The 54,882-nt window shown below is 43.7% G+C and overlaps 2 protein-coding genes across 3 annotated transcripts; both read left to right on the forward strand.

The window, feature by feature from the left end:
- Positions 1 to 18,615: 18,615 nt before the first annotated feature.
- On the forward strand, positions 18,616 to 19,020 carry CEND1 (cell cycle exit and neuronal differentiation 1). The gene has a single exon (XM_062577665.1). The coding sequence runs from the start codon at positions 18,616 to 18,618 to the stop codon at positions 19,018 to 19,020; it is 405 nt and encodes a 134-aa protein (XP_062433649.1).
- A 16,101-nt stretch (positions 19,021 to 35,121) lies between these two features.
- GATD1 (glutamine amidotransferase class 1 domain containing 1) lies at positions 35,122 to 43,722 on the forward strand. 2 transcript variants are annotated; one of them, XM_062576482.1, is made up of 8 exons: positions 35,122 to 35,246; positions 36,430 to 36,506; positions 36,879 to 36,984; positions 37,473 to 37,580; positions 38,231 to 38,325; positions 40,602 to 40,695; positions 42,464 to 42,575; positions 43,033 to 43,722. In XM_062576482.1, exons 1-8 carry the CDS (start codon positions 35,144 to 35,146, stop codon positions 43,034 to 43,036), a joined length of 699 nt encoding a protein of 232 aa, XP_062432466.1. In that variant the 5' UTR covers positions 35,122 to 35,143; the 3' UTR covers positions 43,037 to 43,722. The 2 variants fall into 2 exon arrangements, with proteins under 2 accessions (XP_062432466.1, XP_062432467.1); XM_062576483.1 differs by lacking the exon at positions 43,033 to 43,722 and having other exon boundaries at positions 42,464 to 42,579.
- Positions 43,723 to 54,882: the final 11,160 nt, after the last annotated feature.

Here is a 54,882-nt window from a genome sequence, read left to right on the forward strand (position 1 = left end):
GACCTTGAAGAAGCTGTTTTCACCTTGCTGTGTCAGGAGTTGAATCGATGCCTCCCGTGAGCGTCAGGCAGTGCCTACGGTGCTTGCTCTGGGTGCTGGCATGCGGTTCTCGTCTGCAACAGGATAGCGATGACGTGACCCGCTTAGTGCAGGAGCTGGAGCGAGCTGGAAGACCTTTCCAAGCTTCGTGCCGGAGCCAGGGGATTTTTCTGCATTCTGGCTTGCTCCAGCGTTGCTCTCCTGGCTTCTCTTATGTTTGACATTGGGGGTCAGGACCATTGGTTTTATGGTTCCTTTCTTTTGATTCTTTAAAAACAAAAAAATAACACTAATAAAAATAATTTTTGATTCCAAATCTAGGAGAACTGAGTCATATGAGTGCACCATGTGATGCTGTTTATATCCTAAAATGGAGGCAGATAGCATGAAGATGGGGAGATTGCAGCCAGAAACCCCTGGCCTCAGCTCCCCCAGACTCGTGGGACTGCTGTCTGCAATTTCTGCCCGTAGGCAGCTCCCTCCCTCTGCTCCTGCAGTGCAGTGGGGAGGGTGCAGAAGCCAATAACACTCGTACCTGATGTAAAGGTGGCACAAGGGTTTTGTACAATCCCATGCCCCACTCCCAGGGACAGCGCTTTGGGTGTCTCGCCTACGTTAAATCACAGGTTTTCACAAGCTTTGCAGGAACCTATTCCATCTCTTCTGCTATGAGTCTGATCAGCAGGTTCAGAAGGCATTAGAAGGGGGATGCAGCAATGTTAGAAAAGGGATGAACCTTGTACAATTTTGGCTGTGCCTGCCGCAAGTCCCTGAAATGGGGCAGGGCAGGGAGGGCTTGTGCTGCTCAGTTCAGGCTAGGTGCCAAACCAGGTTAGCAGAGACGATGTTAGCATTAGCCACAGCTAATTATGTCTACGCCACCTTTTCCGGGGAGCCAGGCAGCCTCCTGAAGCCGAGCAGAATGTCAAGATGCTCTTACTCATCCCTGCTCCAGGGGAGTATTGGTACCTGCATGCAGTGCCAGCTCCTCCGAGTACGGCCTTTTCTAGGAGATTAGAATGCTTCAGCCTTTCCTGCGGCATTTGCTTCAAACGCAGCCAGAATATTTTCTGTACAACCTCTGTGTTTTTTAAAGCCTGTTGGCATAGCTGGATACATACTAGCTTAGCTCTCCTGCCAGGGCAATTCAGTAGAACCAGAAAGAGGCATCTTTACTGATTTTACCTCTGGTGGTTCTGGCCTATGGGGCTCAGTATGTTTGCAGCTGAGATGTTGCCTGGCTACACTTTACGGGCAAACAGAAATTTAGGATAAAAGCAAGATTTGACCCAAGCATTGTGCATTTGTGGGAATGTTACTCCTCGGCAGGAGGTGGGGGCTGTGGTAGTGAAGGGAAGCGTGTCTGCATTTAACTCATGTGCTGCAAGCTGCTGGTGCAGCTAAGGGAAAGGCTGCATGTTTGCACGCAGCCCTGCTAGCAGTCTGACCCAGGGATGCACAGCAGGCCCCAGGCTGCTTGCCTGGCTGTGAGTCAGCCTCGGGCTCCCTGCAGTTCCTTTCTGGCCTCATGGGATTTTGGGGAAGTGGAGCTGGAGCCTGTTTTGCTGGGCCAAGGGAGGATTTGGGAAGAAGCGAAGTAAAGCTGGCACCAAACCACCTCATTACGCAGCATTTTAGCTTCCTCCCTCCACCAAGCAGAGCCTCTTGTTGACAAGACAGATTACCACCCCACTCCTTTAGGGTCTTCATATTCAAAAATCCTTTAGCCCGGAGTGAAGGAGCTATACTCCTTTTCCCCTCCCTTGTCTACACACAGAAGCATTGCAGTTCATCAGGCTGGCCCTCTCCCACCCCCTACCCCAGCACATTTCTCGCCTCATTCTGCAGCTACGTGTGCTGCAAGCTGGATTTGGAAAAACGAGCAGGAGAGGAAGGCAGGCAGGATGCTCAGTGCCATGTTGCACAGACAGTCCCTACTCGCCGAGGCAGCAGAGCATGGCTCGGATCCTCTGCCACGGAGCGCTGGGGCCAGCCTGCCTTTGCCGCCCTGGTGTCCCCCCTCTTGGCAGCCTGCCCTGCTCCAGAGCGCCAGCCCTTCTCTCCGGATTGGACCACCGCTTACCTCTTCCCCCTCCCCGGTTCGCCAGCTTCATGCAGTCCTTGCTGGTGCATTGTGGGAAACTCCCAAGTTTTTTTTGCCTCCTCCCCCCCCCCCCAATCTTCCCTCCCTCCCTCCTCTCTGCGGAAGAGCCTGCTCCCAAGGTGGGACTTGTGTGGAGGGCTGGAGGAGCGAAGGTAAGGGCTGCTGCTTCCTCAGCTGTACCTTCGTGCATGCCAAAGGCCGGGGTGAGCATGGGGGGCTGAGCGGCACGGGGCTGCCTAGCAGGTGGTGGAGGGACGCGCACTGTTTACCTTCAGGGCAGCCTAGGAAAACAGCCTGCTGCCAATCGGCTTGTGCGAGGTGAGTGTCTGCCTCTGTGCAGCTGCGTGTGATGATGGAGGACAGGGGACTGCCGGGCCAGCTGTCTCGGGAACAAGAATGCCTTGCTGCGTTGTTGTCTCCGCTCCTTGGTACTGGTGCTGTTTGCCCCAAGCACCAAGGACCGGGATGGGGGGCTTGCTCAGGGCAGTCACCTTCTCGCCCCAGCTCTTCGCTCCCTGAAGGTCAGGCAGCCAGAGGAGGCACCACCACAAGTGCAATTCCGGTTGGAGAGCCAGCCCGCCTACCTGCTGCCACAGACCCGCTTTTTGCCCCTGCTGCCTTTGCGAGACACGCTGCTCTTGCTTAATCAGAGCTGGGGTTGCTGCTAGAGGGGAAGCATTAGCCCTAGGATGGAGGTTGGGAATACCGTGTTGCAGAGGCAGAGAGCTGGCTTTGGCTACGTAAAACCGGCACTGACCATATACCGGAAATGACACTGTCAGGAGGAAGGAGGGGTAAACTGCATCAGCAGCTAAAATATTTTGATCTTATTAGGAAAATGGTAATCCCCTCCCCCTCCACCCCCGCAAAGGTTTTGCTTTGGGTTCCAGCTGTGAAGTTTCCTCTCCTATCTGCACAGTCTTATTTGTTTGCCCTTCATTCTGCCTTGACACGGTTTATGTCTGTTTATTTGCGATCAGTCCTGAGGCAAAGGGCTAAGCAACCAAGCGCAGCTAGGGCTAGCCAGCAGCCCTGTTCATTACTCTTGGCCTTTTTCAAGTTGGAGTTTGTGCTGGTAGGAAAGGGGGCTCTGATATCCAAGGAATATCCTCTGATACTGTCCTCTTCCCCCCACCCCACCTCCATCCAACATTGTGCTGGAAAGGCATTCATGAAGGCAACCCGTCAAAAAAAAAAAAAAAAAAAAAAGAAAAAAAGAAAAAAAAAAGGAAAAAAAAAGAAAGAAAGAGGGTGAAGGGAGAAATGAGAGATGGCAGAGGCAATGGTGTCTCCTTTGAGCTATCAGACGTTGCACCAGCTGGGTGAGAGGATGGGGGGGGAGCACAAGACCAGGGCTCCTGTCTCAAGGTCGGCGGTTCCAGGAATGAAATGCATGGGGAGCATGTCCTAAGTCTTTTTCAGTCTGATGACATTCCTGTACATGATGTTTGGTGTACATCTCTGCATCTGTGCCCTACGTGTTTGCACAGACCTGTTGATGTAGTCTCCACTCCTGCCTCAGCGCTCTGCGACTGTCTGGTGGGTTCTGATGGGGGAGGGCAGAAGGAAGAGGATTTTTATTCTTGGAGGTCAGCCTGGGAAAACTTCAGCAGTGGGGCGATAGGACTGCCCTGCCCGCTGCAGTCCCATTTTCCTGGGTGGGGCTTGGCCAGGATGCTGTCAGGAGAGGGAGGATGGACTACACTGAACTGAGCTCTCCGCTGGATCTCAGGACTGACCTCTAAAAGTCTGACCTTCACAGGTTTGACCTTCAGCATTTTCCTTTTTTCCTTTCATTTCTCAGCTGCAGCACCCAGCACCAGCCTCTAACCCCATGATATTGTGATGAGACAAGGGGGAAAATGCAGAATTCTCCCCCAACGCACAGATTTAGTCCACTGTCATCAGCCCCTCCTCTGGCTGGCTACCAGGGCTGAGGGTTGGTGAGCTCTGGGATGCACTGGACCTGCCTTTGGTCGGGCCTCAGGGTAGGCAGGGATTTCAGAGGGGATGGATAGGGGCAGGGCAGTTCTCCCTGCAAATGTTCCGGTGCTGGAAGCATTTGGGCATCCTTCTCCAGATCTTCCCCAGCCTCCTGCAGTCGGCAGGGAGGGTGAGCACTCAGGTTTTACTGCACAAAGTAAGCAGGGGTCTTTCTCCTGGAGCGTGCAGGAGACTGCTGTGCTCTTCTCCCTGAAGGATCATCGCCTTGCACTGAATTGGCCCCTTGTCTGGCTGCAGTGGCTTCTTCCATTTCAACTGCAAAGCAACAGTGTTGGGGCTGCTGGCTGCAAATCTACAAGCTGTAAGATTCGGCACATTGCTTTGCGCATGCAGAATTGCCCTTGTAATCTTTCTGCCTGCCCCAGCTAAAATGTGTTGCGGTTTGCAGGTGACGTGGTGAGGCCCTGGCGCAGTCCTGGATCAGACAGAGCGGGTAGGTCCTTCAGGATGCTGATATGCTGAAGAGAGCTATCAAATTCACTGCTGTTTAGCGCAGTGGTTGGGGCTACTATTTTACTGTGTCAGAGATTACTCTCCCTTCTTTCCTTTTTTGCTAATGGCTATTGGTTTTGAGCGAGGGAAGAGACCTACTAGCTGGCCTGGAAGTGGCCTTAAAAACATCATTTAGAAAAGAAATTTACCTCCCCACCCTGCTGGCAAAATTGCATACCACAGAAAACAGAAAGCAGACTGAGCTGCAAGGCCGTGGTGATCCTAACGCACTTGAGTAAGCTGTTAGAAAGGAGATGAGCCTACTGTAATTGAATACTAGCTGCTGGCTTGTGGGGGAGCTGCACAACAATTTGGAAATCTCTGCCCTCTTGGCTTATGGCCCTGTATATATCTATTCCCTGCAGAGATCTGAGCTTTTAGTGCTGGGGTCTCTGCAGCTAACCTCCCTTCCTGGAGCAAGCTGTGCTCTGGGGGGACGGCTGGCTGAGCAGAGCCGAAGGCAGTGTGGACCAGGCGTGCAAACGGGGAGAGGGTGGCACTGACGCTGAATGATGAAGTTGAAGTGCTCACAGCAGATCTTGCAGGAGTTGATCCCTGCTCCCCAGGAAGGCAGGTGCCCCCCTTTCTGCAGCACAGCAAATCATCCCCACCAGTGCAAAACAGAGCTGCCATCGAGTTGCTGGCTCCAGGAGAGCTGCAAAGGCATTATACAAAACAAAACAAAACAAAACAAAAACCAAACAAAAAACCCAGACCAAAACAAAATGAGCATGCTTGCAAATGGCTGAGTAAAATAGAGCATGGCAAAAAGCCAAGGCACTAAGAGCAGCCCAGGGTAGTGGTGGTGGTGGGGTGACAGGGAGGTCTGGGCTGTGGGCTTCAATTTCACAGCCCCAAGGTGCAAGTCTCTGTGAAACCCAGCCAGACCCCGTCCGCGGCATGCAGCTGAGTGCCTGCCTGCGAGACACCAAGCCAGAGGGATGGCTGCGCAGCTCACATGCTGGTTGTGCCTCTATGACTGCATCTCCTGAGCCAGCAGAACCACCCCCATCACCAAACTACTCCCAATGCTTCAGTGTGATACCCTGCCAAAGAGCTGCAATCTGACAAAAGTCATCCTGGCTGAGTATTTTCTTTTTGGCTTCCCCAAATTCCTGCCTTAGAGTGAGTAACTTCCAGTCTTGGGTCAAGGAAAGGCTTAAGCTCTAACACCTTGTGATTTGGAAGGGCAAAAGTCATAGTCATGTACCAGTAGGAAAAAGGAGTTACCAAGTGAGAAGAATATTTCATTCTATTTCTGAGGGTGTCTCCAAAACTCAGAATTAAAGCTAAGACAGAGCACAACAAAATGAGATACTCTGAAATGATTTTAGTTTTAACCATCTCTCTTTGGAAGCTCATGCAGTGTTAAGATCCTGAAAAGCCAGGCTTTTTAGCAGAAGGGGTATTTAAAACCTAATACCAGCAAGGTATTTTTGGATTCTCTGTAACGCTAAAAACGGTTTTGCTGTGAAGCGTGGCTGAGAGAGCAGCAGGCTCAGCTGTCTCGAAAGGGCTAATGGTACTTGAGTGGCTGACCATGAAATTTATGTGGCTCCACCATGTGTGACCAGCCGACACAAGACTGGATCCACGCTTCCTGTATTTCTGTCACAGGCAACCATGTCCTTGGGTGACTGAGCCAAACCTTTGGAAAGTGGGGTTGGCACTGCTTTTGCATTTGTATCAGTGCTGGGCGCTAGGCAGCAAAAAACTTGGATCGTTAGTTGTCCCTTTGGGACCCTGCATGGTGAATGCTGTGATAAGAGGCGTCAAGCAATAGGTTTCCTGGGATCTTTTTGGCTTCAGGCTATATATTTTTAACATGCTGGTGGGAAGGAAGTGGAACGTATGTGCAAGTGCTTTTTGGCCTGTGTTGCTGCACAGAAACGGCTTTAAGGAGCTATAGCTTGAAGGAGAAGATAACAGCAAAAATGTGGTGTTACTCTACAGAGCCCCTCAATAGTAGAGGTTAGAGAGAGCTGTATTTTGAATTATTAAAAAAAAAAAAGGAAAAAAGCACCAAGAAAAGCCTCAGAAGGGAGTACGGTGTGCGTCTCTTTGCAATGTAGACTGGCATCTCTCAGAGAATAAAATGGCTGCTTCGACTACCCAAGAGAAAGCCCTGGGAACAGGACAAGCATGGATTGCTCTTAGCTTGGGTCTCATCTCATGCTGAAACAGGGTTGCAGGGCAGAAAAGGCCATCAGGCAGCACCTGGGTGGCTGCTGGTGCTCAGCACATCAGGGCTGGCTGCCAGGGTGCTAGTGCTGCACTGTGCCCCAAAACACTGCATCAGCCGCACAGGCAACGTGGCCAGGCAGTGACAGGGGACGACCGCTGGTGGCAAATGCGTCTCACAAGCTGGGGGCTCTCTGCCCCATCTCTCGCTGTTGCTGGCCCGCAGGGGTGCCCAGGCTCTGCATCCCTCCACTGCAGCTGCCCCTTGTTCCCTTTCCTGATGCGGCAAGGGAAGACAAAGCGAGTTTTGCAGGGCTGTGCAAGCCCACGCTGTTCCTGGCTCCAGCCTCAGTGCCATATATAATGTAACCACTGAACACTGTTGATGCCGCCTCCCAGGCTGGGAGAGAGGTAATGCGTCTTGGTGGCACGAGGAGAAAGGGGCAGAGTCCTGCAAGGGCGGCCGTGCTCTGGGAAAATAGGGAGCTGATCACTGTAGCTTTGGCTGCCCTGGAAAAGATGCCAGTAGGAAAGATGCCAGGCAAGCACTGGGTCTCAGGGTTTTTTCGGTGACATCAGTGCAGCAGCAGGACTGATGCAGTGCATGGCAGCAGCTTCTCCAGCAAGCCACGCCTGTAGCTATGATTTGAAGCAGCTGCTGCCTGTGAAAGCACTTTGAGCTGTCTGAGGCTCTCCACAGGAAGCTTCAAAGGGCTTATCTGAAAGGGAAATGCTTAATGCAGGGCCAGGGCAGAGGGATGTGGGGAGGAGGAAGCAACAGTTTGGGAAAGGGCTTCATAAATAGCTCATCACAGCAAAGTGGGTCAACAATATTTGCTGCAACTCGGTGCTGCTGTCTCCAAGCCTTCCCTTTGCAAGGACTGGCAAACACAGCTGCCTCCCTGTGCAGCCTGATCATGGTGCACAAGACTGTTAAAAGGGATCTATGAAAAGAGATTCTTGATCCAGTTGCATTGGCTTCATGGTTTATCACATTTACAGTGCATTATGTCAGGAAGGGAGTTGGGGTGATGGGAAAATAGACTGGAAGGTAGCTAAAAATATTCTGGGGGGGGGGTTGCCTACAGCAGCTGAACTCAGAACAAACACCTTATGTAAAACTGTTACAATATTTATGGTGATACTGCGAGGTGCTGCATTACCTCATCTGTCTCCGCAGCAGCTCTTGAAGACAGAGAGAAGGCTTAGTCACACTATGCCGTCACTTCTCTTAGATGCTTGTATGACATTTCACTGCCTTTAAAGTATTTACTCCCACAGCAACTCAGAAAAGGAGGGCAGTGTTATTTGCCCCTTTCAGAAACTGGGAAACTGAAGCACCGAGAAACAAAAAAAGCCACCCAGAGTCACAGAAGGAGGCTGGAATGGGGCAGGGAAGAGCACCCAGGTCTTCCCAGTCCTGATGAACCACTCCTCCTCTGTATGGTGGCAGAAGGAGAGGCACAGACCCCAGATAAAGCTCTCCAAGAGACATTTAGGCAGCAGCCTGATGCACAGTCCTGCAGGCTACATTACTTACAGATTAGACAAGAAGGTCAAGAGTCCAAGTGTGACCCCTCAGGGCCAACAGCAAGCCTCAACTTCAGCAGGAACAGAGCTAGGCCGTGCTTATCTTTGACAATTTTTTTCACTAACATCACATCCAAGACTTTTTGGAGACTTACTGATTGAGCACTGATATGGCCAGCCATAATGACCTGACTGCTCTATGCTGATTCCAGAGTCCCTGTTTTGATACTGACTTGCAGTGATGTGAGCAATGCATCTATGGTCCTCCCTACAGGGTTGGCATCATAGTGACTGGTCAACATCCATTACTCTTGGCTCTAAACTGCAGGAGGGGCAGAGCCTTAGGGAAGAATCTCCCTCCATCATGCCAGGGAAATGGATCAGCCACCTTTGATTGTGCTGCGGAGTGGGATTTCTTTAAGGAGAGCAAAGGTCTATCTGTTGTGAGCGCTGGTTAATGGGCAAGATGGAAAGCAAGGCCTTCTTGCTTCCCACTGAGTACAGCTGCTGCACAAGCTGAGCCTCCCACAAATCAATCACTCTGTTTATTCCTTCCTAATGCCACACCAGCCGTCAGGCTTGATTGCGGGCTAATGATGAGCTGCCTCTGTGGAAGAGGTAAATGGGAACCCAGGATATCTCAGGCAAGATATTTCTGGCAGAGGTAGGTGGATGTTCAATCTAGAATTCTGGCCTAGCCCATACTGTGGAGAGAATTTCAGCCTGGATCAGAGGAAGAGACAGGGCTGGAGAAGTAATTAGAAAAATGGAGGAGCAAATCTCAGGAGCACAGACTGGAAAACTGGGCTTTTGAGGCCAAACAAAATGAAGGAAGAGGCATGATAGGATGCTAATCTACTGAACAGCTTGGGTGGATAATAGTGCTAATAAAATGAAGCAGAGCTACTTAAATGAAAAGACACAATTGACTGATGACACCCCTTCAGTTTCCAGAAGCAATAGGATGCACAGGTAGATGGTACAAACTATTTAATGAACAGATGTTTTCAGAGGACAGTGGAGGGGTGAAGTCTGAAATTCTGGCTCAGTCTTCTGGCAGCAGCTGTAGAGGAACAAATCCTCATAATTTTTATGATGAGGTTTTAATGGTTTCTTATGATGTGACGTGCATTTGAACTAGCCAGGAATACATTCCCTCCTGTAGTGTGGTCCTTCCAGCCTATGCTTCTAATGCCTTCTTTTCTTAATTTGGATACAGGGACAAAGGACAGCTTTACAGGGGCTGACAGAGTGCCCAGTGGAGAGCACTTAGTTCTGCAGAGTGATAGTCATCCGTATTATCGTGATATGAAAATAGCAGTGGTGCTCATTTGCCATGAAGCTTAGTGGTGTCTATCTCAGGGAGGTCACCACCATGTCCCAGGTATCTGAGGGCCCAGAAGAAGCTGGAACTGGGAGGAGAACTGGTGTGAAAAGAAGGCAAGCAGAGAAATGCAAAACACACCCTTCCTTCTGGATAGTCACAAGTCCAAGGCTGGCCTTTTCCACCCAGAGCCAGAAGTTTGTATGCGACCCCCTCCTGCTGTTGGCCATGTAACAGTCTGTTACCCATGATTAAACCTTCAGGAGGGTATGCTTGCGCACAGGGAGATTTGCTGATGGACTGTCTTTGGGAGAAGAAAGGGAGGTGAGAATGGTCTCGAGCTTCAGGATCTTAGGAGTGACACACCAAACTACCCCCATGGCTCTCTGAAATAATCCCTTTTCCAGCTCACCTGTAGCAATGTGCTTGCCTGCAACCTATTTCTTCCATCTGCCATGAAACCACAAGTGGTAATGAACTGGAATTGCCGTGTGGCCCAGCTTCTTTGGAGAACCCTTCACCTGTCAGGACAGACTACTTTTTATTTGGCATCTTCCTCAGCACATGAGCAAGTGGCCTTAACCACATGCTCCAGCTGATTTCCAGTTTTCCTCTGACAAGACCTCTTTAGCAACAGTAATACTTAATATATCTATAGTTTCTTCCACCGGAAGGTCTCACATTGGTGAGTTTAGTCTCCTGTATCATATTGATTCCATTTTCATGAGGCATTGAAGAAGAAAGCTTAAGACAAGTGCAAAGGTCACATAGGAAGCCTGTGGCAGCACTGACTCTCCCCTTTGAGAGTTGTAGTTCCTAATAGCCTAGTGCCTCAGCACCTTCAGTTCATAACAGCCTTATCTCCTGTAGTCAAAAAAATACCTTTTTTGCTTTTTGTTTTTGTTTCCTTTTTATGAAATTATTACTTTTCAGGAGCCTCTTTGAAGTGGCCAAATTCTAATTTCCCTGTTAATGTGCACAGTCTGCCACAGGAACAAAATCTACGGACTTCAGTCTAAAATTACCTGCTCTTCACCTACCAGCTGGTGCTGGCACCTGAATCAGGGACAGTAATTCAATCCTGAGAGCCAGTTTTGGCAGGTGCAAATTGCACTCACTAAAGGGAAGCTGTGTTTTTGAAAAGAGGGCCTTTTTCCATGCCTTCAAAAGCTAGTTTGATCTTGAGAGAGCAGATGCAGGCATGCCAGCTGAGACATACAAAACCTGCATAAGGGATCTGGGAAGCTCTTGAAATTAATTGACATTCAGCATCCATTATTCCCTGAGGATGCTGAAAACCTCTTCCTCTATTGGTGTAAGAGCAATTGACTGAAGGATGTGATAAAGACTGCATTAGGTGTCATGTTCTTTGGTACAAAGCACTCCCTTAGCCTCAGAAAAGGAGGGCTGGGTCCTGCAAGGCACAAGCCATCTTCTCCAGCACCGCTGAGTGCTTTCAACCTTCACCAATTTCCAGTTATGTAATTTCGAGGGGAATTGACAGCAGGCTAGGTTATGTATGTTGTTCCCTCATGGAAGACCTCTTTCCCCAATATGTGGGAGTTTTGCAGACTGCTGCCCATCCCTCGTCCAATCAGTGTGGAGGTGCTGCATGGTCTTTCCCATGTTTTAGGTGTTTTAGGCCAAGGTGTTCAGGGGCTGACAGTGGAGATAGGGCAGGAAGAAGCATTAATGCTTGCCTAATAATAGAGACCCACTTAATTTCTTGCCCAAAAGCCAATACAAGCTGCGCTACTTGACTCAGGAGAATGGGCCTGGGTATTTGTAATATGCTCGTCTTAGGTCAAAAAAGACAAACCTTTTGGATATTTTTTTTTCGGACTGCTCAGAATGATTAAGAACTGTAGAGGAGATGAAACAGGGATGAAGGAAGATGACTTGAGGGTTTTTAAGGCCTTTTCTGCTATCTATGGCTCTTACTACAAGATATCATTGCTATTGGTCAAACCTGGCCAGTCGCTGTTTCTGAGGCTGGTATTTTCAAGTGGAGGACACCTGGAATTTGTGGCTAGATCTTCTTTGTTGCAAGTTTAAATTCAGATAAATAAGTAAATAGTACCGATATGAAAGATTTTTCACTCCCCCCTGGCCAGCACAAGGGAAGTTTGGGGCCAGATGGGACTTGGACCTTATGTGCCTGCTCAGGGAGAGGTTACAGATGCCTGGGCCCCAGAAGAGGACAGTGGGGGAAGGAGGTCTTATTCCCCCCAGGGTGTAGCTTGAACTTTGCTGTGGTGACTGTGCATCCTCCCATAGCCTGATATACAATCCCCCTGTGTTGGCTGACTTCTTGCCTGTTGACACAACACAACAGTCTATGCCAGCGTGGCATCTAAAGACCTGCTTTTCACAGTGGGGGACCCTATTCTTGTGTGTGTGTGACCCTGCATCTGTGGGGTGCAGCTTTCCACCTCAGCCCAGATCTCACATTCAGTGGCTCCTGCTCCATCTTGGAAAGCTGCTGCCTTTTCTTTCTAACTTGAAACAGAAACAGGAAGATCATGAGGATCAGGGATGGGGCTAGTCACTGCAGAGGGAAGAGGACAGGCCTTCTGTTCCAATAAAACTAGACATGACTCATCTGCTCCATTCGGCGCAGGATTGAGGCGGCTTTCATCTGCACCCACAAGAGACAGAGGAATAGATGCATTTGCTAATTTGCTGGGGGCAGGAGGTTCAAGGATGCAGAAGAAGCTGTATTCTTTATGTTGGCCCCGTTGCCTTGGCTGGGACTAGCCTGCAGAGCAGCTGCACTGGGTGGCTCCTACTGCATTGACCTTGAGAGCTGCAGCAGCTAGAAGCAGCCCAGGAGGGCCATGGTATCTGTGTGCTTCTTCTCTCAGTGGCAAGAATCTGGGAGCTTTCCTTTTTCTTTTTCTTCTTGGTCATTCATTATCTCTGCTCTCTCTTCGCAGCCTGAGAAGGAGCTGGTTAGCTGCTGCCAAGTGAAAACCTCCCTGTAAAGGCACAGATTGTTAAACAAAGAACATCGTGGGGGAAGGGACTAGAGCCACTTTTTCACTAAACCTTATTCTCAAGTATTGTCTGTGTGGGAGGCAGAGGGAGGGAGCTGGAAGGGGGGGGACTGAGTAGGCAGGCAGAGGCAGCAACTGAGGCAGAGAGGGAAGAGAGGAATAAATAGATGTAATGAGCTATAAAGAGGAAAGAGCAAAGGTGGAGAAACAGGCCGTTAGAGATAATCTTTCTTTGCGATGGAATGAATGAGGGAAGAGGAGGAGACAAAGGGCTGGGGAGAAAATGCCTCACAACGGTATACACAGGCTTAGTTTTTGAAAGCCAGAAAAGCACCTTCTTTTCAATCTCAAGTGGGCTGCAGAGATACTTAAAATTAAGCACATGCTCGTGCCCTCCAAAGCATGGGACTGAAATGGGGAAGAAGAGCAAAAAGGAAGGAGGAGGAGATGATTTTCCAGGAGATTATGTTCTGCTTGGCAAAACATAAAAGAGTTAAGTGCTTTGCTGCTCAAAGAGGATGCGCTGCTGAGAGCGAGTACGCCGAGTTCCGGGGGCCGGAGCAGTGCAGATACCAGCAAGGAAGCACACTAACCCCAGCAGGCAGCTCTGCTAGCTGTGCTGCAGCCGCTGTGGGCAGGAAGGGTGCCTGAGCTGCTCGGGTGCTGAGTTTGATAGCGTCAGTCCCGTTCAGGGTTTGGTAAGATGCTGGGCAGTTCTGTGACCCAGGTTTTAAGATTATGTGCAGACTTGGCTAGAAGTGCCATAGGGGAAGGAGAGAGAATAAGATATCTTTCTTATTCTCTGGGTTTTCAGAAAGGCGTGAGCGTTTTCTTTAAATCAGCATCCCAGGCATTGCAAGGGGCCATATGTGTTAGCTCAGTACTGTGGTACTTTCCTAGCTGGACAAGCAGACGAGACTGGGCAGCTCACTGGCAGGAGGAAAGCTGAGAGAAGAAATTGATGTCTCAGATAAATACTGACAGCTTTGGAATGAATTTTAAAGAATGTGCCAAACTCCTTTTGGAGCCTGGCTTGGCTAATACAGACAGAAATTCAAAATAAGTGTAGTGAAGTTCAGGATTAGACAAGAATCAGCATCAATGTGCAGGTATTGGAAGTACCTAAAGACCAGTGCAGCAGCAAAGTTGATTTGTAGATAGTTAAGCAAGGACTGTGAGGCAAGCATTCCTGATGGCTAGTTTTACTGATGGAAAACCATGGATGGAAAACCCTTTCATGTGGACACTTAAGAAATGCAAATATTTATTTTAGCTTAGTTTGGTTTCCAAACCTTTTCAAAATCTTTTCTAACCTGCATAAGGGGCTTGCATTGCTTTTAGTGGCACTCACTTAGAAACCAATAAATTCTTGTAAAGAACTGTTTGTATCAGCGCTATGTGGAGCCATGGGACAAGCCTGCATGGTGCAGTGTATGCCATGAGCAACAACACAGCTTTTCTGCTTCAAGGAGCCTGGTATCCAGATCTGTTCAATGAAGGGTGTAGATGAGAGATGATATAGGTAAACTGAGGTACCTTGGGCATCACAGTGTCCCTATATCTCAGCAAACAGGTGAGTGTGCCCACCCCACGATTTGACCCCACCACCTCTGTACATAACCTTAGGCTACACGTAGCCTTCCTGGGGCAACAGAAGTTTAGCACTCAGATCCTAATACTATAACTGGACAAAGACTAGAGAGTGGGTGAGTAGCCCATCGAACTGATATCAAAGTCACTAGACAAATAATTCAATATTTATAGTATGATGAATGTAACTCTCCCTGCTTTAACCTCTAAGCTTGCTTCTGTCTTGAGCCCCACTCATTTCTTTGTGTCCTGTGTCATTGTCACACCAAATGTAAAATGAGGATACATTTCTACCAAATCAGAGCAGCAGTGCCCTGCAAGTGGAGGCACGCAGTCTTAGCACATAAAAATATGGCCTTGAATGTACAGAAGCTTTCTATTAGGCAGAGCATTATGAATGCTCTTCAGAGGCAGTAGAAAAGAAAAGATAGGGCAGATGGTATTTATGGAAGCACTGCAAAATGAGCAGGGAGGGGAGAATATTCTTGTTGGGACTTGGCTAGGGCCATATGTTTATCTATGAAGTCCCAGAACAAAGAGAAAGTGTTAAGTTTGGTGAACCTTTGGGATTCCGTTTGTGAATGGTGCAAGATGCTTAGTTATACGATCCATCCTCAGTGAAGAATGAGAGTGTTGACATTTTGTGTTTCAAATGGGAGGTCTTCAGTTTTTGATTTTCAGTAGCAGGAGAGAACATCATTTCCTCATTTCATTTTTCAGAACACCATTTAATACCACATACTCAGCAATGCAAGTAAGTGTTGCTCAGCAGGAGGAACTTGAAAATAAACTGTATTAAAAATCTAAGAGAAGACTATTTTATTTAAAGCTGGCTATGAAACCCTGGGGGCAGAATATCAGCCTCTTATTTTTCAATGATTTATTTCAAAACTGGACAGCTTGGATCATCTACTGCATTTTGGAGACTTCAGGCTCTGTCTCACCAAATATTATCCAGCTAAAGGCTGGACAATCCATCTGCCCAAAGGCAGGTGTCTAATGTAGGACCAATGAAATGCCTTCTGGAAGTGCCTATTCTGTCTCTATGGTAAAGAAAGAGCTGAGATTACTCTCCTAGGCTAATTGCTTGCTTTTCAGATGGCTGAGTGAGAAGAGACTTGACATCTATAAGAAGGGACCATGGGGTTTCACTAAGATTCCTGTACAGCAGATGTCTTCAGCATGGCTTAAGCATGTCTGCATGTCTGACTGCAGCCAGGGATACCAAAGCTGGCTCATGTACTGGAAGCAGTCCAGCTACTGTTACCTGGAGCTTAGTACATGTTAATTAATTCCACTGAGATGCAAATGGAGATCTCTGGTCAAGGTGTGTTCTGCATGCCCCTCTGACAAAGTGCTTCAATGAGAACTTCATTCTTCAGATGGATTTTTATTTTAATTCAAGAGGAAGAGCTACCTCCTTGCAGATGAATGGTTAAATTCTTGGTGTTGGCTAAGACATCAGCTCTTATATATGGAAAGCAGGATGGGCAGGAGCTGACTTGGCTGGGGTCTGGACTGCTAAGGGCTTTACCTGAACAGTAAAATTTTCTTCTGTTCAGAAGAAGCATGTGATGTACTAGTATCATGGTCACTAAGCCTGATGCAGTGTGAACTATAAGACTTCCACGATTTTGGCACTGGGGTTCCCCTAGTCAGTGCCTGGCAGAGGTGAAGATGGTGGTCATCAGACAAGAAATGGCTTACAAGGGAAAGCAGAAGAAAGGGTAGTTTCTATCCCATATAAAACAGTAAGCTGTTGCCTCATTTTCTTCTGAACCCAAACCCTCTATTTCTGTGAGTAGCTTTCTTGTGCAGCTTTTCTGTCTAGGTGGAAATTACAACATAGAACATTTGTTAGCCTGTTTCCTGGAAGAGGCGGCAACACAGACCATTCTTGCAAGCCTGGGACTTCTCTCTGTCTGTCATTAAAGGAGTGATCTGGACTCTGTGAGCCATTTTGGAGCGAAAATGTATCTATAGACACTGGTTGGCTACCGAAGTTTCTGAGGAGCCTCTTCATTTCCAATTCTAGACATTTAATAAACTCATATTTCACTTGGCAGGCCCCTGGCAGTGCTGGAGGTCAGCAGGCAGGTAATGCAACAGGTCATTCAGATCTGACAGCTGCCTCCTGTTTACTCATTATTTCCAAGTACTAAACTGACATGGTGCTGCAGTGCTGGAGGCCCAACAGCAAGCTGCCCTGTGGCTGCTTCTCTTCCTCTGCGTAGCAGTGGCACTGCAGCCACTGGTGCTCCATCTCCTAGTTTACCCTGCCCAGACCGCTGTCTAGCTGGGTTTGCGCTGTCTAGCTGGGTTTGCTTTGGTGATGTTCTCTGCTGTGCTTTAATAATCCTTTGAAGCCCACTTTGTCCATTTGCTAATGTCTCTGGGTCCACCCATACTGTTCATTGCTTTCATCAGTTCCTTGGCAAAAATGGCTCCAGCTAATCACCTGTGGTACATCTGACAGTGCTCATCATTGCAGCTGAGCCCAGCTAACTACTGTAAGGAGGAGACAGGAGGGAGGCTGCCAGTCCTTGCACAATCACTGTGAGATCCCCTTTACAGTAAATCCACACAGTTGCGCTGGAGTTATTATATCAGTTCGTATCAGCTGAGAATCTGGCCTTTGCTTTATTTTCCAGCAGCTCCACCAAAAACATTGACAGCTATAATCCTTGTAGCTCTAATATCTATGGTAATCATTGAATTAATAGCTGCTTTTTGTATAGCACCCATCTGGATGCAGAATATCAGACAAGATCACACATTTACCACTCCCTAAACTTAACTTGGCATAATGCTGCAAAACAAACAGAGTAGATAGTGAGTTACAGGCAGGGAGAAACTTTCCTGTGGAACAAAACACTTCCTCCTTTACCTAGGAGGAAGGCAGCTGTAGTGAGCAAATGAAAATTAAGCTTTATTTGGTTGGAAAGGAGTATATTTTGTCACTGATGAATGGCGTTGCAGAGATGGCTAGGATGGGTAGGGTACCGCAGGTGCAAACTGACCAGAAAACATGTGGACATTTTGTATTTGCAGAGTCATTTTGGTAACGAAATAACAGGGAAATGAAGCCTCATCTAAATCTACCTGTACTCTGAGCTTACCAGCATCATGGCAGAGGGTGGATATAAAGGAAATGTTAAAGAGGTGACATTGTAGTTCAGTGTATTCCCTGACTTTCAGTCATACTGAGTTGTTTCTGGTGTGAAACCTATCATTGGGTGGAGGGGTTGTGTAGGTGGGAGAGAATTACAGTTAGAGGGATACAGAGACCAAGGCAAGCCAGAATGGGGGAGGTAAGAAGACAGGAAACTGGGAGAGACTGTCTACCTGATGAATGCTGGCACTGCTTTTGCCAAGTATCCTGGTCCAATGAGCAAGCTTGTAGTTTTCATGCATCATGCTTACTGTGAAAATAACACTCAAAAAAAAATTTTAGCCTTATTCTGCGGCTATAAGCGAGCCTTAGTTGGACCTATCAATGAATGTCCTATTATTATGACTAAAAAGAAGTATAAAATCTCTGTAAAACCCTTGTGAACACCTGCCCCAGTATTTGCTTACAATGGCGCAGCTGGTTGCGGACCCATCCTGCTTTCGCTGGTCAGGTGCTCACATGTACTGTTGCTCAAGTTGTGCTCTTTTTCTTTCTTTCCTTCTGCCTTTTTTCTATTATTTTATTACAGTTGTGCTGAAGAGTCCCATTGTAAGAATAGGAGCCACATTTCCCTTCCCAAGGAAGAAAATATGGGGCTGTATTCAAGGCACCTACTATAAGGTTGAAAGAGAAACTCTGAGACCTACTAAGCTAAGCTCAAGAGTGAATAACTGATTTAGACCATCTGCTCTCCAGGTCTGCCAATGCTGGTTCCTGATTCAGTCAGCAGTAAAGGGCCAACACCTTTCAGATGCTATGGCTTGTCTAAGTTATACACACAGTTGGGGTAGCCTGAGATGACAGTCGGTCTGAATTGCTTAGTGTTCTCTCAAGGGCAGGTACTGCAGTAGATGCTTTGAATATGGCTCAGAACTCCTAAAGAAAGAGCCAACAGTTTTCCAGTCTTGTCTTCCCTCCTCCTCTGTTGCCTTTAGGTGGCACAGTACTGGCTTCCCGTCTCCTCTTCACTCACATCTTGTTTCTCTGCTTCTTCTTCCAGGTGCTGTATCATGTCCAAGTAGGACACCAGCAGTGTCAGAATCATCCCAAGGCAACTGCTCCAAGAGGTTGAGTCATCCACCTGAGGTGACTCCTTGGGTTTCTCCAGCAGTGAGGCAAAGGAGAAGAGCTGGCATTGCCCTGAGCATCTGACATCCAGTCACTGCCTACAGCATTTGTAGGGATGGATTCCAAAGGCAACGTCCGAAGTGGAAACAAACCTGATGCCAAGGCTCCCAGCTCCGGAAAGGCAGAAAAGCCCAACCCTGGGCCTGCCACGAATGCAGACAAGAAGGAAACCCCTTCCAAAGAGCAGCCTGCCCCTGCCACTGCCACCTCTACCACCAAGAAGGCAGGTGGTGATGCTGCCGTTGTGAACAACCACAGCAACCTGAAACCCAGTCCTGCTGCCACGGAGACACAAGAAGCCACCAGCCAGTCCCCTGACTCTGACCACAAGGGAAACAGCACTGAGGAGTCACCAGGCAGCATCTTTGACAACATGAAGCCCTTGATCATCGTTGGAGGAGTGGCGGTGGCTGCACTCGCTGTGATTGTGGGAGTGGCATTCCTAGCCCGGAAAAAATGAAGATGGAGACAGGGTGGGGATGAGAAACCCAACCTGGCTGTACAGTTCCTTTTGAGACAAATGCATGCAGAAAATTCTATACATATCTATACATATAAAGCGAGCTAGATAGGTCAACAACCAACACCAACTACAACTCCAAGAGTCTTGTTCAGGACAACTGTACCAGTTTGACTCAGTGTGGGTAAATCCATGCACTCAGCTTGTTCTTTCATGTAATATATCTTGGCTTATACCACTGTGTATAGATTACAGCTTCTCCTGATCAGTGTAAATGGTGGTGTCCCCTCCCCTCCCCTCCCTTCCCCTGCTGTCCTCCTTGGGAGACACCCTCATCTTTCTTGCAGTCCCCTATTCTCAATTCCAAAGTGTTCTCTGTCCCATCCAGAGTCCCTGCTTTGTGTTTTGGTTTCTGTTTGGCTTGTTTTTAAGCTGGGCTGTGGTAAAGAAGATGGAAGGGGAGATGGAGCCTAGTGCTGAGACCCACTTCTCCTGTCACTGTGTGCTAGGCTGGTGCTCATCCAGCACCCACCCAGGGCAGGGGAAGCACTGGACAATCACAGGAGAAGGCAGCTGCTTGCCCAAGTAGCAAAGTGTGATCTCCAATAGATGTCTTGTGTACTTGCTGCTCATCATCCCAATTTAAAATAAAATAAAATAAAATGAATGCTCTAAAGCACCCAGAGAGAATATGAGTTGGCTGTAGCGGGAGGCTGAGACTGCAGCATGGTAGAGCAAAGTATGCACCTCAGGACATCACGTGAAGTCTTTTTTTTCTGTCTGAGCTGCCAGTTGGAGAATGAACAAAGGGGCCAAACTGTGCCCAACAGAGCAGTTACCAGTGCATGGAGATACCTGGCTAAGTCCCATGGCAACTTCAGGCAGACAGAGAGCATCTGCCATCTACTTTGTTTCTTTCGTGTTGGCAGGCCACCTTCAGTATCCCATGGCTTGCTGAGGTTGTGTGGACGCAGCGTTCAGAGATGGAGAAACTTTGTTTTGGATCTAGTATTTCCTAAATTTAGGTTGCGTTTTGCAGGATGCTGTGACCTCAGCCCAAACTCCAAGTCAGCTAGACTTTTTCTGCTCATTTTCAGGGGCTTTGGATCATGCCTTTTATCTGAATGTTTTCCCACTAAAGGCTGTGGCCTCTCTGTACATGAGAAGATAGAGAAAAGAGAGACAAGACTTGGTCTTAGGGGCAGACAGGATCTAGGACACCATGAGAATAGCTGGGACCACATGGGACCTGCTTTACATCACGGAAACACTACTCAAGAGCACTGGAAATCCATCTGTCCTAGAGGGATCTCTTTCCACCCTCCTATGACAGTAGCAGGGATTTGTGATTCTTGCATTCTTTGAAGTGGGAAACAATTTTCCAGCACTCAGGAATAGACAGGTCTCACTGATGAGTATCTCAGATGTAAAGCCAGACCTTGTGAGGAGGAAGAGAAGGCAGGCAGGTGGCAAGAGGGAGAGAGTTTTTAATGCATTGGCTGATGCCCTGCCCACAACACCAAGAACAGTGGGCAGATCTCATTATTCTATGGGTTTCTGTTAGGCTATTTTTAGCTGTTGTGTTACTGCAAAGAAGAGTTTTTAGCTTATGTTCTGTTTTTAAAATAAGATCAGAGCCGAGATGGGGTCAGAACTGCAGAGAATGAGTCCTTGGAGCTCAACAGCAGTCCTAGCTAACAGGCAAGGTGTGGGAGTGAGGCTTAGCAAAGGCTGTGAGGGGGAGTGACATCAGTGCAGATTAGTAAAAGGGTCTAAGTGATATGTGTTAAACTGAGCCTGGATGCATAAATTCAGTTTGTATCAGGAAAAAAAAAAGTGTTTATTCCTTAAGTATTGCCTCTGCAATATCTGGTTCTGTCAAGATTAGTGGATAGGATGGTGGATGTATATGATCTGGTAATATTTCTTTTGGCTCATGTCTTTCTTATTTACCTTCAAATTTGGTTTGCTGGACATATATGACCTCCCAAAACACAAAGACTGTGGTGAGACCTGTTCTCCACTTTTTTTTCCCCCAATACTCCTAAAATATTCCTAAAAGTATGCAGCGTCTGGGAGTATCTGATGCTGTCTTAAGATGAACAGCACACAACTAAAGTTTTAGGTCTATGTCTATCAGTACAGACAAAGGATATGGGTATGTTGGGTTCACACTGGTTTTGGACCAAGTGCTAGCAGCCACAGGTGAAATCCTGGTAGCTTTAAGTGCTTTTTTGCCTCTATTCTGAATGTATCTCCTAACAAACAACATTATAACATTTACAGCCTGGAAAATTTCTCGTTACTGAATTAGAGGACCATGGCTGGGTGTTTCTATAATGACATTTTTGTCTAAAGAACTGATTTTCCCACGTTGTTTTACAGATGCTCAGAGGTTAATTTGGAAGGGGCAGGGCAAACAATAGAAAGGGAGTATGAAAGGTGATGGGAAAGCAGAGTTGTGAAAGAGAGAAACTCAGAAACAGCTCAGAAGCAGTCTCAGCATAGTTCCCTGGCTACAGCTGCGGCAGGGTCTTGCAAGAGGACACAGTGAGGCCGCTACACTCCCTTGCATCTAAACTAAGAGATCTGGGGATGCTGCAGAGCCTCCAGATCCTGACAGTGCTCTGGCCACACTTGCACCTTGAATTGTGTGTGCTGGTTTCCCCACGAGGGAAACTTGGATATACAAGCTAGAAGCAAAATGCAATGCAGTCCAGCCAGGAACCTGGTCTATACAACTGGGAGACCTGTGCCCACTGGGTACAGCGTAAGGTGTACTTGTAGTCAGCTACAAGGGAGCCATTCCTGGGTTCTCCTTCCCTTAGACCTCTGATGTATGAGGCTCCTGGTTATAGGGGAATTTTGGTTATGTTTCTCACAAGGAAGGAAATTTGGCTACCCTTGTTCTGATTCATGTTCTGTCAATGTAGGGTTGGTGATTTTCGGAGAGCGACTTCTGTTTTCAAAAGGGAGTCTTGTCTTCACGAGATGCTTCTAGCTGCCCTGTCTGCTCTCTCCCTCTCAGCCTCTGGTGTATGAGTTTTCTAGCTGTGTGAGGTAACACTACAGATGTAGCATTTAGCTACTCTGCACTGACCAGTATAGACAGATACAGATGAAGGAAAGAGAAGCACTGCTTCACTTGAACTTTTTTTAAGTGTTTTTATATCTTTGCTTTAACCACTGGTAACAGAAGTGGGAAAAACAGTTCTCAGCCAACATGGGCCAAGACCTTAACTATTTCTGTTCACATCTGAACCCCCTCTTAGAGCAATTAGATGCGAGGCCAGTAATATCATCTGAAAATACACCATAGGAATGGTGATGGGCCTGCAGCTCATCATCTGGGAATGTAACCATATGCTAAATCTCCTTAGACAGTGAACATGGTATGTCCTGCCCATAAGGGATCTTTCAGTTACAGTGATTACTTAATATTTTTGTCTGCTGTCCAGAGTCATCACCTGGAACCGAGCTTTTTGGTGGTTTGGAAAACACCTATGTTTATGTGTGTGCGCGTGTATGTGTATATACACAACCCTGCCTTCAAGACTATTCTGTATATGTATGTATGTATGCATACATATAATATATATATTTATACAACTGCAGTCTGGGTAAAGCCACATTCTTTGTAGGAAAAAGCAAAACAGACCTGGAGATGACCCTTCATTTGTCCCCCTGCATTCAAACAAAGTGTCCGTGATGTCTTTTTTGTGCCATTCACCTCGTGCCATGCAGCAACTGAATTCTTTTTTTTTTTTTTTCGATCCTGGTTTCTTATCACTGCAAAGAATGTACGGCTAGTGAACTGCTGAATGTACAATGTCCTCATTGTGCTAGAAGCTCAAAATTACTGTTACCTTTCCCTTGATGTTCACGTGGGCTACTTGCTTTAAAATAAGGCACTTCTTTTAGACTATACTGGACTGTGTTGTAGCGCTTTTCCAAGTGTGGGTCTAGTGTTGATTTGAGTCAGGTAGATCAAGCACAGATGCCACACAAGCTCCTAAGCACGCAGCTGGGACAATGCACTTCAGTCCTAACCTGCAAATGACAGCCGTTTTTAGCAGATACCTCCTGTTCTGCCTTGATGTGCCAGGCTGTGTGGTGGTTTCATTTTGAGAACAAATATTCAGCGAGAAACAGGCTGAGAAGAGCAAATTTCTCTCTCTCTGAATCAAAGTGAGATTGAAGGCTTGAATGATTGAACTCGCTGTGCTAAATAAATAGTTGTCTTTTCTTGTACTGAGCACATGCCGTTATTTGCTTGATGTTATTCTTTGTGTGGTGTTTGTGACATGAAGACCTTTTAGTGATATCTCCATCAGGAGAATGAACTGATGCTTAAAACTGCTAAGGTTCTGCATTTGGGATTTGAAGGGATCTAGATTGCTAGTTTACTCTTTTGATACAGTCTATAAATTAGAAATTTGAAAAATTGATTTAACAGATATTGCAGCTTGTCACTAAAACTATAGGTTCAATTACTATGCCTGATCTCAATCTGTTTTTAAGGAGCTGTAACTTTTAGTCTAATACAAAGATGTTGTTACGGTCTCTTGGGCAACTTATTAGAAGGTTTTTCCAAGCTTCTAACTTTAAGAAAGTTGAAATGGATTATATTTATGCTTCCTCTTTCTCCTGATTTATAGATAAGTCCTCTTACTCTTAACAGTTCTGCAGAAGGATACAAACAAATCTGGAAGTCAAGGGATAATATAACAGCATTTTTAAGATGGTAAGAATGCATCAGGTGCTGATCACCTCTCGGGCTCAAACTTAACAAAGCACTGAACAATTGCTTGCTGTTGAGCACTTTTTAGCTTCATTAGATTCAGTGATAAATGGCAAATGTGTTTGTCTGCTTTAGGGATTGATCCATAAGCTACGGAAAACAAGAGGAATATTTCCTTTGGTTTCCATATACCATGATCAGGCCTTAACATCTTATTGGCACTAGGGATATGATTGCAGGTCACTGTAAAATATAAAGTCATTTCAGTGGCATGCTTTTTTAAACTGGCAAAAATATTTCTTGGTCTTTCTGCTGAGTATATTAATGAAGTCTTCTCTGGATATTAACCGAGGCAGCCATGCTCATAGCCATGCTTATACTTATATTAATATTTGTGTATAAATAACAGTGTAAGTAAAAAAAAAAAAAAAAAAAGATTTGGTGAGAGAAAAAGATTCCTGCCTTTAAAAAATTTCCTTTTCTGGAAATAGCACTGAGGTTTAGAACACTGAACATTTCTGACTGTTCTAACTGGTCAAAAGTAATTCTGAAGACTTAAGAGAAAATTTATCCTTCAAAAAACAAACAAAAAAGGAAGACAAGGAAAAATATATCTAAAAAATGAAATTCCAAGAATTTGAATCAGCTCTACAGCTGATTCAGTGTTTCAGTTCAGTGCTTCTGAGGGTATATGAAAAACAGTGCAAAAAATGCAGAAAAAACCCATGACATCATTGTCTTAACAATTTTGTTAAGGACATTAATTTTTATTATCCACTATCCACTTCTATCCTATCCTATCCACTTCTATTTTTTTCTAAAGCAAAAGCATAAATGACCTGTTCCTGATAAGCCATTAAACTTTGCAAACTGGCTTTTCCAAACGCATTTTTGTTAGCACTGTTCAGTGCTAAAGGCTTTATGAAAAACAAAACCCACGGTTCTGCCTTGGAACCTAGGGATCTCCCTCTGTGAAGGGGTTGGCTCTGACACTAATAATCAAAATTCTGTATCTAAATTAGCAGTTAAGTTCTCAGTTTTGGAGGCCCAGAATTGGGACACTTCCTGATGTTTACACCAGAGGAATTTGGTCCTTTGTTCTTTCACGGAGCAATCCACTGATGTTGAAGAGCTGACCTGGACTGTCTGCACATTTTAGGTCTTAGACTGGCGCTCCTTTGCCAGTGATTCCACTGCAGAGTACAGCAGTCTTCTGGGCTAGGGTGTACAGTACAACTCACTTATTTCAGAAATTATGCTCTGTGGATTACAAAGAAGCCAGAAGAGGACAACGTGAACACTGTCTGCCTAGTATTGTGGATTAAATATTGCTGCTCTGTTTTCAATTCATAATCTATCCCTAAGCACTTGTCCTATAAAGGCTCGTTTTGGCTTCTCATTCTTTTTAAAATCTCTTCTGTTTCTGGATTGGAATTTAATTCTCTCCTTAAGTTCATCTGTTTGAAATATTATTTGATGATATTAATGAGAAGTTGTCTTTTAAGCTGCTTTAAGGGCAAAGAATAACCGTCTTAGCTCTCACGGTGAACACGTGGCAAACATGATGCTACTTAATCTAGGTTCATCAAACTGAATGTAGCTGTACAGAACATTTCTCTCCTTGAGTTAGGTTATGATATCTTATTTCATCAGTACAGATGATGATGACAGGTAGTATTGATGGTACTGCAATTTGGCTGAGAGACATTGGTTTGAAACATGCACTCTGTGCCATTCAGTTTAACTGGGCTGAGACTGTTCCAACGTCATTTTTCTTTTATTGCATCTTCCTGTGATTAGCTCAGATCACATTGCCTTGGTTGACTGGAAGAGGGAAATTTAATCCAGTGCTTTTATCCCTTAAGCAACGGCTTTTACAATTAGAACTTTTTCTTCCTCTATTTTACACAGTCCAGCTGTGCGACCAATTTCCCTTTCTCTGCCAGAATTCCTAGATTGTCTGCCCACACCAGATTCTCAACTGGTACAAGCTCCTTGGCTCCACTGGTTTCTGCAGATTTGTTTGATTCATTGCTTTGCTTGCACTTTACTGCTTCTTCAGCTACTGAACTGTATTTCCTTTCCTTTCTCTATTCTTTTCCAAGGCAATTTTGCACATGCAACCTCTGCACAATCAAGAAGAAACCCTGCCCCTATACAGGGATAGATTTTGGGTAGCCCCATCCAAAAGATATAGCAAACATTCAGCTGCTGAGCACCCAGGAGACTGTAGATACTGAGTAGCATACCAGGTAACACATGTGGTTTTCATCAGCTCAAATTGCTAAGGCTCTTGAGTTAGTATGAAGCAGAGACTCAGAGACTGCAAGATGCTGAGTGATCTCCTCTGCCACAGAAGCTCAGCACCTGAAACCACTGAACTTGAAGCTTGTCCTTGCTTTTCCATGTTAGTGAACCACTGCAAAGACACAAGTTCTGCTCAAGATCAAAGTTCTGCAGGCTGCCTACCAGTTGGGTGTGAGGTGTTCTGGCTAGGCTAATCAAGAGATGCTGATGCATTACTTGCATACACTACATATGGTGGAAGCTAGTGTTTCTTTGGTCCTCCTGTTATTGGAGTAGCAAACATACAGGCACAGAAGTGAGGTTCTCAAACATTTGAGGGCTTACGCTCAGCTGAAGTCAATGACTGGCATTTCTGTGGGCCTTAAAGAATCAGCTTACCTGCATGGAACATACCACAGCAGGCTTTTTTTCCCCATTAGTTGCAGGATTGAGGGCATGGAAGATGCAAGGATTTTTCCATTTGACTAACCTCCTCAAATATTACCATTCAGTAAAGTAATGCAAGACTGCTGGGCCATGAAAATACGTGTCTCATTCAACTAATCTTGCTGATAAATTGATACTCAAAGTATGCAGGTGATATGACAGAGCATAGTCACTGATTTTCCAAATACATGAATTTGGCTCTACTCTGCACTGTTGTTCTACTTGCTACTTTGTAAAGTGTTTTTTCTGTTCAAATGCCTGGATATGCAGCACAGTGGGAATCATACTCTCTGCTGTTTGATGCTATGCTCTTCTGACTAAACAGATCTGGTTTTGATGAAAAAATATAATTTGGATTAAACAGGATTCGGCTGCACAGAAATTTTACATGTTTCTCTGGTTCTCATTTCTTCTTCAGTTGTTCCCACCTTGAAATTTGCAATCATTTCCATTCTCCTTTGGTTTCTCATAATGCAAAGCTCCAGACCAGGATCCCAAGAATAAAAGTTCTTGGCTGTTCCTGTCTGTGCTGATGATGCTATAGTACCAAAATTCTCAGCAGGAAGAGAGGAATATTTAGTTATCTTTGCCACAGTAAAGACCTGCATCATTTCCCTGGTTTTGATATAGGAGCTTCAAGCAGTCAAGTTTCTGGGGCAATTTGATAAGGAGGATGATGTTGTACAAATTTCCCATGTTAAAAACAAAAACAACAAACAAACCATGTGGCTTTATTAACTTTTGAGCAGTCTTTGTTAACCCTGCCACCTTTTCCTGAGCTACTGGTTAGGATTCTTTCAATGAGGATCTTTTAAAGGTACAATCTCAACTCTCCAGTAAAAAATCAACTCTCTTCTTGTGGTAGGTGCAGGTCAGGTAAGGTTGTTCACAAACTTACGGAGAAAGTAAAATTGTAAAAAAGGAACCTGAAGGTACAGGGGATTTTTTTTTCCTGTTGTTTTGCTTTGATTCTGTTACTTTTCCTGGGACTGATCCAAAGCCCTTTGAAAGTCAAATGAAAAGGCTTAGATATTATTAGGGGGTGAATGCCTGATGCCATGTTTGAAGACAGGCATCTTTCCACTGGTATCAGTGGATTTTGAATCAGACCCTTAATGTGTTTTCTAATTAATAGTGTTTCAGAGTAACACCTTGACACCTTTCTTCCTTGTAGAAACAGACCTGTTTGTCACTTACACATATTTACCTGTGTTCAACATACAGGTTTGGTTTTCTATTTTCAAAAACAATATGCTGCTAGACACATTTCCTGGAGGGAAATGGACACCTACCTACACACAAAGCTATACAGTTAATTTATACCTTGTTGAATTTATAATCTTGTCTATGCTGCTATGGACACTTTGTATGGGCTGCAGCTCAAATCCTAAAATAGTCAAGAATTTTTCCTTTCCCATATAGTATTCTATTTACTTTAATTAAAAAAAAAAAGCGTATAAATGCAATAATGCAGGTAGACTAGAAATACTAGATTGAAAATTAAAGTAGTTTAGCTTGTCCCATTGTGACTAACAGTGTTGTATGACACCCAACGCTGTACCCTAACATTTTCCAGGCTTTCTACATAGCTGAATCTAGTATTAGCTTTGAAAACCCATTGTATGAATGGTGGGTGGATGGGTTGGAAACGTGTGCTCTCTACACACTGTATGTTACTCACATCAGAAGCTGTATGGCCACTCCATATGCTGTGAAACTGTAAATGAATCCCAATACACCTGTAACTCTTACCAGGATTGTGAGAAATAAACTATATATAGATATATATATATATATATATATATACACACATAGATATATTGTATAATTCCTCAAGTGAGCATCTTTGTGTATTTGGATGTATAAGTGAAAATGGCTATTCTTCCTCTCACTCCTTAGTCATGAAAATGTTTCCTGCAGGCTGAATATTATGTTAGTATTAGAGATCCCAGTAAGAACTGTAGCGAAAAGCAGTCCCTGCCCCAAATAAATTCCAACCTACTGAAGTAAAGCAGACCGAGGATGATGATTATTATTCCCACAGAGGAACTAAAGTGTAGAGCAATTAAATGATTCATCCAGAGTCACACAGGAAACTCTTTTCAATTCCCATGACCGCTCATTTTACAGGCAAATCTCCAGGCTTTGCTGTATGGTTGTTTGTTGTATAAAATGTTGACCCCTCACCCATCAAATTAGGGTGCTTTCTGATTTATTTGCTTTCATTTTTAACTGGCCCAGGAATGTCCATCCTCACAAGGAGCAAGAAGTCCCTTGAGTATCTGACTGATCACTCTAGGATTCTCTGCTCATCAGTAAGAGCCAGAGGATTCCTTTCTGGTCAGCCAGAAGGGAGAAGGGTTTCAGCAGCACATATCACAGTAAACAAGTTGCTGTTACAACGTACCAGCTGTGAATGGGGTCTCTGCAAAGCCTGCAGGCTTCTGGAAATTAATTTCCTAGGAATTGGGAAGACAAATATTGGAAATTCCTTGGAGAGTCAGGAAAAAGGGGAAACTTTCAGTTGCAAAGGCCTTAAATATGTGAGATTTTTGCTGCACTCAGCTAAGGACTCAAGTTTTAGATTGTCTTAATATTCATGGAAGCAGAGAAGTAGATTCTTCTTGTCTGAGTCTGATTCCTGAATCTGAGAAGCTGGTATAGGTGGATGACTGGTCCTCTTCACTGCCTCCAGTTAGGATCCATGAAACTGTGCATATATGTGACTGATGAGCAGTAGATGAGCCATGCAGGAGGAGATGGAAATCTCTCTTGCCTTACGTGGGTGAGGAGAGAATACTGTCTCAAATGAACTGAGACCCTTCTTCAGTTACGAGGCTGGGACAAACTCACCCCTTTCCAATGACAGATTGACCTGTCTCCTCTTAACAGAAGATGATATGCAGAGGTGACTGGAAAGGCAGCAGGGACGGTGCAGCAAGAAGTGATGCTCTGATCTGGAAGGCTTCTCCACGGTTTGAAATTAGTGGAGGTACCAGCCCAAAACATCCTCTTCAGTCTGGGATGAAACAGTTCTGCTTGCTCTCCAGAGAGCAGGAAGAATGGCCTGGGGAATCTTCCCATTGTTTCTTCTTTAAACAAAAATGCTTTCTCACTGCCAAGGAAGGCAGCAACAGTATTGGCAAATATACAACGAGTGAAAAAAAAATATTGAAAAAGCTCTTTCTTGGTCCCAAATGTCCCTATAATTAGGTACAATCCTGTAATAGCTTATTTGCCAATATGAAAAGCATGTCCATACACAGTGTATTAATAATACATAAAATTGTATAATTTGAAGTTGCATATGGTAGAGCTGCTTCTAGAGAAGGCCTGTCAGTTTTCTCTGTCTGGAATGATTCACTTTTGGCTAAAGAGGTGGGCAAATTCATCTGAGGCAGAGAAGTCCTCCTTTCAACAGTTGATTTTGTCAAGGAGGTGCTGAGAACCCATTTGTAACCATGTTAGGGGCTCTCAGCCCCTGCTGTCAGTAACTAAAGTAGTGGCCTTATAACATATGTGAAACTTTCCAAATGTTCACAGCAACCAGAATTTAAAAAATTTGATTTATGCCAATGAACACATCTGTAGTATGTTGCTCCCTGGGACTGCTGACCAACTTCTAGCAAAGGCTGGAAAAGCACCTCTTTCTAGAGCAAATGGCTCTCATCCACTGTATATATTACAGACCATTTTGAAAAAGTCTCCATTTCAGCAGGGCCTCCCAGCAGCAGAAATTCACATACAGGTGAACTAAGCAATGAAGGTGAGAAACTGGTTTGCTTCAGCAGTTGTCTAGAAAATAATGCTCTTCCATTTCACAAAAGGTTAGATCTCAGTCTCCTGCTCCAGTTTTTCTCTGGCAATGAAAAAAAACATGTTAGCAGTTACTAAGTTGGCTATCTAAGGAGCTTTCCCAGCAGGAAGACTTTCTAAGTCAGTGTCAGGCTGGAAAAGCAGGTTCTGTATTGCCTCATTTCTAGACCCTAAAATAGCTGCAAGGGGAATGACTGGTCACATCCTAGGTGCTGTAATGCGTATTATCACCTGCGCATCTTAAAGTCTACCTATTATTAAGCTGTGTTTTTAAAGCAGTCTGGCACCAGGTAATCTAAGGAAACTGGGTACAAGTGCTTTAGAATCACATTCATGTCCCCACTGCCTGAGATCCTGGGTTTGGAAAGATCAATGCTTAGCATCCAGCCTAGCTCCTTTCTTATGAAGAGTTACAGATTGTAGTGCAAGTCCCAAACGTTTTTCCAAACTTTTGTTTAAGGTCTTGTGTGCTGGGCAATTTCATTTTACTTTAGAAGCAGGGTGGGTTTTCTGAATGGCACAAGTCTTTGCTAAAAAATTTCACAGACTTTTTGAGGTGAGTGTGCAGACCCATATGAGACAAACTGTTTAGAAAACTAAAGCTATCACAGAATCACAGAATCGGTAAGGTTGGAAGGGACCTCTGAAGATTATCTAGTCCAATCTCTCTGCTCAAGCAGGGTCACCTAGAGCGTGTTAGAGAGGTTCTCCTTTCCTAAGGATAATGGCTATATTTGCTAAGGGTAATGGCTATATTTGCAAGTGGAATAAACTCTGCAGCCTTACAAAGGTAGAAAACAGAGATCCAATGGTATCTAATTTAAACACTCAATTAATGCAGGACATCAGATCATTTTTCTCTCCCATGTCATTTGTGCTTGATTTTCCACAGTCCTACCTGCAGACTTGAGTTACAGGCAAAAAAAAAAAAAAAAGGTCTATATGACATCTCATTCTGCTACCAGAATGTGGTAAAATTTGAAGACAGTGGTAGTTTTCCTTATGGAGACACTCAGCATTTGAATAGCATAGGCACTGGCCACTTGAACCAGAAGTATACTGAAATACAAATTTCCAGGCTGGGTTGAGCAGAAACTGAGTAAAAATAAAGCCCCAATGGAAATCATATTTGCTGCTGAGCTGCTGTCCTCTGCGTAATCTTTCAGGCAGGTTTTCCAATGGTATTTCTCTTAAAAGACAGGTGATGGGCAGAAAATTCAGCTGCAAACTTAGCTCATGCTACTTCACTCTTCTCCCTCAACTAACTCTCTCCAGCACATTGTGGTGGCACGGGCTCTGACTGTTCATATCTATGACTGAAACCTTAATGACTTTGCTGAACAGAGGACATCCTTTGCAAGCTGGTACACTGTATGAATGGAAAAAGGTAGATGAAAGATGGAATAGGTTAAGGACTATCCAAAACAGAGCTCAAGAGCACTTAAATAGTGCTAGCTTTGCTCTCTGTTCTCACCATAACTGCGTCAATGTCTCTGTGTCTTATCTCTGTTGCAATTGCTGGTGGGGGTGGAGGGGGGGAAGCAACGTAGGGGAAAGGTTGGTTCAAAGAAATCATGTCCTGTCTTCTGTTTTCAGAGCTTTCGTCTCTTTTTCACAGTTCCTAAAGAGGAGTGAGTGACAAACAAACAAGGATACCGCTGCCATCCTTTGTTTAAAAATCTGTTGCTACCAGGCACCAGTAATGTGAAGTGAAGCTGAATCTGGTGGACTTGGAGACCCAGGGGAACCAAGGGGTTTCTCCCATCCCAGTGATAGATGAGGAGTGCTGCAGTTTCCATTTGCAGGTCCAGCTAGTACTGAAGCTGAGTGTGTACTCTAAATAGGTATACACGCAAGCGCAGAGCCGAAACAACCAGACTGCAGGGCATTTACCAGTGCCCACAGAAACAGAGCATCCGCATAAATATGAACAACACAGTCTGACCCCATTCCCCCTCTCCAGCCGAGCAGGATTGAGGTTCACTAATGAATCCTGCATACACCCTCACTCTCTTGATTCATAAACACACCCACACTCATGCACTACTCAGTTATTATCACTGGCTTTCAGTCTGTGTAATATTCCTGTCCAGATCCTGGGCCCGTTACCTAGTCATCTGCTCAGACTTGAGCAGATGGGTTTTTCCAGTTGTGATGGTTCTCCTGCTCACCAGCTAGTCCAGGTGATGATCAAGCACAGAACCAGCTAAGTGTACTAACCAGTAGCTTGCTTACACTCAATTTGCCCCTTTTAAACTCCTTTTTTCTCCATTTTTCCATGTTTGTTTTTCCTCTGTCCACCTTGATCCCTCCCTTTCTCCATCCCTGTCTCCTCCTAAAATAGGAACAGGTACTTTTAACTCTGCAGCTTTCTTATCCAGTGTCCAGTGTGCCAGACAGAGAAAACAACTATCAAACACACAGCATACTATAATTCTTGATTCTTACTCTTTCTTACTTTTTTCCTGAGGAATGATCTAGGCTTTCGTTATAGCTGTAAAAGTGGTTTTAACAGCTCTCTTGGGCAATACATTCTACAGAGCAGAAAGCCTGCTTAAAAAGAGGAGACTGACTATGCAAAGACTTTCTTAAGATGAACTATTTTGTAACGGAAAAAACACTTATTTTTTAACTACAGTAATGTCCTTTTACTAGTATGACTTTGTCAGTTAATCCATGCCCACTTAATGATTAGAAGAGATGAAGCTCATTATGCACTAAAGACAGATGCATAAATCAGTATCCTTATCATCCCATCCATGTCAGCAGTACTATATCTCTCACAGGGAGTTCAATTACTTTATCAGATGTGAGAGTTGTAACTATTAGTGCATGCTGTAGGCCACTATGCAACTGCTTTAGGAAGACTGGATAGCCTTCTGGAGACAGAGAGGGGGAAAAAAAGGACAAAATCAATCTTTCCCTTAATTGATGATAGGCTTCATTGGGCAGTTAGGCTGATCTCTGTGTAATTCCAACCTCCCCAAGGCACGCAAAAATTAATTAGCTACACTTTCAATATCACTTGGTGAGTCAATCCTGTATTCTTAATGAGGTGCTTGCTTCTTTTGAATGACCCAGATGCCAGTCAACTCTGGCTGAGACCTGCATGGAGACATTAGCGCAGGGCTGGGAAGGAATCAGTGATCCTGCAGATAGTCTGAGTGCCATCCTCTCTGTCTTCATACCTTCTGGCTAGTGCGTAGGATGGGAAAAACAAGTTTGCATCTTTGGAGAAAGAGTAAGTTTTTGCTCAGCTCTAGTTTTGTGGCAGGACTGAACTTCAGAATTAATTGCCCAGTAGAAACCCGAAAGAAAAACTACTTAAGCAAGTTTCCTTCTTCTAGCTGAATTGCTTTAATTAAGTATTCTAAAATTATCAATTGCAAAAATAGAAAATGCATTGCTCGAAATGGAATTTAAGTGTTGGTATCTAGTAGTATATGTGTTTTGAGAGAAATAGAAATATGGCCTATCTTTGCATTCTAGTGCATTTTAACCAGTGTTTACGTGCGTGCGTGTTTGTGGCAGGAAGGGAAGGTTTCAACACATGGTTGTGAAATTTAGGTACTGTATAAATGCTTCAGGAAAATACTTTTTATTATTACACCTCATAAGACTTTCACAGAATACTGAAAATAAACTTATGGAGTTTAGAGCCCCCTACATTATTTCCTGAAATTAAAATATTATAAAAGGCAGAGCCTATGTTTACAATTATCTTTTAAAACCATGTATTATTTTTCCAGCCATTAAGCCAAAGAAAATGGTATGGTTCCAAATTACTGCATTTGAAAAGACAAGCACTGCTGTTTTACTAGACTAGATATTTAAGGAGAACACGCAGCCAATGTAACATAACCATTAACATTCAGACTCCATCAAAAAGAACAGTTAATACGAAGTAGCAAATAATTTTTACAGTCTTCATGATATTACTACTGTACTAGTTACTTCTCACACTTGTTAACCATCCAGATAAGCACAGAGAGATCACACAGCTTCACTAGTGCTTGCTGGAAGAGAATTCAACAGAAGATCATTTATTAAATCTACCAGTTGTGCACTCTGGTAAAATTGAGGTATTGTCCTCTACTGAGTAGGGGAACATCATGTATGTCCACTGGTGTGTTAAATTTAACCTCCTAGCAGCTGGGGCTCTCTTGCCTGCATGTTTTTCTTGCTCTGTTTTAATTTCAAACTGTTGCACTCGTAACACAGTGTCACTAGCTTCCCCTACTTTGATGGGGAGCTGGTCAGCAGGATAGTCTTCAATGTTTCAATCCTGTTGGGGTACCAACATGAAATCTGATGAAGAGAAAAGGCTTACTATCAGAGGAGAACTTGACAAGCGAGTCTCTAATGAAAACATCGTGCTACTATGCAGAGAAAATAGAACATTAACACCCTCACAACTTGGTGAGGCCCGCACAGTACATCCAAACACTGACTGCGACGTGTCCGAGGTAGGGGAGTGAGGACAGCGTCTACTGTGCTTGCCCACGGACGGGTGACTTCACATGGCTTGAGCACCGCCAGGCATCGCGCACCGGCAGCTCCTGGAAGGCTAGCAGGACACCACTCCGGCAGCGTGCGCAGCAGGTGCCTCCCCCAGGGGCCCCCGAGGGGGCTGAACCCCCTCGCGACGCCCACGCACCCTCACGGGACCCCAGGCTCCCCCGGCGGTCCCGCAGCTGCCGCTCTCCTTCCCGCCCTGCCTCCTCACGCACCGCGCGCTTCGCCCAACGGCCGCGCGGCGCCGCCCGCTTCCCACGCCGCCACTGCGCGCGCGCATGCGCGGCGCGGCGGGGCGGTGCGAGGCGGCGGCGCCGCATGAGGAGGCAGCCGGCGACAGCGGGCGCTGCCGCTCTCTCCGCCATGTCGGACCGGCTCGGCAAGCCCACCTGCCTCATCGTCGCCAGCGCCGCCGCCGCGGGTGAGACGCTCCCGGCAGGCACCCCCGTCCCGCCAGGGACCTCTTGTCCCTTCAACACGGCGCGCTGCGGCCTGGCCCGCCGGTGGCTCTGCGTCCAGCCTGCGGGGTCCCTCCGGCCTATACCCTCCCCCCGCCCCGGGGCGTGCAGGGCTGCACCGTTCACGCCCCCCCCCCCCCCCCCGCCCCGGGGTATGCAGGGCTACACCGTGCACGGCCCCCTCCCCCCCCCCCCGGGACATGCAGGGCTGTTCTGTGCACGCCCCCCCCGCCCCGGCATACCCAGCTCTGCTGCGTACACGCACCCTCGGGCGTGCAGGGCTGTGCTGCATGTGCCCTCGCCAGCGTGCGGTTGTGCTTTGTGCATCCTCCCCACGCCCCGGTGCGTCCACAGTCGTGCTGTGCGTAACCTTTGCGTGAGCTAATGCAAAGACATGCAGAGCCTTTTCTGGGTGCAGTGCACGTCTGTGTCTGGTCTGTTGCCCCCTTTGTGCCTGTGCCACGTTGATGTCTTCTGCCAAGCTGTGTGCTGGCATCCCCCTCTTACTGCAGGTCCTGCCATGCATGTATGTACCCAGCGTACACTGTCATGCAGGGTGTTTGTAGCCCTGCATCTTAGCGGTGTGTCCATAAGAGTCCCTGCATGTACACATCTGCACAGCTCAGCTCCACCTGCTCTCTGCACATGCTTGCTGCCCCTGCAGGTGCACCTGTGTTGTGCATGCACAGAAAGCAAGCTCATGTATGCACAACTGATATGCATGGGCATGCACACGTGCCTGTATGTCCCTGTGTACACAATATGTGTTCTGTGAATACATACCTGCATTCAGTCTTGCACCACCTTGTACATATTCTGATTTTGAGTGGTACTGCGCTCACAGATACACCTGGAAGAACTGCCTAGAACTGCTTTTTTTTTCCTCTCTTTCTTTCCTGTCACCGCCCAACTCGGACAAACAGAGTATCTTCATCATGTATTTCTCAATACATAGTGATAATGAGGGCTGTATATTTCTTAATTTTAAAAATAACCATCTGAAACTCTTGGGAGTTTTTAACATGAGTAAAAAACCCAAGTTTTTATAAAGGCAATGCTAATATACTTGTAAAATGTAAAGTACTAGTATGATTTGGTTTAAAATGCAATGGCTCTTTCCCTAAATTGTTGGACTCTGTTTTGCAGGTGTGTCAGCCCAGTCCTTCCTCCATTGCTTTACACTGGCTAGCTCTGCTTTTAATCTGCAAGTTGCTACTCCTGGAGTAAGTAAAAATGGGAGGTTACTGTGATTTATTGTGAAACTAGTTGATCAAAGAAGTAGTATACTAACTTTTTGAGAGATGTTTTATTCTCTTTGCAGATGAAGGTACTAATTTTTTTAAACTTTGTTTTTCTTAATATTGAACTGAAGACCTAACGACATGCTTCTCGAGGTTCAGTATCTTCACTATTCAGTGTGTGTTTTCCAGAGTGAAGAGATGAATCTTAAAGAATCTCTTCATTAGAAAAATTGGAAAACTTCACTACTCTGATAACTAAAGTCTCATAAAATCTTACATGCTTATCCTTTCAGAAACAAAACAGAAGTCTTTGTAGTGATACTAACCAGAGTCTTTGAAACATGTTTCTACTAGGGGAAATCAATTGATTTTGTGGGTGTGAATGAAAGCAACATGCGTTGGATACAGGACTTTCGTATGAAATCATATGCAAGCCCTGCCAAATTGGAGTCAATTGATGGTAAGGGTCCTTACAGTTGGCTGTGTGTCATCTCCATTTATTAGGGAAACAGATGCTGCTTAATGTTAGAGTTTTAGGGAAATAGGATACAAAAAAGAAATACAACTTATATTTTAAGACAAAGCCCTGACAACTACAGTTGCTAATTTAAAAAAAATTATTATTGAATGGTAATTGTATAGTGTATTACATGTTGTTAATTTTGGAAATGCATAAACATTTTCCTGAAGTAGAAGCCAGCAACAACAACAGTTTTAAGCTTTGTCTAGATTAGACTCTCTCATTGGAAATATGTATTACATGTCTTAAATAACTTTTTTATTCCCCACGTAGATCTGGTAGTTCTTCTAGTTCATTAAGTTTACATAATATTTGACTGAGCTATGTGATATTATCTTAATTTTTTTCAAATCTGAAATGGAAATATGATCAGGGTCATTTTGTTTATTATGTGTACGACGATTTGTTTATCCTTTTTTCCTTACTAGGTGCTAGATATCATGCATTGTTGATTCCTAACTGTCCTGGAGCTATGACTGACCTTGCAAATAGTGGATACCTAGCTAGGATATTACAGCATTTCAGCACTGAGAACAGTAGGTGACCATCATTAGATATTTGAGTTGAATAAAATAGTCCAAACTAAATCACTGTTCGTGCAAGACTGTTACTTTGCAGTAACTGCTTTTAAGTAACATCACAGAGGTCTCAAAAGATTTAAATTTCTTTACATAATTGAAGAATGTTGCCACATGCAGAACTGGGAACAGCTTCTTTGTATAAATGTGTCCACATTAAAAAAGAAGTATTCTCTTTGTATGAATGTATAAAAATAGTATCAGTAGCTTTTGAGTATATTTGTAAGAAGAGAGTTCTCTGCCTTATGGTGATGCAGGAGGTGATGCAGGTCAGATAGGAATATTGAATTTCAGATGCAGATACAGAATGTTCCAGAATCCTCACTGAAGTCCTAATTGATCAAGAGTTGTATGCAGTTGTCATCTGAGTATGTGTATTTCCCTTGTGCTAAATGGGACTGTTTCTGGCCTTATGGTTAATCACCGGTAACTGTTTGCAAGACTGAGGAAATTCTTATGTAGCGTGCAGAAAAAAATATTATACTGTAAGAGTGTGTAAACAGTCTGATACAATTTTATTTCAGATAGGCAACACAATGTGACATGTAGAATCTTGTTTTGGTTGTTTAAAGATACCATTTCTGAAATATACTTTGATTTTTTTATAGAACCTGTTTGTGCAGTGGGTCATGGAGTTGCAGCTTTGTGTTGTGCCACCAATGAGGATAAATCCTGGGTGTTTCAGGAATATAGCCTGACAGGGGTAGGTAACTTTGGCTATTTCAAGACTTTTTTTTTTCCTGATCTTATCCTAGAATTTCCTTCAGTTATAAATCATCGATTTGGTAAACTAGACTTGCACTCAAGAGCAGGAGAACTGTCTTTCACAAGGGGCGCAATACTGTATGTATGAAGGGATTATCTCACTACATGTATACAAACTGTTGTTTGGAGATTGTTCTTCTCATTGTTTCTTAAACTCTAAATTGACTCGATAAAATGCCTGAACTTACTGCCACAGTTCTTTGGATTCATATTAGGCTTTTAAGAATTACCCTGTTGAGTTTCATGAATGCTGGAGGTAACTTTTATTTCTGAAAGTTCTTTTTGCTTTTAAATGATGGAGAAAGTTTCAGGAAAACGGAAAGCTGTTTGTACAAACTGGCTTCTAATTCAAAATGTGGATAGATACTGTTGCTGTTTTGTTAATAATACTGTCTTATCTCTGACCTCACAGACTACTGCATTTATATAGGACCTACACCTATTAACCAAGGTAGAGCAGACTTACATAGTACAACTTTTAGATTTGAGAACTTAAACACAAAGTTACGAAATAAAGTTTGTGGCACTCTCAAAAGCTTTCAAAGAGTGTCCTAGTGTGCATATATTTGCTATTGCAATCTATGATAAAAAATTTTATAATAAGATGCATAATATGGCCTAGTTATAGTTGCTATGGAAACTATAAAATTCATGTTCCTTCTCTGCACGTGGAATCTGAACTATTATATTGAAAGAACTCATTAATTTTTCTCTCTTCATGGAAGTGCAGACCTATTTAACTGTTGAATTTTGAAATGCACATTTGGATGCAAATACTGTGTCATATGCAGAGTCTAAATAAGAGTACTGTTTACAGAGACTGAATCTCAAAAACACCTAAGTGAAGTTAATCACATATGCACTGTTCAGGGTCCAGACCTGCATTCTCTACCCAGTTAAATAACTGGTCTATACTTCACTCTTCTGTGAGCGCAGCTGCACAATATGCTTTTATATTCTGTTTTGAGTGGTTTATCCACAGAGAGTAGCTCAGTAAAAACTGCCTACTTCTACTAGAAATGTTGTTTAGAGGTTCTGTAACATGGGTATGAACCTGCAGTTCATTCATGGGTTGAAGATAAACAACCAGTGCTACAATACAGGTTTTATTTAAGAGTGAACATGTTTTGGGTTTGAGGACTGTAAGCATCTGAATACTAGCACCTCTAGACCATGAAAAATTGAAGGTCAAGCTGTATGCTATTGGAAAAGAGGCTTCCCTTACATGAAAGTCTTAAGCTATTTCTGGGGTCACAGAGCGAGAGTTTTTAGTATACTCACTTGACTTTGCTGGGATAATTTCTCTTTAGTAACACAATGGAACACTTTCAAAATATACAATAGAACTCTATTTTTAATTGTTTATATTTTAAAATAGTTTGTGTGGTTAGGTGAGCAAATACAACAGTGAGAATATCTGGTTGCAGTAATATCCAGTGCACCTTTTTGGAGCACTGATCTTGAGATAGAAATTGAATATTGATACCTAGATTTAGTGTTCCCCACCAGACTCACTATGATATGTTTTATTACAGGTAAGCAGTGAAGTGTTCTAAGCTCTTTGTTGAAACTAAGCTATAATTCTGTCTGTTCTGTGGGTACAAGATGTTGTTTCCTCTCTCTATAACGGTAATTACACTGGATTTAATTCGGATGGCAGCCAGTAACTTTATATTCCCTTACACTTTGTAGGCAGAAAGCATATTTTAAAACATCTTGAAAACTAGTCATTTGGAAATTTAATTAAGTGGAATTATAAATATAATTGCAAGGCGTGATGTTGTGTTAGTCCCTGGAAAGCTTTGTAGTTCAGGGGAGAGAGAATCACAGACAGGACATACGTTAGGGATGTTGCTTAGTCATCCTAATAAAATAGGAAATGTTTGAATGTTGATAACCCAAAAATGCAGGTATACTTTGTGGTCTGAATTCAAAAACGCTTCCTTCAGTTGATACTCCAAAATACCCTTGGTATCATTCTTTCTCTGTCTCTTTATTTGACTCACATAAGAATTTTCAGTTTGCTCTTTACTGGTAGGCATAGAACCTGTCCTTGGTCACTTGGTTTTATGTTTTGTTTCTGTTTCATTTTCTGTATATGGTTGAGAGAATGATGGTGGTATAGAAAAATAAATTGTGCAGGGAAGTCTTTCTTGGTTTTGCCTGAGCTTTTTTTGTAAAGCAAGACATTTGTTTCCTTTTCTTCTTTTCCAGCCCTCTGTGTATGAACTAATAAGGCAGCCTAATTTTGCCAGTTTGTCCATTATTGTGGAGGATTTTGTGAAAGATTCTGGAGCTACATTTAGCGGTATGTCACAGTCTTGTTGTCTTTGCTGAGTGCTGAAGATGAATATCATTTTTATAAAGGTGAACAGGATTCTGACAGAATATCTCTTGTCTTGCATTCTCATTTCATGAATGTAAACAATAGCCTAGTAGATTAAAAAAAGATTAGTATTTTTGAGTGCCATGAAATACTGTATGTGCAGAAATAAGGCAATACACTACTCTGTGTGTTGAGTACTCCATGAATACTCTTTTCACCCCGTGGTAAACATGAGGTAGCATATCCTGCAGTGAAGGAAGAACATGTACTGCAGGGAAGAACGTGGGCGGGAGTTACCATGGATCTGCTGATTCACGGTGATTTGATAGTGTCTCCATACCTGCAGGGAAGTACATGTGTGTATGTAGGTGGTTTGCTGCAATTGGTCCCTTGCCCTGTGGCGGGGAGCATGTACTGTGCTGAGAGAGAGATTAACTTGTTTTTTATTCAGATAAATGTGTTTCATCATTTAAAGTTGGAGGGAGTATGCTGAATGATTGTGGTTGCTTTGATTAATCGCCTAATAGCTATGGTTCTGTGGTAAATTTGGTTTTGTAGTGTTTTCTTTTTATCAAGCACTATATATATATGTTATTAGTAGTCACAAGCGTTAATAGTTTGACTGTCAAACTGTAAAACCTCAACTTCTGTGTTGGATGAGAAACCAAATCCATTAAAATACAGAAATGTTATTTTTTGATGGTAGATTATTTCTGGAGGCTCAAGAAAAAAGTATCATTTTCCTGTACATGCTGCTTTCTTGCAAAACTGAAGAGCTACAGGGAAAATTAAATAATATACTGTAAATGAATGTTCTTCAGTTATGACAGTCTCTTATTTAATTAGGTAAATTTTTTAGATTGTATGCTTAAAGAGAGTAATGAGGTGTCCATGATATTTAAGTCATTAATCCTTTATTTAACAGACTAGTGCAAAACAATATACTGATACTGTTTGAAATGGCTAGAATAGACAGGAATAGACAGGAAACGGAACCAGACTCCTAAGGCCATGTATATGTTTTCTCTAACAAGACAAAAGATATGTCATTGTCTTGTTGAAGTGCTGTATATTCTTTGTTTTGTGGTTGCCTGGTGGTAGTTGATACGTCATACATGTTTGGTTGAAGTGGTACTGAGCAAATTAAGCAAGAAGAGGAGAATCATGTGTAAGGACCTTGAGCCTGTATTTAGATAGTTGGTAAGGGGCTGGGAGAGAGGAGAAAAACGTGAGTTTGTCATTAATGGCAAAAATAATGTTTCTGTCTGGAATTAAAAATACTAGGTGGAGTACTGAACTATTGCTGGCAGATATTAATGTGTCAAGGTACTATCACTGGCCAAAAAATAAATACGTTTCTGCAGGCTTTTGGTAGCAGGGTGATTACAACTTCGATGTCTTACATAAGGAGAGTTTATACTGTATTGCATGGTGATCAAAATTTACAGGTATATATTTTTATGCGTTTTCTTTGAAATACATACTTTACTATTTGGTATCACTGAATTTAGAAGTCAGTCCTACTGTCCTTCCAGAGAAGGACTTCATAGTGAAATTGTTTCAGGATTAGGGACTTGATATTGTCCCTGTCTGTTGGGGTTATAGATCGGCATGTCAGTCACCCAGCGGATAGGTTTGAAATAGTTATCTTATGTATTAGAATTTCATCAGAGACGTGATACTGAAACTGTGAAGTAGTGTCTGCTCACAAAGTATCTGTTGTTTTTTGTTCTTTTTCCCTTGTATTTAGCAAGCAAGCCGGATGCTGTACATGTTGTGCTGGACAGACACCTGGTGACAGGACAGAATGAGAATTCCACTGTTCTATCAGTCCAAAACCTTATTCTTCTTTGCAATAGCAGGTGAGACTATAGGGGAGTAAGTACTTAGAGTAGATACAGTCACTAAACGTCTTTCAGTTTTAGGAATATTGTCCCCCAAAAGAAAGTTTTTCCTAGTTTAACTGCTGAAGCACTTGTTGTCTTTGTTTGATACAGCTATTCAGTCTGTTAAGATTTTTCGGTAAAAAACATTTACTATTGTGTAGGAAAAGAAGGGGATGTGAAATGCACAGCTGTTTATTAAGGTTGTTGAAGTAAACCATAGAACAGATTTCACTAAATATTTCTGTTAAGAGAAGCATCTCTTCTGTGTAGTTCTTCGTGCTTTGGCAAGTTAGCTTTTAGTTAGCTGTGTGTTAGGATTCTGGGAATGATCAGGTGTTGTTTCTTTGGTAATAGCCTGGTGGGTTGATTGTCTTTTGTTTTGTCAAATAGAAGAACAAATGTAAATAACCACAAAAAATCTTCTTTTGTTCAGGTGAATGTGGTAAAAGTCCTTTCCTGGCTGTGGACAGACAGATGCTGTGGTGTTTGGATGTGTTTCATTCAGCAGGAAATGAAAGGGCAGGTCTCTTTGCAACTAGGATGGATGAAGAGTCAGCAGGCTAAGGATTTTCTTGTCTATTAACACTCTTTAGATCTCTGGCACGGCCTATGAAATGACTGTGATGGTGAAGTGGCAATGTCAGGTTTTGCATATATAGAATGGATGAAGATTGTGAATAAGAAAAAAGTAAAGTGTACCACACTTCAGATGTGATTATGAATCCATCTTGAATTTTTTGTTCCTACATTTTTTTCACTGCATCTCTCTCTACATCCTTAAAAAGCCTTTGAGCTCTGTTTGTGAATCATTTGACGTTTGCAGATTGAATATCAAAAGCTACACTTAATACTTCATTGACATGCAATCTGAGGTTTGTTCTCACCCACCCTTCGGTGATTCACAGAGTTACCCTCTGACTCTATATATGTCTTGAACATTTGGATATGCTTGGAATATGATGGAAAGTATATAGTAAACTCTGTCTAAATAAAGCAGAACCAACTGTTTGAAGGCAGTTCACTGTAGTGATGCTGTTGGCATAATGTGTTTTCTTCCTTGCCTGTTCACATTAACAGACTACTGTTTAAAAAACAACATTATATTTGCTCAACTGATTTTAAATGGTCTTCTTATTCTTTATTTTTTCTACTCTCTTGTGATGCATATGTTACTATTTTTATTTCTATTTGATATGCTTGAAATATTTGGTTCTGACAAGTACATTGCAGTTGTCTTTTGCTGAAATTTTATGCCAGAAAGAAAAAATCTGGACAGTTAATGTGTATCCAATGGGTCAACTGAGGAATCAATTTTAAGATGAATTAAGATTGACTTTCTCTGTTTCTTTTTGAGCAGCATCAGCATTAAGATGGATTAACAGTTTTCCTTCACTTTTGGAATTGAGATCAGCGTTTCAACAGTGCTCTGTAGGAAGAAGGACCTTTGTGGTTGTTTCTTTCTTGGTAAGATAATCAGATGTTATGACCCATCATCAGGTAGAGTAATTTTATGTCTGTTCTGCAGAGGTATATTTTATTAGTTCTGTCTTTTCTCATGAATTCAGTGTGAGTTTTAAATACAATCTGCTGTGGGATTTTTAGCAAACCTTTTAGCAACTTATGTGGCTCCTAATTGCCACGCAATTGAGTGAACTCCTGGCTGCAGCTACAAAGTGCAGTCTCATTTCTAATTAGGAGTCTGAGAGGCTAGAAGTCTACATTACCTTTCAAACTGTGTTTCCTTGTGATTTTGTGACAATCATTTGGCCATTTATTACACATCTGGAAAAAGCCAATATTTGTGTCTAGCAAGTGCCCAGGGTTGGGAAGTTCTGTCCGGGTCTCCTGAAGAAGCTGTTCGGTGAGCTTACAGAGCTAAGACAACCATAGGCTTTGATCTAAGTCCTTATTCTGCTACTTGCCCTTATTTTGTCCCAGCCAGTATCTACTGGAACTGTTTTGTTTGTGATATAAGGAAGTTCACTGATGTACAAAGAATATTACCTTTTGATTTTTGCAACACTTCTTGCTGTATAGGAGCAGATAAAGAGGAGTTGTTATATTTTTGTTCTTTCATATCGGGTGTCCATTTTTATCTTCTTAGTAATCTAAACAGTAGCCAGTGTTGAAGTTGCTATTGCAAAACAGAGAGGAAGAATTGCATGATCTGTCAGAAAGTGGCTGGGGAAGTGATGCGTGCATGTGCGTATGTCTACAAATTTTAGTGGGGGACTCTGGAGAGGGAAGGATGCTGGCTGTGTGGATGTGGTCTAGCTTCTAGTAACAGCCCAAGCAAATTACTTTGAGAAGACAACCCTCTCTCATGTAGATTGTGGACTAGTATTGTGTTGTCCTTAGAAATTGCATTGACAAATTGTGAACAGTTAGTGACAATAATTCTTGTAAGTTCTCATACAGTGTGAACAGTTTTAGCCAAGGATTGGAAAGAAATAATTCTAAAGCATGGAAGAATAACATTGAATTAAAATAGAAAATATGTGAAGCTGTTCTGTGTCATGCTGTACACATTAGGAAAGTCTTATTTTCTCTCTCTTTTTGGGGGGGAGGGGGAGTATTAGATCACTGGATTAAAATATGAAGGCAGTAGTATACATAATTCTTGCTTGCTGTTTTTTGACTTCTTTTCTTTCAAATGCATACAGGATTAGGATTAATTCCACTCTTAGTCCACTTTATCAAGAATGATGCATGGAGTGTTGATGACCTTTCACAGTAAATGTTTTCATAATCAAAATTAGATTATGAGAGAGCTTTCAACACAGCATGTAAGTGTCTTGACTCGACAAAAAGTTTACCCAACACATTGGGCTACTTCTATTTATTTTATTTTGAAGCTAGTTAAAAGCAGCAGAGTTGAAGTGCAGGCCTCCAAAAGGCAATGGCGTATTTGGTTTTGAGTATTGTAGTGCACTTCTCTGCTTTAGTTCTGTGTTAATCATGTTCTGTATATGTAACAATTTTTTGCCTTAGATGTATTTACCTCAACTAAAATCATGAGGTGAGGTTACAGAAAAATGTTTTACAATGTTTTTTGGATAAACCTTACGTTTTAATCTTCCTGTGCGAAGAACTTGAGCCTCCCATTTTGTATCCTTTTTACATTCTGTTCTGAGCTTTGGTCTTTCTCAAATTGAAAAGCAGACCTATAAAGTATCACATCTCATGCATCAAAGACATGGTATTTATCCTGGGTTTCGGTTTTCCAGCAATTGATTAAAATTGCTTCATGCCTTAAGATGGCATGTATTCTCCTCCCCCTAACTGTAAGAATATCATATGATTAAACCGTTCAGCAGTCCTATTTAAAATACTTCTCTTACCCGAGAATGTACAACAAGGCTGTGGCAAATAACACCAAATCTTTTTTTTATTGTTGGTTTTTCTGGGCTGCTAGTTTACAATGGAAGTGTTGCTTCCTGTCACTTTGTAACTCTTGAGTGAAAAACCTATCCTTACTGACTTCTTATCTTGAGATATAATCAAGCTTTTTTGTAATTCACCATCATTCATGCTAATCTTTAGTTTAAAGTTATTTTGAATTTAAAGGTCTATGTTTATGATCCATTTGATTGTAAGAGTTAAAAATTATGTATAGTTGACTTGACCTAGTGAGAAATCAGCTAGAGACACTATCAGCATTCCTTACAACACACCAGCTCCTGACATACTTGTTTAGCACATGTTCTGTGGTGTCATAATTCTCTCTCTACCTAACTTGTATGAAGCAACTTGAGTGTAGCAACTCTTAATATTGCAGTGAGAACAAACTTTTAGCAATGGTTGTAAATACAGAGTATTTCACTGTCATCTTTGTAAGCAGTTGCTTATAGAGGATTCTAGCATTTAAATCACGTGACTGGTCCTTTTGTCCCGAAGTCAGAAACTGCTGCTTAAACAAATGGAGAGCTTCAAATTCTGGAGATTTCAATCCCACACACTGTTTGATTGAGTATCACACTCTGGAGTGCTTGGTACTTCAGTCTTACGGATGTTATCAGTAAGGCTTGTTTCCTTGGAAATCGATCCATTCTCTACAACCTCCAGGTGCTGATTTTTCTGGGAACCCCATACAAAGTAGGGGTTCCATCTTAATGGCTGAGCTCACAGAGCACTACAGGCAATCTGATTGCGTTTCTTTGACTGGAAGTATTGCAGTAACCTAAGTAGAACACCTAGTCTGCTCCATGATTTCCAGGAATATTACGGGCATCAGTGGACAGAAAATGGAGGGACAAGAACATGGAACATACTACATTTTTCTAATTGGTTGGATGGAACTTATAGAGCAAACTGTTTAAAGAAGCTGCTGCTGCCTTCCCCTATAAAAATGATTTCTTCAGTCTGTCTGTCCTCCCAGTAGAGATGGGTGCCTCACTCCAGAGCCAAAGCAGAAAAATACTAGGGAGAGGGATGGAGTGGGGAGAAAGGGCTGTGCATGGCAGAGATACTTATTATAACTAGAGTTATCTGAATGTGGACAAGGGAGCATTCAGTTCTCTTGTTCCCTGGAAGAATGGAAAGTCTGATTTAGGGAAAAGAAGAAAGAGAGAGGGCATGCTGAATCCTTGGCATGGGAAAGAGGTACAAGCAGAAGGAAATGGGTTTGAAATACTGGGAGAGAGGCCAGGAGGTAAGCAAGGGTCCCCTGGTGCATTCAATGAGCTTAGGTTTCTGAACTATGCAACTCTTCTCCTTTCCACACCTGTTTGAGAGTAGCGGTTGTAGTTCAACTTAGGAATTATAAATGGACTTAACACATGGAAACATACTCTATACATATGGGCAGCCTGCTGAAGTATCTTCTAGAAGCATCAGAGTGCTTCCACAGTATGCAGAGCAGAAACATTTATGGGGTTAAGCCAAAGAGAAAAGGGGCTTTCTCAACTAATTTATCTCTAGGATGCTCTTTGCAGCAGTTGTCTCATAGCTGTAGAGAAACATTCCTGTATTGCACCCCCCAAAAGGATTTCTTCACCAACAAGAAGACAACAGAGATCACTGTGCATCCCAGAACCACACCCAACACCAAAGCTGTACATTTGGTCCCTGTATGTGAGAAAGGAAAGGTAAAGAATATCTAAGGAAATAGGAACCATCAGCAGCAGCTTTACACGTATGTTGTAAGGAGGGATGTTTAGAACCATTTAAAAACAGAAACACAAAGTATTTACAAGCTGATGCAACAGCTGGAGTGAGCCAAGACCTGCTTGTGATTTGATCTGAATTTTGATACTTTGTAAGTTTTAGCTGAATTTAAGTTTTGGCTGAAAGAGTAGCAAAAATATATTATTATTACAGAATCACAGAATAGATAAGGTTGGAAGGGACCTCTGGAGATCATCTAGTCCAACGTCCCTGCTCAAGCAGAGTCACGTAGAGCATGTTAGACAGGGTTGCATCCAGGTGGGTTTTGGATATCTCCAGAGAAGGAAACTCCACAACCTCTCTGGGCAACCTGTTCCAGTGCTCTGTCACTCTCACAGTGAAGAAATTCCCCCTCACATTCAGGTGGAACTTCCTGTGTTTCAGTTTGTGCCCATTGCCTCTTGTCCTGTCACGTGGGACAACTGAAAAGAATTTGTCCCCGTCCCCTTGACGCCCTCCCTTCAGGTACTTACAGACATTGATAAGATCCCCCCTCAGTCTTCTCTTCCCCAGGCTAGAGGCCCAGCTCTCACAGCCTTTCCTCACAGGGCAGATGCTCCAGTCCTCTGACCATCTTCATAGCTCTATGCTGGACTCTCTCCAGTAGCTCCATGTCTCTCATGTACTGGGGAGCCCAGAACTGAAAGCAGTACTCGAGATGAGGCCTCCCCAGGGCTGAGCAGAGGGGCAGGATCACCTCCCTCGACCTGCTGGCAACAGTCTTCACAATGCACCCCAGGATACTGTTGGCCTTCCTGGCCACAAGGGCACATTGCTGGCTCATAGTCAGATTGTTGTCCACCAGCACTCCCAGGTCCTTCTCTGCAGAGCTACTTTCCAGCAGCTCAGCCCCCAGCTTGTACTGGTGCCTAGGGTTGTTTTTCCTTAGGTGCAAGACTCTGCGCTTGCCCTTGTTGAACCTCAGGAGGTTCCTCTGTGCCCAACTCTCCAGCCTGTCCAGGTCTCTCTGAATGGCAGCACGACCCTCAAGTGTATCAGCCACTCCTCCCAGCTTGGCATCACCAGCAAACTTGCTGAGGAGGCACTCTGTCCCCTCATCCAGGTCACTGATGAAAAAGTTGAACAAGATGGAATCCAGTACTGAGCCCTGGGGATTTCCACTAGCCACAGGCCTCCAACCAGACTCCACACCACTGAAGACAACCCTCTGAGCTCTGCTTTCACCCAGTTCTCAATCCACCTCACAATCCGCTCTTCTAACCCACACTTCCTGAGCTTCTCTAGGAGGATCTTATGGGAGACATGTCGAAAGCCTTGCTGAAGTCAAGGTATAAAACGTCCACTGCTTATATTATCTCTAATGTAACTAACCTAACGTTTACTAGGTGAATGAGATTAACAAGGGACATGAGAAGTGATGAGGAAGGGCTAAATCCCCAGCAGCTTGGGCCTTTGTCCTCTGATACTAGACCTCTCTCCTGGCTTAATGTAACTGCGTTCAACAGAGGTAGCTTAAAAGCAGATTCTGAAAATTCAGAGTAGGTGATATGGAGAGACAGCTTGAGCATACTTGGTTTTTCTGGCAAGAGGAAGTGTTGCTTCTTTAGCTTATGCTGAATGTCTAACAAAGCATTTGCTTATTTTAAGGGATTCCTTAGAAGCTGTTTGAACTAGGTCCTTGTTGATGTCTGCAACTAATGGTTGTGTTAGAGTAGTGTTTGATATATTTGGATGATTTTTTTTCTGGAGCATCTGAACTATAATCTTAAAAAAAAAAAAAAAAAAAAAAAAAGAAAAAAGAACCTTCTGCCTTATTTCTTTCTCTTGGTGCCATGTGATAAATTCTGCTATTTGATTCGGTGTGTCAGTGCTTTTCTGTTTAACTTGACTTCAGTTCCTGATGGAACAGCCTTTTCAGCTCTGTGAGTTACAGCTGTACTGTGGGTCTCTGTGAGTGTCTTTGTACAGGGTTTTCAATTTTCTTATTCTCTGTGAGTGTCTTTGTACAGGGTTTTCAGTTTTCTTATCACTGTGGGCTGCTGTCACCTTTGGTGAGTTCCTTCATAGGGTGTTGTAGTCTCAGCAGTGATAATTAACAGCTTTAGTGAGTGTGATGATGGGGCTTTGTTTGTGTACTGCCCCAGGGAATGGCAGTGAGCCAAGTGGGATAATCCCAGTAGGACAGATGAGGCACACTGGTCTTAAGCTGTAAAGCCCCCTGTAAAGAATTAGCTCACTGCATCTGATCATCACACCAGCATCCCAGGGAGCTTAAGCCAGTGTATATGTATTCTCTATAGTGTTAAGAGTTTTCTACAAGAAAGCATTTAATACTAGCCAGAGGCAAAATGCAGGCTTTTGACAAGTGGCTTAGGGCATCTCTGCTCAGGGCTCAGAGTAGGTTCCCTCAGGCCTGTACAGGCCCATCTGGGATCTCTGTGTTGTCTTTTGGGATGTAGAAGTCTGTGTTAGAAGCTCACTTGTCCTCTTGATGGGATTAGGCAGCTAGGAACACTGTAATGTTACCTTTTCCTCTGCAGTGCAAATGCATCAAAATAAGTATCAAAATAAATGAAGATGGTCCTAATTTGGTGTAAAACATTGAATGGTGCCTATTGTATACAGTCTGGTGTTGCTTAATGTAGTCTATAATAACCTATTTGTCAGTCTTTATAAATGAATCTCAAAGGACTAATTTAAAAGTATCAAATACCTGACTATCCTTTTTGAGAAAGTGGGATAGCTGTTTACCTTAGCGCCCAGACTTAACACTTTGCAACTTTCATCTCCTATTGTGTTATAGAAGTTCCCATCCAGCACCCTTGTAGAGAGATTCTAAACTTCTTACTACGGGTAGGGTTCTTGGTGATCCCAGTGGGTCCTGTGCTGATGATCCAGCTTTGTCTCCAAGGTCTGCTTTGATATTCTGTGGATCTGAGAGGACTGGCACCCAGGAGTGAGATTGAACCTCCTTGGACTGCAGCACAGTCTTGCATCACAAGTGGCAAAGTCATGCAAACATGGATGATGGGTTTTATTTTCCAGCATCTTTTGTTTTTTTCCTCCCTCTCTGCTTCCCCTATCAGTACCTTTGAAGGCTTTGGTGACACGATATTCTCTGAGCTATTGATTTGCGAACTGTGTTGATCTCTGCTTTATATTCTTGAAATACATGATTTAGTGAACAAAAGGAGACTATTAGCATAAAATGGAAGTCGCTACTTCATGCGAGAATAAGGGTTTATATTAATCTTCATGGGATATATGGTGGAGTTTGTTAGTTACGTATCTAGCATGTCCCATATGACAGGAAAACAAGGCTGCATACGAGGCTGGATGTGTTTCACAGGAGGGATGTGAGATCATCCAGGGTGCTCTTGACTGCAAGGCTACATGTCTGTGGGAACTCTATGCATCCAGGGAGAAGTATGTGATGTGTCTTTTCCTCTGTTTAGTGGGAAATTAAATGGGAAGACTGCATGGAAGAGGACATGTCTGATACTTGGAAAATGTCCACAATGCATAGAGGGGAGGAGAGCAGCTTTCATGTCCAGTTTGCTGTATCCTTAATTTTAAAAGGCCTCCCAAAGACAGAGTAGGTGATTGCCTAAGGACACAGATGCAGTGGGATAAAAAACAGGAGGAAGAAAGTACTTCAGGAATAGTACTGGCTGCAGAGGAGAGCCGGAGGCTATACAACTTGTCTTTGGATTTTTCTAAAATCATTTCTTTGGCAGCCTTTAAATGCAAGAAACAGAAAAGAGAAGCAATGGTGGAGAAGTGACAGTGGACAACCTGTAGTCCCTAGCTGCAGTTAATACCTCGTCTTTCATATTTGTGTAGACTTGGGCAACAGCTAGCAGTAGAAATTCAGACCCATGTCTGCTGCTGTGCAGAGAGGAGAATGTCTTTCAAGGAACCATCACCTCTGGATTTGCAAATCCTGCCACCAGGATTTGATGGTTGTCTGTGAGCCATCAGAACTGTGAGTTGGTAACAGGAGCCCAGGTACATGGTCATATTCTCAGTGTCCTGCCATATCTTCAGCCAAGGCAGTGAAGCTGCTTTGCTACCACTGAAGGGCGAGTAGGAAATAATTAGGTTATTTTCCCCAAATGTTATCGTGGGAACTACTGAAAGACTAACAGGTTCAAGAAGACTTAACCCTTCCTAGACAAGATTGGATTTGAATTGGTGAATTGGAGTTGAACTGCTCTTACTTTTTTTGTATGATGAAGGTGGAAGCACTAACAGCATCCTTTTTGCCCAGCACTTGGCAGGACTGCATCACCAAGCAGGCATTGGCCAAGTCTCTTTTGGCTGAGATGCTGATTGACAACTGGTCATTGACATTGGCATTAAGGGAAGGCCTTTACTTTAGCCATGTCATCCTCTCTGTAGTCAGTTTGATGAACCTAGTGTCAAAGCTGAAACTGCCAAAGCTTTTGTCATCTTGGCCCACAAAGGGGCAATAGTTGTTACTGTTGTCTCCCTGTCTGTATTTGCAAGTCACTGGGATATGCAGGGATTTCCTGAATGCACTGAGTGATGCTCCACTGTAGTGGCCAGAAATTTTGCTGGTGAAGATGAAGAAAGAGGGATTTTTCTGGAGAAGAGCACAGGAGAAGAAGCAGCAGTGTAATGGTTTGTCCTTAGATGCTGACATTTTAGACTAGGAAGGCTATCTTCTACCTAGGGAGGAGGGAGCTCTGCATGAGCAAAAATCTCCCAAACATTTGAGGTGTAAGTGGTATAGGCTCATGAGGCAAGATCAGTCAAAGCACTATACTAAGAATTTGAAAAAATCTTTCATCCAGACTGCTACCCATGTCATGTGTAAGCCAGGCTGTTAACGCAGGCCTCCCTCATTTTTGTTCTGTCGTGTGGTCTAGGTTTTTTTCCTCCCTGCTGCTAAGTTTGCAGGGCAATTTCCTTATTTTAATAGCCTGAAGGGAACTAAGTAACTCAAAAACGGGAAGATGACGAATTAAAGCAAAAACACAACAACAATGAAAGACTTCAGGGAAAAAGGACCCTGTCTCTTGCTTATCTGCTAGCAGGCGGCACCGGTGGGAGCAAAGAGACTGCCAGGTCTGATACTTTACACTATTGAGCAAACTTCTGCTAGGGGGTGTTGAAGGATTTTGTGTCCACAGGAAAGGTTAGCAAAAAACACAACACAGGTCACAATATACATTTTTATACAGATTAGATCAAAATGTAGGTCCTTACCAACACCTGCCATAGACACCTGTCACTCCAAATTAACATACTCTGTATCCTGGAAAATGGAAAGGAAGACCTGATCAGGGATGCTGCAGCCTTCCCACAAGATGTTGGTACTGCTCTATAGAGACCTTCACACTCATTCTTATCCACCAGCAAACTCCAACTCTGAACGCTAAGTGTAAAAATGCTACTTTCCTCTTGTAAAAGTAACAATGTAAAAACTCTACAGAACTGTAAAAATTTCTGAAGAATGACTTACTGCTTCAGTTTACCTTTGTCCTGTGAGTGACCTGCAACTGAAAGAGAGGAAAGAATCCAGCCGCGCAGTGTTACAGTAGTACAAAACACATATTGACACAGGGTTGCATAGTAAACTGTGCTCTGTACAGCAAGCTGTGCCCATGGCTTCCCAGTAATCTGTGGCCACAGGGTTTGCTGCCTCATGCGTCTTCTTTTCTTAGGAGGATGAGAGCAGCCTAATTAGATGTGAATTCTCTTGTAATGAAAACCTTAGTCCTTTGTCATCTCCTGGCACCTCATACATTAATGTTACCCTGCATACTTTCCTTGATAAGAATTATCCCAGCTCAGCATGCCTAGCAGTGTTACTAAACCCTCTTGCTCTCCAATGGTTTACATCTTGCAGTTTTTCTTTGTGTAAAGTCAAAGGCCAGCCCTAAATTGTAGCCAGTTCTATACAGGTTGTTCATTTCTAACTGTGAGAAGTCAAGTGAAGTTTAATTAGTTGTGATGCCACCTAAAGCAAGTTTGAGGAGTTTCTGCAGTCTGCCTGTGGAGTTACTCAGGTTTCTTAATCTCCTAGACCAAACATCAGCAATATAAACTGGGAATAAGGGGACAGAACTTCAAGCCTTGTACTGCTAGGGTGCTGCAAAGATGAAGCTGAATTCCTAGCTCTGACACAATGTCTCTATTCATTAGGACAACATAATGTCAGACTGGCTATCAGACCCTGTCTGGGTGAAACGGACTGTGGCAAGACAAGAGTTCTCTGCTTTCTAGAAATGCAGCATTTCCCTGGGTAAAATTGTGCCTGGAGGGTGCTGTGATTGCGTGAATTTTACAGAACAAATGGGAATTTGCATTGCAGATACTCATCCTGCATAATCCAAATATATCTGAGCACAGATTGTAACCTAGACCCCAGGGATAAAGCAAGAATAAAGTTATATAGGTCAGACTGGAGGCTTCCTTCCCTTATACTGAAATTAAAATTGAGCAACAGAGCCCATGATGGCCTTCAGAAGTCCTCACCCTGACAGTGTAAGCCTGGCAGGGCCACCTGCCTTTGCTGTTTTCCCGTGTGATGTTCACAGATGCAGTGCTGGTACTCTCCTCAGTGAGCATGCATGTGTGCAAGCCAGAGGGGCCCAATACCTGCACATCCCTTACTCTGCAGAATGTCAAGAAAATACAGTGTCAGATGGTGAGGATCAAAGAATGGTTGCGTCAGAGATAGATTCCTGCAGAGGCAGAAAAACAACCCTACTACTGGGACAGACTCATGAATTGCTTCCTATTTCTTTGATTTGGGGGGTAGTGGAGGGGCTCTGTGCATTTTTCTAGCAACAGAGAGGTTTGCTTTTCAGATACAAATGCTGGTCCATATGATTTCTGCATGGTCTTTCCAGGGCTTCCAGGCTAATGTTACAAAGCCCAGGAGCCCCGGAGAGAGCAGCTAGAAAAGGTGGAGCATGACCCTGCCTGTGTTTCAGGAAGCAGCAGTGATTGTGGTCACCTCAGCTCTGCCTGGGTCAGATATCAGTTCCCTGGAGTGGGAAACACCATCAAACTAACTTGTCACAAGTGATGCATTTGGAAGAGCAAAAGAGGCAGAGATCTACAAGATTGCCAAACTGACGAAGGGTTAACAGCATGGCCAATGCACACATAAATACTATTTCGG

The sequence above is a fragment of the Rhea pennata genome, chromosome 5, assembly GCF_028389875.1.
Source record: "Rhea pennata isolate bPtePen1 chromosome 5, bPtePen1.pri, whole genome shotgun sequence".
NCBI classification, from domain to species: domain Eukaryota; kingdom Metazoa; phylum Chordata; class Aves; order Rheiformes; family Rheidae; genus Rhea; species Rhea pennata.

Excerpts from the sequence above, each read along its gene's own strand:
- CEND1 (XM_062577665.1), top strand. The coding sequence starts at position 18,616 with ATGGATTCCAAAGGCAACGTCCGAAGTGGAAACAAACCTGATGCCAAG.
- GATD1 (XM_062576482.1), top strand. The coding sequence starts at position 35,144 with ATGAGGAGGCAGCCGGCGACAGCGGGCGCTGCCGCTCTCTCCGCCATG. Across the intron at positions 37,581-38,230 it reads GCATTTCAGCACTGAGAACA|AACCTGTTTGTGCAGTGGGT; the intron begins GTAGGTGACCAT and ends ATTTTTTTATAG. Across the intron at positions 40,696-42,463 it reads TTCTGGAGCTACATTTAGCG|CAAGCAAGCCGGATGCTGTA; the intron begins GTATGTCACAGT and ends CCTTGTATTTAG.